This window comes from Pyrus communis, chromosome 17 (genome assembly GCF_041283825.1).
Source record: "Pyrus communis isolate YQ-2024b chromosome 17, ASM4128382v1, whole genome shotgun sequence".
Taxonomy (NCBI): domain Eukaryota; kingdom Viridiplantae; phylum Streptophyta; class Magnoliopsida; order Rosales; family Rosaceae; genus Pyrus; species Pyrus communis.
In genome coordinates, this window is record NC_142581.1 from 27,853,084 (window position 1) to 27,923,889 (window position 70,806).

The 70,806-nt window shown below is 37.8% G+C and overlaps 6 protein-coding genes, 2 long non-coding RNA genes and 3 pseudogenes across 10 annotated transcripts; 7 read left to right on the plus strand and 4 right to left on the minus strand.

Annotated features, from left to right (window-relative positions):
• The first annotated feature begins 1,365 nt into the window (after positions 1-1,365).
• On the plus strand, positions 1,366-8,073 carry LOC137707757 (notchless protein homolog). Its single transcript, XM_068446673.2, has 13 exons — positions 1,366-1,721; positions 1,988-2,069; positions 2,208-2,297; positions 2,419-2,544; positions 2,828-2,955; positions 3,559-3,758; positions 4,013-4,076; positions 4,667-4,777; positions 5,277-5,414; positions 6,495-6,637; positions 6,714-6,768; positions 7,425-7,481; positions 7,782-8,073. Exons 1-13 carry the CDS (start codon positions 1,572-1,574, stop codon positions 7,863-7,865), a joined length of 1,428 nt encoding a protein of 475 aa, XP_068302774.2. The 5' UTR covers positions 1,366-1,571; the 3' UTR covers positions 7,866-8,073.
• A 9,978-nt stretch (positions 8,074-18,051) lies between these two features.
• Positions 18,052-19,976, plus strand: GSTF12 (glutathione S-transferase phi 12). The gene is made up of 3 exons (XM_068448594.2): positions 18,052-18,310; positions 18,512-18,560; positions 19,066-19,976. The coding sequence occupies exons 1-3, from the start codon at positions 18,164-18,166 to the stop codon at positions 19,515-19,517; spliced, it is 648 nt and encodes a 215-aa protein (XP_068304695.2). The 5' UTR covers positions 18,052-18,163; the 3' UTR covers positions 19,518-19,976.
• A 4,318-nt stretch (positions 19,977-24,294) lies between these two features.
• On the minus strand, positions 24,295-28,699 carry LOC148689758 (uncharacterized). Its single transcript, XR_015958636.1, has 3 exons — positions 28,041-28,699; positions 25,553-25,620; positions 24,295-24,538 (listed from the first exon to the last, which is right to left on the minus strand). It is a non-coding gene; the product is annotated as an uncharacterized LOC148689758 (long non-coding RNA).
• A 1,824-nt stretch (positions 28,700-30,523) lies between these two features.
• LOC137749437 (auxin response factor 8) lies at positions 30,524-40,782 on the plus strand. Its single transcript, XM_068489531.2, has 13 exons — positions 30,524-31,117; positions 31,290-31,516; positions 31,647-31,703; positions 31,811-31,966; positions 32,074-32,158; positions 35,204-35,294; positions 35,379-35,543; positions 35,621-35,743; positions 36,210-36,285; positions 37,565-37,712; positions 38,586-39,586; positions 39,683-39,873; positions 40,347-40,782. Exons 1-13 carry the CDS (start codon positions 31,075-31,077, stop codon positions 40,522-40,524), a joined length of 2,541 nt encoding a protein of 846 aa, XP_068345632.2. The 5' UTR covers positions 30,524-31,074; the 3' UTR covers positions 40,525-40,782.
• Positions 40,783-42,174: 1,392 nt separating this feature from the next.
• Positions 42,175-42,776, plus strand: LOC137707682 (flavonoid 3'-monooxygenase CYP75B137-like; annotated as a pseudogene).
• Positions 42,777-43,570: 794 nt separating this feature from the next.
• On the plus strand, positions 43,571-44,444 carry LOC148689759 (iridoid oxidase-like; annotated as a pseudogene).
• A 551-nt stretch (positions 44,445-44,995) lies between these two features.
• On the plus strand, positions 44,996-48,281 carry LOC137708005 (pentatricopeptide repeat-containing protein At5g66520 pseudogene; annotated as a pseudogene). Its single transcript, XR_015958637.1, has one exon. The product of XR_015958637.1 is annotated as a pentatricopeptide repeat-containing protein At5g66520 pseudogene (transcript).
• On the minus strand, positions 47,355-48,212 carry LOC137707681 (uncharacterized). The gene has a single exon (XM_068446587.2). It carries the CDS (start codon positions 48,210-48,212, stop codon positions 47,616-47,618), a length of 597 nt encoding a protein of 198 aa, XP_068302688.2. The 3' UTR covers positions 47,355-47,615.
• A 1,162-nt stretch (positions 48,282-49,443) lies between the features above and the next one.
• Positions 49,444-51,856, plus strand: LOC137707590 (uncharacterized). Its single transcript, XM_088689694.1, has 2 exons — positions 49,444-49,680; positions 51,639-51,856. The coding sequence occupies exons 1-2, from the start codon at positions 49,444-49,446 to the stop codon at positions 51,705-51,707; spliced, it is 306 nt and encodes a 101-aa protein (XP_088545820.1). The 3' UTR covers positions 51,708-51,856.
• A 112-nt stretch (positions 51,857-51,968) lies between these two features.
• On the minus strand, positions 51,969-54,345 carry LOC137707589 (protein LEAD-SENSITIVE 1). Its single transcript, XM_068446492.2, has 2 exons — positions 54,049-54,345; positions 51,969-52,814 (listed from the first exon to the last, which is right to left on the minus strand). Exons 1-2 carry the CDS (start codon positions 54,140-54,142, stop codon positions 52,144-52,146), a joined length of 765 nt encoding a protein of 254 aa, XP_068302593.2. The 5' UTR covers positions 54,143-54,345; the 3' UTR covers positions 51,969-52,143.
• Positions 54,346-64,233: 9,888 nt separating this feature from the next.
• On the minus strand, positions 64,234-66,054 carry LOC148689760 (uncharacterized). Of its 2 annotated transcripts, XR_015958723.1 has the most exons (5): positions 65,926-66,054; positions 65,670-65,805; positions 65,371-65,469; positions 64,834-64,955; positions 64,234-64,663 (listed from the first exon to the last, which is right to left on the minus strand). It is a non-coding gene; the product is annotated as an uncharacterized LOC148689760 (long non-coding RNA). The 2 variants fall into 2 exon arrangements; XR_015958724.1 differs by lacking the exon at positions 65,371-65,469.
• Positions 66,055-70,806: the final 4,752 nt, after the last annotated feature.

Genomic DNA, 70,806 nt, shown 5'->3' on the forward strand with positions numbered 1-70,806 from the left:
TCAACTTAAGCACAAATGGAGAAAATAAACTATAAGAAACCCCCAATTCTAACATAACTTATCGCTTTACCCCCCCAAATTTTTATCCCTTTTTTTTTGCCACCCCGTAATTTAACATTTTCAACTACTTTACTTCTACCATCTAAATACATATTGGTGTAAGAGATTCAACTTTACAAATATAGGGCCTCATGGAAAAATGCTTCTAAAAATGACTTGAAGCTTAGTTGATGAAAAAAATTCAACTTTACATTTGAAAACTCGAGTTCAAATTCTCTGTCCACAATATCACGTTTATAGAATAGCAAAGTTCATTATTTGAGTCTCTAATTTTTATATAAAAGCAATGAATGAACAGCCCAACTATTTTTTTTTTTTTTTTTTTTTTGAAAAAACAAACAGTATATACACTAAAGGGGTGGAGAGTTGCCTAAACTTCACAATGAGTATCTTTTTATGATTTAATCCCTAGTTTACTAACTACAGTAACTTTATTGAAGGGTGATTTGACGTTTCACTTAGTATTACGACAAAGTTTTATTCATATTTACTTGTAAGTAAAATAATTTAGGTTCTATTTTCGTGAATAAACACCTGACATGTGTTTCTCTAATGACTCTAAAACAAATTTTTATTCCAAATATAACCAACTTTAATTGTCAAAAAGCTAATTTTTAATTGTCCAAAAATACTTTTAGTTGATCCGCTCATGTTATAATCGGAGTATTTATTTATCAGACTATAATGACATATCAACTTAAGCACAAATGGAGAAAATAAACTATAAGAAACCCCCAATTCTAACATAACTTATCGCTTTAGCCCCAAAATTTTTATCCCTTTTTTTTGCCACCCCGTAATTTAACATTTTCAACTACTTTACTTCTACCATCTAAATACATATTGGTGTAAGAGATTCAGCTTTACAAATATAGGGCCTCATGGAAAATGCTTCTAAAAATGACTTGAAGCTCAGTTGATTAAAAAAATTCAACTTTACATTTGAAAACTCGAGTTCAAATTCTCTGTCCACAAATATCACGTTTATAGAATAGCAAAGTTCATTATTCGAGTCTCTAATTTTTATATAAAAGCAATGAATGAACAACCCAATTAATTTTCTTTTTTTTTTTTTTTTTAACAAACAATAGTATGTACATTAAAGGAGTGGATAGGTGCTTAAACTTCACAATGGGTTAACAAGAATGTAATTCAAATTCATTTTTGACGAGAATCAAAACTAAGACCTTTTATTTATAAGTGAAAACGAATAATACTAGCCTGACCAATCTTCTTAACCATGGAATGAAATAGATTCATCAAAAATGGCAAATAAAGAATACTAATTTGTTGGTTGCGGAATTCGAACCCATGACACAATCGTGAAACCAATAAACCGCGACCACTGCTGCATCTGACGAACCCTAATCTCTAAACCCTAATTCCTAAACCCTGATTCCTAAACCCCTCGCCCCCAATTTTTGAACTCCCTGAACCCATAGTTATATATAGTCCCCAAAATCTCAACTTTTACAGAAGAAGGATTCTCCAACTTGGACATTGCATCAACAATGGCTATGGAGGTGGAAGAAACAGAGGGGAAGACTGTGTTGTGCCTGCTGACGGACCCAGATGGGACTCCATTAGGAAGCTCCGTCTACCTTCCTCAGAACACTGAGCCGCAACACCTTCAGCAAATTGTCAACCAGCTTCTCAAAAATGTATAATCATTTTTACTTCTTTACAAATTTTGCATCTTGCTGTTGAATTTTGTAATTCCCCTGGTTAAAGCTGTTGAATTGCAATGACTAATTTCAATTTTGTAAGAAAATTTGAATTGCGATGATTAAGTCTATGTTTTTCCAACTTTCTTATGTATGAGCAAGAAGTGATTTGTGACATTGACATTTGTTGTGGATCCTGCTTCATGTGTTGTGGCTTTCCATGCTCATATAAGTAACGAAGTCTGCGTTTCGGTTTTGTTCAGGAGGAGAGGCTACCTTATGCTTTCTATATACAAGATCAGGAACTTATTGAGTCACTTGGAAAATATGCAGACAAGAAGAAAAGTGAGTAAGATAATGGCAAAAATTTTAGTCAGTATTTCAGCTGCCATGATTGTTGTGCATATATTAAACAACAGCAACTGTGAGAACTTAGGGCCGCTTTTTCATTTGATACTCTTTTCTGGTGAAAAACATTGGCAGTTTCCGTGGAGAAGGTACTCAACATAGTTTATCAACCACAAGCTGTTTTCCGAATTCGTCCTGTTCATCGTTGCTCAGCAACAATTGCCGGTACTTTGTGTGATCAACCTTCTCTGGATTGGTTTACTGGATACCAATTTCGGTTACTTGTATGCTGTTGAGAATATAATTTAGTTTATTATTAAATCAAAGCTATGTTTTGTCACTGCAGGTCACACAGAAGCTGTACTTTCAGTTGCTTTTAGTCCTGATGGTCAACAGTTGGCTAGTGGTTCTGGTGATACAACTGTCCGACTATGGGACCTTAATACTCAGACGCCGTTGCACACATGTACAGGTTTGGAGTCTGAGTTTTATATCACATTCCTAATTTTTATACTTTTGAACATTACACTATGTTTGTACACTACGAAAAGTATTTTGAAATAGTAGATAAGCTTGCATATAAAAAAAGAGAAGGAATTACAGATGATTTGGATATCTGAGAACATACCATTTCTTTTCTTGATTACTGTAGGATTAGAGATGATAATGCAATTACTTCTAAGTTAAGAGGGTAGTCATTCCTCATCACTTGTCGTAATATTATTTGCACTAACAGTGGACCTTGTTTTATTCAGGACATAAGAATTGGGTCCTTTCCATTGCATGGTCACCTGATGGTAAGCATCTTGTTAGTGGCAGCAAGTCTGGAGAACTTCAATGTTGGGATCCACAGACAGGGAATCCATCAGGCAATCCACTTATTGTAAGAATCTATACTTCAATTACTGATCTTTATAAACTTCTCTGTTGTTTGTGGCATATTGCACTTAGTTGCTTGTGATGCATGTGGAGAGAAACCTCTTCTACATTGAGGAACTTGCTATACTATAATGTTCAACAGCTGAATTAACAGGAACATGTGCCTTTCCTCTTTCTCTGTGCATGTTATTAAGTAATGAGTTCCCATTCCAATAAAGAGTAAAACAATGAGTGCCTGTATGCTTTTTAAATACATAATAAGTACCCCATAACATATTGTTATTAATGATTTATGTGTCATGAATTTTGAAACCTTTGTAAATTGAAAGTTGATATCTTCTCCCTTGGATTTGGATGTTGAAATTTACAATTTGAAATTTTGATTACATCCACATATAAGGTTGTCTGTATTTATGTAACCTTTTTGTCCAAGTGTGATGCCCCTTTTAGACTCCATCAAGATGATGCCATGATGGCTGCTCTGTGAGAACAACTAAATAAAGAAGAGGGTTCCTGAAAATTGCCTTTTCCTTGACAATCCCTTACTGGGAAGCAAGTGTTTCTTTGATATATGTTTGCTGACAATAGTATTTTATTCTTTCGTTAGGGCCACAAGAAATGGATTACTGGAATCTCTTGGGAACCAGTCCACCTTAGCTCTCCATGTCGACGCTTTGTAAGTGCTAGCAAAGATGGTGATGCACGCATATGGGATGTTACGTTGAGGAAATCTGTTATATGTCTTAGTGGCCACACACTTGCTGTAACTTGTGTAAAATGGGGTGGAGATGGTGTCATATATACAGGGTATATATATATTTTTTTTTCCTATTTCTTTCAATAATAATAACATTTACTTCTGATAAGAATGTGAAATATGTGTTAGTATGATCAACATGTTTATGTAAACTATAATTAGAGACTTTGCGGATGATAATTATGGTCATCAATTTGAATGCTCCACCTGACATCCATTTACATGTGGCTCTTATATTTTCGATATTATTGAGGTGAAGTTGACTACAGATTTATAACAAATATCTCTATCTTAACTGTCACAGCTCCCAGGATTGTACTATCAAAGTATGGGAGACCACTCAAGGAAAACTAATTCGTGAACTGAAGGTAAGTAATGTCTATAGGGTTGTGGCTAGTTCGGAACCTCTGATTTTTGCATCATTGCTTGATTTGTAATATATAATTATGTTATTGACATTGAGATTACCTCATTTAAATTGTCGGTTATTTGTACCCTATAACTTATTTCTATATGCTTTATTTTCTGTTGTGGATGTGTTAATTTCGTTGTTGTATTAGACATTGATAAGTGTTTTTTGACTAAATATAATTGGTTTTGTTTTATGGATCTCAATGATAATCTGCTTCCATCTCTTCTCTTAGACCTTGTTTTGTTTAATGGTATATAGACTATTCATATTCCCGATTTTTCCATCAATGGTTTTCTAGATTTCTTGTATATGGAACTTTCACCAGACTCTGTATTAGCTAGTTCAAATTTCTAATTCAACCTTATAATTTTGTAATTCAATTGTTCTGTTGTTTGTTGTTCCTTTTAAGTCATTTATGGTTAGTAATATGCTTATTTGTCTAAATTAATATGCCTTGTCCATGGAATGGCACTTGTTGACGCTCATGCATCTTAATATCTGTAATTTACATTTCATGACTTTTGATATCTTACATGGTATGTTTAGGGTCATGGTCATTGGGTTAACTCTCTTACATTGAGTACTGAATATGTTCTTCGTACTGGAGCCTTTGATCACACCTGCAAGCAGTATTCGTCTCCAGAGGAAATGAAGAAGGTAATTGTTTTGTCTGCTTTGGTAGTTGCATTAGTCTTGTCTGCTTTGACAGTGTTTATTTTATTCAGGTCTCATATGTTTCATTTCAGACGAGTATTGTTTTTTCATAGCGATACTTTAGTATCAAAAGAGAAACAAATTTGGTACCCTTTTACTAGTTTTAAGGATTCAGGCCTGCCACTCAGGCATTTGTTATTTTTTTTCTTTGAGTTTAATGTTGGGGAGGACAAGATCTATTTTCTTTTGTTTCCTTTGAATCTCTGTTATTGCATTCTATTTCAATTGGGAACTGCAAAGTCTTGACCTTTGATTGAACAATTCTTACGCTGGAATACCAGTGTTGAAGAAGTGTATATCATGAATTTTACAATGCTGATTCTTTCATAACAATTCTTACATATGCGCCCTCTCTCTCTCTCTCTCTCTCTCTCTCTCTCTCTCCCCCCACCTCTTTTTCCCATCCATGAAACTAATTATATTTTCAATGTCGGACATGTAGGCAGCTTTGGAAAGATATAACAAAATGAAAGGCAATGCCCCTGAAAGATTGGTTTCTGGATCCGATGATTTTACAATGTTTCTATGGGAGCCTTTTGTCAGCAAACAACCTAAAACTCGCATGACAGGTCATCAACAGGTAAAATATTTTCTTGAACGCTACGTTCGGTTGCTAACTGTAATCCAAGTTCCTGATTATTTTTAATTGGAGTGAATGCTACCTTAATTTTTCAATTTGTATTTCTGTATCAGTGTGCTTATGAGTTATGACTTAAAATGACAAGATCTTATTTGTCAGCTTACCTGAGTTTTTTTCGTTAATAAGGGCTTACTTAAGTTCCGCTCCTCTATTTGGGGTGTCAAATTTTAGCTTTAGGCATGGTCTGGTAGTGACACCTTCCTTGTTTGTAAATCATAATGGTTCATCCTCCCAACCCTCCTGTGGTGAGTTACTATACAGTCATTGAGAGTTAGCTACTCGGGCTGTGAATTTAGGCTTCCATCCTTTGAAAAGATTTAAAATGATGAACCGTCAGCTTTTAACCTCCTGAAGAAGACCATTATCCTTGATGTTCAGTGCTCCATCCCACACATGTGAAGTCGAGTCTTTGTAAGCTGCATTCTACGTGAATTTCGTAGGTTAAATGAATGGCTAATCTTAATTTGCTTGAGAGACTTTCCTGCATTACCTTGGTCTGCAGCTGTCTTACATCATTATGTTTTTAGAATTTCAAGACAGTTGTGAGAACTTTTTTTTGGGTCAAATTGTGAGAGCTTGTTTGGTAACGTATTTCTGTTTTTCTTTTTTGGGCGAACAAGTTTTTCATGATTATGGAACACAAAGCTGTTTTCTGATGAACCAAACATGCCATTTTTTTTAATTCCTCACCGCCTCTGGCTACAACTAAAAAAAATGTCATGCCAATCAACAGACTCTTGTTTTCATCTTTAGTTCTGCAAGGTAATTCGGATTCAATTTTCAGTAAGATGTTTTATTTCATAGTAGATGAAATGAGGCAGTTTTGAGTTCCCAAAATATGCACGATGAATCTTCATTGCGGCACAGGCCTTAAACTTAGAGCTCTGATTACTGCCTGTTTTAGGGGTGCTCATGTTCATGTTTCTGATAAGATGAATTGTCAAAACCAATATATGTAGTTGGAAGTTTTTATCATTTAAGCTTTATAATGGATTGGTGAAAATGTTTTCCTGGTAACAGCTTGTAAACCACGTCTGCTTTTCACCTGATGGGCAATGGATAGCAAGTGCCTCATTTGATAGGTCTGTCAAGTTATGGAACGGTACTACTGGAAAATTTGTTGCAGCTTTCCGGGGCCATGTTGGCCCTGTCTACCAGATCAGGTCTGAATTGAATTCAATTATCTATGTTATTCAAATTCTTATATTGTATGGCTAATTATTACGTATTGCCTCACAGCTGGTCAGCAGACAGTAGGCTGCTTGTAAGTGGCAGCAAAGATTCCACTCTCAAGGTAAACCATTAACTGGTTATGAACTTTTTATTGTTTGGTGGTGATAAGGATTCCTGTCAAAGGGAGTGAGATTGTAAGATTTTGCATTGCATTAGAAACACATCACGAAACATAATGTGGTGTACGTGGAGAAAATAATTGACATTGCGACTTCTTCACATTTTGATAATTCTACATGTCACAAAACGAATCATCTCATCTCAAATTTGCTAGTGGTTTAAATCTCGGTTCATGTAAACTAGACATTAGTTTGATTGTTTCCATATGACGTACTAATAATTTGAGTTTGTTTATCCTGATCTTGTGTTTTCATACATCCGAGAAATAAAGTGTTGTCTTTTAATTTCCGTTAATCATTTCACTACTATAAGGCGTATTTCTTATCCTTGACCTGGTGTTTTGTGGTTCTGTACTTGGGTGTGCCCGTGGCATTAGCAACCATGGAAACCTTGATCTCTATTTTTAGATCCCAGATTATTGAATATTTTCATCATGTATGAACTCCAATGTTTGACCAACTAAATTCAGATTCCTTACACTTGTTTTGTTATTGAGTTCCTTGGTTTGGGTGCTATGCCCTTTTTGCTAATGGTGGAATTTCTCGGGGTTATATCCATGACCTATGGCTGGATTTTTTATTTATTTCAATCATATAGGTTTGGGATATCAGAACACGGGCGCTAAAACAAGACCTTCCAGGCCATGCTGATGAGGTATGTTTTCGCTTCACCTCAAAGTCACTGATATACTGTTGCGTTTATTGAAGCATGCTTGGAGGAGGATGGAAACATAGACATATAGGAAGATTCCCAAAAACAGATACTAAATCAGCAGACCATTGCAGGCAACGCTAGCAATTTTTCAATTCTCCATTTTACTAAATGTTTTTGGATATTACTTAGAATGAAGTATCGCGTGCACCCGTGACAAGCTTTACACACGTAGAATACATGCCCTCTTTATATTGACGTATGGTGAGGCCCATTTTTTTATTTTTAATTTGTTTTTGAAAGGTTTTTGCTGTCGATTGGAGTCCAGATGGTGGGAAGGTTGCTTCGGGTGGCAAGGATAGAGTTCTGAAGCTATGGATGGGCTAGACTAATGGTAGGCCGAAGTCCAGGCAACTAGATAACTGAAATACATGATGATGGTAATTGAGCATTGAAGTATTTGGTACGATATGATGTATACTGTACAAATTACGGATGGCAATTCTAACCGTTAAATCCGATAACCGTGGATAATCGTCCGAATGGATTGGATTTGGATATGAAAATTCGGGTATGGTTTGGACATGGGGAAAAACCGTTAACTTTATTCGGTTATGGTTTTGGATATGGTTATAGGGGTACCTAATCCATATCCGTACCCGAATCCGATCCGAATATTATTTATATTTATATATATATATATATATTTGATATATATTATATTTTATTCAATTAAGCCTTTCGAATTCTTGGAATTATGCCCACAACGTATTCAATTATTCCTATCCTTATAGTACTAACTCATTATACATGCATTAAACCCTATATTATCTTTATTATGCACCAAACATCATACATGGGGCATACCGACAACCTCATCAATTCAATACTTTTATTGTTATACTCAATCCAATTAATTCATTGAATCATTTTATATATCAATTATCAAATGTTTCAAGGTTATTAGATTCATCTCTCTTCAAAAATCTCACTGTCAAGAAATTGGTGCATGTTGTAAGCTCAATAGGTAATCTTTCATTCTTTTTCATGTTATTTGATTCATGCAAATTATCAATTAGCGTCAGTTTTTCATTTTATTACATATGTTATGAGCCCATAGAATTATGCAAAATTAAATCAATAATTGTCTTCTTGTTTGTTGTCATATATTTAGTTTACGTGTTTTATCTTCCCTCTGTATTTGTTTTTGTCCTCTTTTTCTTTTTCTGTTTTTGTCCTCTTTTTCTTTTTTATTGGACCAATTTATCATATTGGCTTATCATGAACAACTTCAAATATACATTGTTATGTTTTTGGTAATTGGATGTGGCTATTTAATGGCGGTGAATATGGTGAATATGGTTATGGATAATCCCCGATGGTTATTTTGCGGTTATAGGTATGGTTAATTTTCATGGTTATGGGGATGAATATAACATTTCCGTCCCCAAATCGAACCGTTGCCATCCCTAGTACAAATACTGGGATATGAACAAGGATTGGGAGTCTAAGAATCAGTCACAAGAAAGGTTGCCATGAAAAGCTCCTAAATCAGCATTAAAATTTCGATCCATTGGGGGCGAACATTCTGCGAGCTGTCTGATGTGGAATAGCAAGGCAGCCAAGTTTTCTTATTTAGAGTTGTGCCATAAGGTAGTTTATATAATTATTTCCTGCATTACTATTTGTTTTTGGTTACATTGGAGGAAAATGAACCCTGAACTAGTCCGGAAATGTATTCCTGCAGCTGATTCCTGTCATCTGCTATCATGCCAAATTGCCAATATATGCTTATTATCTTGTTTTGTAGCTCTGAACAATACGATTCACTATTATCATACTGGATCCGATGCTCATATTTGTTGAAATATTTGGGCTTATTTATTAAAATGCCTCTTGGAACTCGATATAAATCTCATTCAGCTCTGCGCAACTGAAATTATAACACTTCTGTCCCCCTCCCGACCAACCCAATTGTCTCACTTTTTCCCTGTAATCAAAAGTCCGGTAACAAATCCGTTAGTTCCGGCGAGACGTTTAGTGGGTTGGTAAGGAGTGCAGTATAACAATTTCATACGTGAAAAGCACAAGAATAGTTTCTAACATAAAGAGATTTTCTTTGACAAGAAAAAACGTAACAGATATTTTTCTTGACAAAAAAAAAAAAAAAAAAAAAAAAAAAACGTAAAGATATTTTAATTTTAAAAATTATACTTTGTTTACGCCTTCTACTATAGTTTGAGTAGTGTGATATACATACAGAAATCAGACAACCTGAGTTTGATACATATAACGTTACACTAGGGCGAGTTTTATAACTGCGGGAGCCATACTTTAGGACATTATTCTATAATTATTACACTCATGAGATATTGGTGTCACAGTCACTTCTTCCGGCCTAAAGCCTCATAAATGCCTATAGTGCCTAAAGCCTTAGAAAAGCTCAGGAAGCCAAAAGAAACCTTTTTTTTTTTAAATTTTTTATCTTGCTCTTTTTTTCTTTTTCTTTTTTTAATTTTTAATTTTTTAATAAACGATATTATCTACACTTAAGGAGTTGGGGAGTGAGTTAAGCCTCATAATAGACCAATAATAATGTGATTCAAATTCGTTTTTGGCCATAATCGAATTAATTTCTTACATACAAGTAAAGAGAAATACCATTAAATCGTAGTACTAAATAGCTTTTTATATTGTCCTTCTAGTACTCAGATGTGTAGCCAAATTTTGCTTGATTGGAAATCGATAAGTCAAACTGATATTTTTGGTTTGGTTCTCAGTGTTCACACTATAACTCCCCATAATCGTAGCCCTGCAAATCCACCAAGGATCGCTTATAAGAGCAAGCCCAGCGTTGGGTTTGGCTCGGGGGACAGGGGAGAAAACAAGGGCCCGAGGGCCAGGGGATCAGCTCCAGCGTGAGCCAGCCCGACCTAAGGTGGAGGCCCGAGCTCCGGGCCCGTGGGGGATTGCTAGCCCGAGAGCTCGAGGTGGACGTGACGTCAGGCTGACGCCAGGCTGACGCCAGGGTGGCGTCAGCGCAATATTTAAATTTTTTTGTGTCAGGCGCGTGGGGGCGCGTTGCCGACACAAAAATCAGAAAAAAAAAAAAAAAAAAAAAAAAAAAAAAAAGGGCTGTCAGTTACCGTTGGGAAGCCACGTGGCTTCCCACGGTGCGTTAGATCTCAACGGTCACTTAATTTGGACCGTTCGATCTCAACGGTAAAAAAAAAAAAAGTCAGATTTAATATCCACCGTTCGATCTGAGATCAACGGTGGATATTAAAATGCTTTATAAATAAAAAAATAGTTTTAAAAATCTGAAAAGTTACCGTTGTGACACGTGGCACAATCTGGAGTGTTGGAATTCAAATTTTTTTATATCCAACGGCAAAGATTAAATAATTGAATAAAAATTTAAAAAAAAATTGTAAAAAATTAAAAAAAATTCAAAAAAAAATCTGAAAAAAATTGTAAAAAAAAAATTCTTTTTACTTTTCTATAAATACCTTCTCATTATCATCTACCTTACACAACAATTTCATATTTTCTCAACTACTTTCAATCACATTCCTTTCTTTGTCTCAAAGTTTGAATCCATTTTTTTTCAACAAAATGACCAATGGTGCAGGTACGAATTGGTTGCTTATTGAAGATGTTGCGTTGTGTACTAGCTGGGTTGAAGTTACTCATAGTTCGCTTACGGGTAATGAGATGCAGTTGCGAGAAATGTGGAGTCTTATTCATACCAATTTTCTTGAGAAAATTGGTGGGAAAAGACCAAAGAATCGATGTCCAGTAGTTGAAAATTACTTAGCCAATCGTTTAGTACGTGGAGAGACGCCTTAGCACAAGCTAGTAGTAATATTCGAAGTGGGGAAAATTACTCAGATCAGGTAACAATATATTATTTATTTGATACCCAAATTTACATTATAATTATTTGTTTGTATTATTTATTTGTTACCTACATAATTTATTATTTATTGTTTGTATTATTTATTTGTTACGTACAAAATTTATTATTTATTGTTTATATTATTTATTTGTTATCGTCATAATTTATTATTTATTGTTTGTATTATTTATTTGTTATTTATTATTTATTATTTGTATTATTTATTTGTTGCCTACATAATTTATTATTTATGGTTTGTATTATTTATTTGTTACCGACTTACATTATAATTATGTTGTTTGTATTATTTATTTGTTACTTATTTTCATTATAATTATTTATTTGTATTATTTATTTGTTACTTATTTTTATTGTGTAGGAACTTCAAGCACAAGCTTGGTACGCTGCCAAAATCAAAAGCAAAAATAAATCATTCAACCGGTGGGAATGTTGGAATATTGTCAAAGATTGTCCTAAATTTAGAGTTGTGTCAGTCGGTCCAGAAGTGCACATGAACAACACCCCTCTACACTCTACACCCGATCATGTTCATGAAGATGATGCAGAAGAAGTGCTCGAAACGCCCCTCCCTGAACAAGCGTCGGGTTCGACCCGTTATCCAATTAGGCCTCAAGGTAACAAGGCTTCAAAGAGAAAAGGGGGTGCTTCCAAGAATGATTATGCAAAGTTCATGGAAGAACTTACTCGCCAAGGTGAATTGACTTTGGCGAGGGAAATGGCGAAAGATGAGGCTGATAAGGCTAGAGAGGCAGCAAAAGCAGCAGCTGTTGAGAGAGAATTTTATGCTAATGAGAGAGAAAGAGAGCTACTTAGGCAAGAAAGGGAACATGTTAGAGAAGAAAGACGGGCTCAACAAGATCGTGAGATTATGAACATGTCTTTAGAAGGGAAGTCTCCAAATTCTAAATTTTTTTGGAAGTCAGAGAAAGCGGACGTGGTGCGAAGGAGGCGTGCAAGAGAAACGATAGCAAGCCAAGGTGGTTCTAGCACCGCAAGAGAACATCATCCTAGCACCACAAATTGGTTAAGTGATGATGAATAGAGTACTTTTTGTAATCGGAGCCCATAATTTTCCAATCACTTTGGGTTGTAATTTATTATTTATTGTTTGTATTATTTATGTTGTTTCCAATTTCTTGAATATTTATTCAAATTAATTTGGTAAGTTATTTATACTAAGAATTACCCTCTGCCTCCTTGCTTTCCTCACGACATGAAAATTATTAACAAACGCTCTGCCTCGTTGGTAAGTTATTAACAAACTATCTGCCTCCTTGCTTTATGCCAATTGTGATTTATTATTGTTTAAGCCCACTCTAATATTTTCTTTTATTGAAAAAAAAAAGTGATTTTCTACTTGTATAAAATAATTAAAAGTCCATGACCATCGTTCTAATTATCTTCTTTTTTACATAGATTAAAACCCACAAGAAATGTGACTCTGTTTTCTTCTTATAATACATAAACTAAGAATTACATAAACATAAACATAAAAAAATTACATATACTAAGAATTACATAAACGTAAACATAAAAAAATTACATAAACATACTAAGAATTACATAAACATAAACATAAAAAAATTACATAAACATACCAAATAATAAAACACACCAAATAAAATAACATAAACATACCAAATTCAAAAAAACACACTAAATGAACTTAATTATCTTCAGCTTGTTTCAATGCCCACTGGTGCTCTATCAAGTCAATTTGTCGGGCATTGTGCATGTCTGGCATTTGAAATGCAGTATATCGTTGAATGAGCCTTTCATTGTAACGTCCATCCCTTTGTAATGGCTCATGTTGCACGAGCTCATCGGTGGCGTCATGAGCACAATATATACGTGTTCTTGAATTGTTCATCGGGTCTGGCTCATATTCATCAACAGCTTCATAATCGTACTCATCTTCCACAATCATGTTGTGAAGAATGATGCACGTCATCATGATGGATCGAAGCGACTCTACATCAAACAATCTGGCAGCACCCCTGACGATCGCCCAGCGAGCTTGGAAGATACCGAAACAACGCTCCACATCCTTCCTGCACCCCTCTTGACAGCTTGCAAAGTGTTTTTCCTTTGCACTCCGCGGACGTGGCACTGTTTTGACAAATGTTGACCATCGCGGGTAAATGCCGTCAGCTAGGTAGTATGGCCCGTCGTACATACGTCCGTTGACCTCATACGTAACTTTTGGTGTCTTTCCTTGCAGGACATCGTTGAACACTGGGGATTGGACAAGGACGTTGATGTCATTTTGAGCTCCCGAGACCCCGAAAAAGGCGTGCCAAATCCATGTATCAAAAGATGCCACCGCCTCCAGAATGATACTTTTTGCTCTTTTTCTATCCCCGTAAGCGCCTTGCCATGCACTTGGACAATTTTTCCACGTCCAATGCATACAATCAATGCTTCCAATCATCCCAGGAAAGCCACGTATCTCCGCCTTCTTCAACAGCCGCTCCAAGTCCATGTGTGTAGGTTTGCGGAGGTACTCAGCGGTGTAGATAGATTCGATTGCTCCGCAAAACCTCATCAGGGACTCAAGAATGGTTGATTTCCCCATCCTCGTTATCTCATCCACTTGGTCTGCAGATGCTCCATATGCAAGCATCCGCAAGGCAACATTAATTTTTTGCTCAGACAGTAGACCCAAAGCACCAAAAGCATCTTTTTTTTTTTGCACAAAATAAGAATCATGGTTGCAAACAGCAATCATGATTTTGTTGAACAAATGTCGTTCCATTCTAAAACGACGTCTAAAGTACGTATCAGGGAATGCACTATTAGGAACAAAATAATCATCCAAGAGTTCCATACCTCGTCGTTGCCTACTTTTATCAAGGTTTCTGGAACGGCTGGGCCTGCAAATCTGAGCCACAGCTTGGGTGACTCGACGGGAATGTGAGGCTCTGCCCTTTCTTACTTCGTCATCTCTCATTTGACGCTCCTCATCCTCTTCCCTCTCATTTCTTACCCCCTGGTGATTGAACATTGCTTCTGATTCGTTAAACAATTCTTCCTCTTCCTGATTGAATTCCCACATCATCCTTGAGGAAGAAGAAGACATTGTAAGAAAGAAACAGAAACTATGAATAATGATACAGATTTTTAACACATATATCTCACCATTTGTATAGTGATACTTGGTGTACCAACTTGTATACTGGTCACACTGAAAAATCTCTCATGTAATGCGCGTGTGAGCTTTTGTTTTTGTTTTTTTTTATTTTTTTATTATCATGTGAAACTTTTATCATTTTCATTAAAGTTTAAGTCATTTTTATTAAAATTTAAGTTATCTTTATTAAATAAAGTTAGTAGATAATTTTTTGTTAATAAAAGTTTAGAGAAGCTCTTTTGATTAATTTTTTCTTATTTTAATTCAATTTTACATGGTTATCAAATACTTGAATTATCATCTTCAACTCCGTCCTACTCGGTATGGTACTCGCAGAATTTTAACGGTTAAATTGCCATCCGTACATTCTAATCTTCTACAACAAATTGTATTGGAATCAAAATTGAAGTAGTAGAAGTCATAGATGGGATTTGGATCCTCTCTGGATCCCCTCCCTGGGGATCCCGGGGATCAAGAGACAAGGACCGTTCATTAAAGATCATGCGGCCATAATAAATGTTTTTTTACGCAAAACGAGATTACTTTAATTTTAAAAATATAAAAAGCATTTAATTATGGCCGCACAATCTTTGATGAACAGTCCTTGTGCCTTGATCCCCAGGGAGAGGATCCGGAGAGGATCCAAATCCTCATAGATGTACTCATGTAGTTGATACTAGGGATTAGAAATTTGTGTTTTAAAAGGCTTGGCAGCTCAAAACATGAAAAAGATCCAAGTTATTTAAACTTGAAAGTATTTGAAAAATGAGCTAAACCAAAACACATCCTCGTAGATATGTGAGACCGAATTCATTTGAGAGGATACACACACACACACACTCACTCTCTCTCTCTCGGTACAAGATAAATTATCTTGTAATCAAAGACACCATGTGACAACCACCATGTGGTTGCCTAGTAGTTCGAAACGAATTTTAGGCCTATATTTTATGACGCGTTGTGAGTTTGATTCCTACACTCATGAATCACATAAAAGTGGTCAGAGAAAGTTGAAATGCATCCTTAAGTTTTTTCGGCCCCCAAAATAATGAATTGCAGTGAAAAAGTCATCAACTGATCATTTTTTTATGGGATAACTTGATATAGATCCAATTTTGTGAGCCATTAGTAGAATTAGTCCACTTCATTGAAATAGGTCCAATAATTGAGATTCCATGTATGTTTATTTATGATTTGTACCATATTAACCCCTTAGGCTTACGAATTGTAGTAAATACACAAAATTTCTTAATTATGAGATAATTTGTGGTTTAACTAATCCCTTAATTGTAGGATTAGTTATAGCCATATAATCACCTCAACCCCCGGTCAGTTTCATCTCTCCTTTTTTCCTTCTTCCAAACAATTCCCTCTATCAATCCTCCTCTTTTTTGTCTCTTCTTTTCATGGGTGATATTTTTGCGTTCTTCCCTCCAAATTCGTTCCTTTAATGGAGGTATATTATATCATATTTTTATTTTTATGTTCCGCCATGTAGGTTCCCAACATTTTTCTTCCAATACAATAGGTAGTTTATTTTTGTTTTGCGGGTAGATTATATCTGCTTTGTAGGTATAAAACATTTTCTTCCTATACAATAGGTAGGTAGTTACTAGATTATATCGGTCTTGTTTTCTTCATAAATAGTAGGTAGTTACTAGATAATATTTTAGTTTGAGTATTTAAATATTCAAAATTTAAAAACTGAATAAATGATAAAAAATTAAAGAATTTAAATATTTTTATATGAAGGAGCAAAATTGATATCAAAATATGTAATTGGATAACTGGACTTGATCCCAAAAACTATCTAAGTTTTTGGACCTAGATCCAAAAGCTTATTAAATAAAAAAAGATATCATGCGACAAACATTTATTAAATTGATAATGTACATTATAAATACATGACAAACATCCGTTATACGAATGACACCAGTAAAACTATTTCACAGTTGCAGAAAAAGTTTCTATCGTCCTGTTCATACACAATTTGCATTTGTTGATCTTTAGAACGTGGATATAACCAAAACGAAACCCAGTGTATATTCCGTATTGTACACGTCCTTCGAAACTGTCGATCGTTGAAATTTAGCTTGACGTACACTCGCACGTAATCCCCAGAAGAGACGTGTATGCATGGGCGCCAGACACACACTCGCAGAAAGTAAATTTCATCGTGTGGTGGGTGAATAGCCATAACAGGGCTTTGGTTGTGTCCTAATCACGGGCTAAGAGACATGAGCTAACCCCCATTAACCACCAAACACTGATATACCTAATTTTCATCCCAAAGTCTTCCTTTGTTGTCCCCCTTCACCCCCCACCCCCCTCCCACCCGCCGCCCCGGCCCCGGGCCCCCCACCCTCTCTCCCCATAACACAGTTTCTACCTCATTTGTGCCTTTTGATATTTTGTTATGAGATTAATTTCTAGTTGTAGTCAACTGTTACGGCATAAATTGTCGTGCATGTTTTCCTGTTCTAAAAGAATATTTGGTTCGAGCCATGGTTTGAGTCTTTTTAGTTATAAACATCATAATCGGAACCAGTCATTATCTTTGTTATTATCTAAATGCCATCTCTAAAAAAATTCATTTAATTAGGTGATTGCTCAACCATTGTATTTCTAAGAGGGAGCATAATTTATATATATGCAAAATTTGTATAATCATGCAAAAGAATGCATCAATAATCTTCACATATATAGTTTATGCAATTTTTGAAAGGGGATTGCTGGAAGGACAGTGCATGAATTAGCCTTTTTTTACCGCCATTGCATGAAGCATGGAAAGTAAAGAAAAATGCCAACTACGAAGGAACAAAATATACAGAGTGATGGGGGATGGCCTCTACTGCGTCTTGGTAGTGTCCTCCCTAAAGTCTTGGAAACACTGTCATTTGTAGAAACACACACATACATGAAACACTTTAATTTTGATGTATCTCACATATAATAATAAAGTTCACTTCTATTGTAAATTGTATATGCAATATGATCATTTATGTTTAAATAACATTTTAACTAGCAATTTTTCTAATGTTATTTATTCATATCATTTCTATACCCACCACGGGATGGTCTTGTGGTTGGGAACGAATTTCAAGTCTGTATTCCACAAGGCAAGTCTTTGGTTCGATTCCTAGAGCGTGTGAAACACACAATGAAGGCTAGAGGGAGACTGAAATGCATCTGTGAGTCTTCTCCACCCCCAGAAGTGTTGATTGCGGTGGCGAAGCGACAAGTCGGTCCCTTTTAAAAAAAAATTTAAAAAATTCATATCATTGCTATATAGTATAGTGACGAAATGAATTATTAATTGCGTATTTACTCTTGAATTAATCTCTCTTTTACATTTATACTTTCAACCTGGCTAGGTAGCTTATGTATAGCACACATGTTCATGTACAAGCCATTGAAAGTCAAATTCACGTGGCAAGTAGCAACCCCCGCGATGGCGAACCCAAGGGCATCAAGTCATGCTAAATGCATGTATATATATATAGAGCTTGAGTCCTCACTGAAATGCCAAAAACCAAAACATAGATTTGTGCAATTCTCATATATATATACTTATAATTTGCACGTTTTCGAGTGTGTCAATATATATTCTTGTCTAGCTCTTTGTTGTACAAGAAAATGGTTGTCAAAGTATATGGTCCAGTAATGGCAGCCTGCCCCCAGAGGGTGATGGTTTGCCTTTTGGAGAAAGGAGTGAACTTTGAAATTGTAGATGTTGATCTTGAGGCAGGAGAGCACAAGCGACCCGAGTTTCTCACCCGTCAGGTAGTTCTTCGATTCACAATTTGAAAACATAAAGTGCGCATGTAACATACATGATAGTTAAATGTAATTCTAAATCAAGCGTCAACAAAATTCTGTAAACTTATGGGCTAAGACAAAGCCCTTAAAAGGAGGTGGAGATGGAATATGGCTGTTAATATTGAACCTGTAATATATATTGATAGATGTTTAATTGTTTTGCAGCCGTTTGGGCAAGTTCCAGTTGTAGAAGATGGTGACTTAAGGCTCTTTGGTGAGAACCATATATACACATACATATATATACATATATATATACATATATATATATATATATATATATAATGTATTTCATGGTCTATTCACAAAATTTCGTGTTTATAATTGGAACCTTTTATATTATAAATCCCTTTGTAAAAATTATCCCTCCAAAGAAATAAATTAAAAATAAGATTGTTTAGTCAACTAATTGTAGTAAATAGATAAACGGTTCAGAATACTTTTACCGAATCCATCTATCTTTTATACAGTAAATTATCTTTGTTTGAATTGACTTTTTGTATAAATAGATTACATAATTATTTATAATATGAACGATTCTGATCATTATTAGCACAAAATTTTGAAGAAAAAAAAAAACCAACAACGTATTTCAAGGAGAATTTCCTCCTCAATCCCTGAGGAGCCAAGTCTTTGTCATATATAAAATATACACACACGCATGTTCCTACGTACATGTTCTTTTATGGTCTGAGCCTTTGTATCTTTTCTCCTTCCAGAATCTAGGGCCATCATAAGGTACTACGCCGCCAAGTATGCAGGCCGTGGTCCCAACCTATTGGGAACAACTCTGGAGGAGAAGGCAGTTGTCGACCAGTGGCTGGAAGTGGAAGGCCACAACTTCAACGACCTGGTTTACACTCTGGTGCTCCAGCTTCTTGTCCTGCCACGGATGGGTCAACGTGGCGACGTTGCATTAATCAATGCATGTGAGGAGAAGCTGGAAAAGGTGTTTGATGTTTATGAGGAAAGATTGTCAAAAAGCAAATATCTTGCTGGAGAAACTTTCACTCTGGCTGATCTGAGCCATCTTCCTGGGATTAGGTATCTGATTGATGAAGCTAAACTGGGGCATTTGGTGACTGAGAGGAAGAAAGTGAATGCATGGTGGGAGGACATATCCAACAGGCCTTCTTGGAAGAAACTAATGCAGCTTGCTAGTGACTACTAGATAGTCATACCTACTTTGTGCTCCATATAAGATATAGTTCCGCACATCTTTTTTCTCTCATGCATGCACACTTTGGGTTATTTTTAGGCTTAATAAGTCTGATGATGAGAATCAAGGGACAAATATAAACATGGGTGTGGATACATAAAATAAAAAAGAGGTGTGCGGAAAGATTCTCATAATATATATGTGACCTAGAAGAAAGATTTGAGAGGAGAAGAAAAATAATACCTAAGAAATCCTAGGTTGTGTGAGAAAATTGCAAGAAAAAAGACAATAATAATATTATTCGTATCGTATTTATTATAGCGATGACTATTGCTTCTATTTAAAAGAAAGAGAGATCATTTTAAGAAAAAAAGTTGGATTGATTTACATTTCCCCCCTATATATGTAATATGTATGTGTGCTGTGTGACAAATTAGTTGTGTCAATAAAAAGAATAAATGGTTTTCTTCATTTACCCCTAAGGAATGCTTTGCTTTTATCAAAAAGATATATAAACCGCAATTTGGAAACATATACATATAAACTGTAGTTTGGGAATACCATCATTGAAAAAAAACTAGTAAACCATGCATGCAAAAGATGATGCATGGAACGATATCCTAATATCGTAAATTTATCGGCACTTATATTTGCTTCTTTGTAAATATATATGATGAAATGTGATTACGAGAACTTGTCGTGCCAAATGCCAAATGCCTTAAGAAACTAACTAAATACGTCGTGGGACCAAAGCTTTGACAAAAATTATTTTCAATGTATATATTACAATTAGAAAATTAAAATGTCCCAATATATAGAAGTCTTGGAGAGCTGAATAATTCCTCAACTACTGTTAAAAAAAGCAAGCGATATAGGAGAGCCACCTGCACGTTCTCCGTTTGCTTCCACACATTTTAGTGTGTTGAAGAATGGTGGATGGTGGATAGTGGATACAAATCGGAAACTGTATCAAGTACGTATTACCCCCCACACACACACTTCAGCTGACACTCACTTACCCTACATAGCTTAGCTAGCCTGTGCATTGTCTGGACTCTGTAGATGGATCAAAATCTTGAGCAATATTATATGATTAACCTATTTCAGGTAACTAGATAGTGCAATGGTGCTTTTAATCATATATCAGCGAGCAGAGGCGGTTTTGGGGAGCGAAATGTGCAATTGCGTCCCAAATTTGAAGGGGCCTAAAAAAAAGAAATTTTATCAAAAATTTATTTGTGATAATGCTATATATTAAAAAAAAAAATTGTTTTTGCTAGCACTTTTAAATCTCATTGTGCATTTCTTATAAGTGCTGATTTTTTTTCTTTCAAACTATAAATATTTAGAGTGCACAATGAGCTATTTGGAGTACCAATACCAACTTCCTAAAAAACGATTGGTTTTTCAATTTTATTATATAATAATGCTAAATTTTCAAGTAAAACTTCAAGCGTTTTTGAGGTTTTTTTTCTTCTTGTTTGGTTGTTTAAGATTGAACTACTTTTGATTATTTAGTGAAGGTTATATGTTTGTTGCTTTTTTTTACTTATTATTTAATGATATTAGTAAACGTACAATCAGTGAGTCTTAAAGTTTGTTTTGATTAAGTTATTATTTTCTAACATTAATGCATTGTCCTACGTTTTTTTCAGAAAACATCTTAAGACGGGTCCTTTTATAAATTTTGCACAAGACTCTTGAAATGACAGCCGTGCCAGTTAGGGATGTATTAAATTGAAGGCCCTTTCGCTTATAAGATTAAACACGACAATTCCAAACACCATTACCAGAAACCCAAATCAACAAAAGCACATGAACACGCGCAGCAATTCTTGGATAGTCCAGTTATTTAAACAAACGTAATCCAATAAATGGCCGAGAAGTACATCCACCTCATTTATGCCAATGGGGTTTCAATTCGAAACCCTAACTGTTACTTGTTACTCAATCAAGCGAATGCGGGCATCCAAGATACACTTAAGGATCGAATCCACGTTCAGACACAACGAACCACGAACCCCATTTCTTGGTTTTCAGGAGCTGATGGGCTTCACCGTCTTTCCCATGGTGTCGTGGCGTCGTACACACTCAACCTTTGTTTTGTTTGCCTTTTCGTTCTCGCAGGGTCTCTTTTTCCTTCGAATTTTGTTATCAGTTGTCCGCTTGCATTGGACCTGGGTTGCTGAATCGGACTGGTTCGAACTGGTTCAGTCCGCGGTTTCTACTTTTAAATGCCTTTTTTGAGGACAAAGATTATGTTAATGGAAAATTTATTCGAATATGAGACGGTTATGGGGGAGTGTAAACGGATATGAGGCGGGTGGGTTTTTTTTTTTTTTTTTTTTTTTTTTTTAAATCCGAGTCAGGTGTGGAGTAGTGATGGTACTACCATACCTCAATCCGAACCCGATCCGATTTAAGGTCCTACGCTATAATATGGAATAATAAACATTCAACGGATTTGAAGTTTTTTATTTTTTATTTTTATTTTTTTTTATCTTTATTTTTTAACAAACAATATTATCTATACTAAAAAATGGAAGAATAGACTAATTAAGTCTTGCAACGGATTAATTAATAATATTGTTCATATTCGCTACGAGAATCAAATATAAGAACTCATATGTTTGGAATTTTGGCAGGGAAGAAAAGAAGAAAAATATCAAAACTAAGAGGTCAAAATTTTTTCTCACCTCTGACTTCCGAATTTTTTTCTTCTTCTTTTGGTTCATAAGACGTTAAAGAAAATCTGAAGGGGAAAATAATGAAACATCCACAACTAGTTATGTGCACAGTTCAACCGTATAGTACTTATTGCTTGAGTGTTGGGAGAATCACTTTCTTTGTTCCATGTAAGCGGAAGCGAGAATAGTCTGTAATGTGACATATGGGTTGCATAAGCAGATACTTGGACAATGGAGCGCACTATTGGTCTTCCACAACAAGTATCTGTATCATGGCTGTTGGGGTTGACAACAAATGACATAGTTCATATACTTGGGAGCACTGTAAATTTCGAGCTGCCAACTTTTCTTTTTATGATCCTTCATCAAAGGAAGCTTTGAATACTGAAATCCATATGTGGTAAAGTAATCACTATATCGATGCTCATATTGAGAACCTAATTTCACTCGACTGAATTTCTACTTCTGAGTTCTGTGTTATACAAGTTTTTTGGAAGAATGTCTTCAACACGTATCTAGTAGAATCTGTTTTTAGTGTTACAGAATCAACCACGACAGTTACAAGTTTGATCGAATTGGATATACATTGGTGGATGATTAAGAGTTTGATTTGAGGACTGAGATATCTCTTGTATTTGATACCTTTGACAATTTGCTCCATTCTTTAATTAAGATTTCTAAGTAGAAAGTTTCTAGTGTTGTTAGCAATGTAAACCAATGGTAAGTTACATGTGCGTGCTTATTCTTTTCAATTTTTACAAATATTTGTTTGGTTGTTAATTTATTTTTAGTTACTAGCTAGTCGCTATGTAGGTTGCTATTTTTAAATATTCATTTGAATTCAAGTCTAATCTTCTACAAAGAGTAATACATAGACCAAGTTTTTAGAGCAAATTTACAAATCATATGACGTGTCATCAAAATATTTAATTTAGTGCCCATTCATTACTTATACATATTAATTAAAGACTTGAAAAAACATCATTATTTTTTTAGTCTCATATTGACAAGGTTAGTAAATAAGAAAAAACACCTCACGATTTATACAAAAACACTTTAAAAATTCAGATGAAAAACAAAACTCATCGTCTCTCTACATGTAAGCCCAGAGTTTTTTAGTTTCCTTCTCTGGATACAAAATAAATTAGTCTTTCTGTGTTTCTAAATTATTGAGTTTGAACTGTTTTTCTAATAATTTTATCAATGTCTTATGTGTAAAAATAAATAATTTTCTTATATGAAGTTAAGGCACATTTTTTGGCGTCACTTGGGCCTCAAAATTCTATGGACCAGCCCTGCTGAGTGTAACACAAGGTACAACTGCAAGACAAACGATGACCACCACGGTATTGTCTATCTACTTGTAAGCCCGGAGTTTTTTGGCTTCCTTCTCTCAATACAAAATAAATTATTCTTTCTGTATTTCTAAATTATTGAGTTTGAATTGCTTTTCTAAGCATAATGTTATCGATGTCTTACGTGTGAAAATAAATAATTTTCTTATATGAAATTAAGGCACATTTTTTAGCAGCGCCCCAAACCTCAAAAATCTATGGACCGACCCTACACTTGATGTATTGGGACACATTAATTTTTTTTTTCTAATAAAATACCAACAATAAAAGGGTCAATAATGTGTGCATGGGTAAATGGGAAACTTGCTTAGCAATTTAAATTAGGGCCGGGCCCGGGCCGGGCCGGGCCCAATTTTGAAGGGACCGGACCTAGGTTCAAAAGGAACGGGACGGGCCGGGCCGGGCCGGGGATTACATTTTCTAATATAAGAACCGGACATTACCCGGCCCGGTTGAAACGGGCCGGTTCGAGCCGGGTCCACGGGTCCTTTTTTTTTTGGTTGTTTGAAAAAAAAAAAAAAAAAGTTTGTACGGATTGCAGATTGCAATCTGCACAAAACTACACAGAAAACTGCATAGTTTGCAATCTGCACAAAACTGCACAGTTTGCAATCTGCACAAAACTGCACAGATTGCAAACTGCCCAAAATTGCACAGATTGCAAAACTGCACAGATTGCAATTGCAGAAAGTCACATACTGCATTTATGCAGATTTTGCACAAATTCACCATTATTCACATCCAATCTAAATACAAAGTCCAACATCCAAGTTCATAGATTAACAATACATCCAAAATAATAATATTACATATTCCAACATCTAAAAATCAAATCAACATACAAAATATCCGAAAATCCAAGACATCCAAATTCCAAGAATCAAATAATCCAAAACAACATAAACATGACATCCGCAATAAATTTCAAATTAACATCTAAAACCACATCCAAGTTCCAACGCCCAAGTTCCAACAACAATCTTCATTGAATCTGTAAGCAAAAATAGAATATAAACATGACATTTTTAACGTCCAACATAATGAAGCGTCAGGCTTCAGTTTTTCAGCTGGTCAAAAGAACCTTGAAAAGAAATTTGAGTTTGAGTTTCTTTTTTGACTACTACTACTACCACGGTACCACTACCACCACCCTAAAATCTAAGGAATATAATGAAGAAAAGGCCTACAAATTAAAGGCAGGAAGCTTTAAAGCATTTTTAAAGTGTTTAAGTTTGGAAATATCTCAATAATTCATTGTCAACTATTTCATGTTACATTCATGTACCCATAAAAGTGTTTAGGCTTCTTTCGTGAAGGTTCATTATTGGGCGATGTGCTGCTCTATTAGCACTGTAATGCAATTATTAGAAATAGCTACTACCTAGTGGGTTTTGAAATACAGTATAAGAGACGGAAGTAAAAAAAAGGATGTGTACTTGGAAGTAAAACAAAATACCCTAATCAGAGGTTGCAAGAATAAATGAACATCTGTAAGAGATGGAAGTTCATGAATTAAATTATCAATGAGATTTATATAAAGATAAGTTGCTTCCCAGGAATTAGAAATAATCCACATATATGGTGAGAGCAAAGTTGCGCTTTTATGTAACACCAAAATGCACAGAGGGTAGGGAAAAGGGCACCAACCGTAAGGGTAGATTAAGTAAAGTAAATCAACTTTCATGAAAGATAAACTGATACTCAGCCAAATTTTTCAAAGTGGTGATCATTGGCAAGGTTCTATTGCAACTAGTATGCTACTGAAAACCCATTCAATGAGAAAACCTAGAACAATAGGTACAAAATTGGCTTACGGATAAATTTGTTTTTCATTTGAAGAGATAATATACACACAAGTGTGTGGAAGTCACTACTATTGGATTTGATTTTTCTATTATGGTCACACTATACATGGTTCTAAAGTAGACCCAAATGATTAACTCATTAAAGGGTTATTGGTCATAGAAATTGACATGTGAGAGTGAGAGTCAGATGGAGATGATACCTGACAGTCAGATCAGTGTGTATTCCAACAAGAAGAAAATCCCCAAGCTCTCGTGCTTTCCTTAAGATCTATATGAAAAAGATGGCCATGTAACCAAAAGGTAAGTTTTTTTTATCCCTTAATAGCTTATCAAATCTACAGAAAAATTTGGAAAACAAAGGAAAAACAGACAAGAAGACCGTAATAGCATGAATATAATCAATCAAAAAGCTTATGCAATCATATCGCAGCAGTCCATAATCATATAATCAATCAAAAAGCTTATGCAATCATAGCCCCAAAAACCCTAAATTCCCAAATAAAAAACCCACGTAATTCCTAAATCAATTGAAAAGCTTATGCAAAAATCCTAAATTCCTAAATCAGAAACCCTAATTCATAAATTACCTAGGAATTTGCAGGATGATGGTAGTGTTCTCGACGGCGAGGTTGGTGTGGACCGTGTCGTGGTGGTCGGAACTCGCGATTGGGAGGATTGAAGGAGAGTCAGGACTCAAGAAACGATCCTGCGATGGTGATGGTGGCTACCCGATGTAATGTCGACAGTCACTGACTCACTATGAGTCTCAGGGAGTCGAGACGAGAGAGGAGAGGAGATTTGGGGAGTGGGGTGTCAAGTCGACTGTGGGAGTCTGGCAGGCAGAGACAGAGTGAGTCTGAGAAACGAATAAGGGGAAAGGTGGAAACGGATCAGATTAAATCAAAATCAACCGATTTTTGGAAGGTGGAAACGGTTCGGGTCGGGGACCCATTTCCTCAGCAATTAGGACCCGTCCCGCCCCGCAAATGATATGGACCCGACCCGCCCCGCCCCGTTTCAGAATTTTAAAAACAGGACCCGCCCCGTACCCGCCCCGAATCGCTTGGACCCGCCCCTAAACGCGGGTCCAGGCCCCGTTTGCCCAGCCCTAATTTAAATCTTACAAGGAACGCTGCGACACCATTTTAAAGCTTGGAAGGGAATACATGAAACACAGACCTAAAAAGTAAAGAAGGATTTGGATCCCATCCATATCTAAATTATGGAGATCATAAGAATCCTTACATTTTAACCATTTATCGTGCATTATGCGATCATAAATCTTTTGACTTTTTTTTATGTAAAATTAAACACAAATAGTATCTGACGAAAGCTGATCGTACAATGTATGATGAACGGTTAGGATGTGGGAATCCCTATGATTCCCACAAAGTGAATCCGAAGATAATCCTCTTCCAAGAAAGAAAAGCAATTACGAGTGGAATTACTTCCCATGCAATTCATGCGATTCGAGTTTGAAATTCTTATGATTTTAAAAAATGTTAAATTTTAAAATTTTCACATGCTGGGAATTTCTTCATAGCATGAAATGAATATTTGAATAATAGATTCATGGGAATTTCTCTTGAAAAATAATACGTGAACACTTTAAAACAAAAATAAAACATAGTCCGTACTCTGACAAGAACCACTGATGTATGGTGGTACATGATGCTGTCACATCAGTCCCATACTCAACGGTCAAGATTAAAAGGTACGAATCCCTGGACGGCCCAGATCGGGGGTTTCCCATAACACTCCTTCCCTTTCCCCTCTCTCCTCAGTTCGGCACTGTGAGTTTCCACTTTCAAAGCAAAATCTTCTTCTCTCCTTCTCTCTCTACTTTTCTCTCTCTTTGGCTTTTGGGGTTTCAATCGAATGGACAGTGATAGACCAAAAAAGCAGAAAAATGCTTTGAGTGGCAACAATCAGCTTTGAGCTTCTGCTTCTTCTGCTACCATGGCGATCTTTTAGAGGAGAGCGTGATGCTTCCATGGATGGAGGGGAGGGGTTTCCAGTTTCCTCCATTTGTGGCTTCAAATTGTACAAAAGGATGGTAATTTTGTGGAGAATGATGGACAATTTGGATAACTTGACCAAGGGTACATGCCATAGACGATGCACAATGAGCATACATATAACAATGCAAGACATAAAACATATTCATTGTATAAAAAATAAAAATCAGAAAAAAAGGCAGAGAGACCGGAAAATTTGGTAATTTCAAGCATGATGTCTTGGGGTAAGTCGTCCATGACCAGTGCCCGGTCTTGGTGGCCTCCGTGTGAAAAGTGCCATTGGTGGCCTCAATGCGAAATTGTAAAATTTGTCATCGGTGCCTTATTGGGTTTCTTTGTTTTCTTTCGTGTTTTTGATAAAATATGTTGATTTGAACAAACTCATAACAACTCAACCAGGTTCAACAAACAAATATAAGAGAGCATACGTAATATGAAATCTCAGAAAACTACCTCAAGAAGTCTAATTTATACAATTCTTTCACACTTAAGCAGAGAAATATGATTAGATATCCATTAACAAGTAGATGTCAGGCAATTCCAATTGCCAGAATTAACCAGAAAGCCACCCCAACTAAAGTTCATGAAATGAAATACAATTCTTGTAGAATGATAAGCAGTATAGTTAATCATGTATCCAACAACAACAAGAAGTAAAAGTAAAGCATACCTCATTTGTGCAAGTACGTCAACCCGAAAATCATTAACAAATGCAGGAAATTCAAGATCATCAAATTCATGGCTGTATAGAAAGACCCAAGAATATACTTCTTAGCTTGGTGAACTGATGAGCTTCCCTCTGCGATCCCATGGTGGCTTCCTACACATTCGACCTTGGTTCGGCTATGGAGTTTTAGGGTCTCGTCTCCCCTTGATTTATGGTGTAAAAATCTCTTCAACGACGACGAGCTCTTCCTTAGAGCTGTCTGTAATTCTCTCCATGACTCCAACTCCATCAGATCCTTCACTTCCAACAAAGGTGCGCGCCCTCTGATTTCTTCCTCCGCTTCTGCAACCGTCTGATCAGGCGCTATCAGTTGCAACTCAAACCTAGAAGTAGCTTCTGTGAAAAGTGCTCAGCAGTGCCACCCAACTTATTGCTCCTATTCTTCTTTGCTTGATGTGGAATTCAAAACCCTTCACTGGTTGTGGCTTCTCCCTGAAATTCAAAGGGTGGTTTCGGACAGCAGGAGATTGTAGGATTCAAGTGTTGCTGGTTTAAATGCCATTGTTGTTCTTCTGCATAAGAATACAGGGCAAACAAACAGTGGATATGGTGAGAGAGAAATGCCTGATTGGGATAATGTGGACTGGGTTGGGGTGGGTGGAGGGTTGGGCTCGTGCTGAGATTAGGCCTGGGCTAAAAATTTAACATTTATAGAATGGTCCATTTCATCAATTTTATTTTTTATTTTTTATTTTTTTGGATGCACCATTTCATTAATTTTCAATTCAAGAGGTTATTGGCAAAAATAAACAAATACATAAATAAATTTAAAGAGGTTAGTGTTATGATTATATTTTACTAGCATATGGGCACACACAAAGTGTGAGAAAATTTTTTATTTTTGTTTTTGAAATAGGAGAGAGGAAGAGAGTGATAGAGAATGTGGGAGTGAGAAGTTTTTTTTTAATTTTTTTTATAAATTAGAGATATTTTAGGATTACATGTAGGTAAGGTTTTGAAAAAAAAAAAAAAAAGCAAAATTTGGTTATGTGAAATTACAATTCTACCACATATTTCTTATTTATGTTCTGTTTTAATTAGAGAGTTAAACTGGTAATTTCATAAGGTTTTGGTTGACAATAAGTGTTTTATTAATTATTAGAGATAAGATACGGTTTTGTGCAAGCCTAAGTAGAGTTAAGTTAAGAATCTTACACTAAGTTTGGATGAAGAAATTTAAGATTACTAAGGAGTTTTAAAATGATGGAAATTGAAATGATAGGATTTTATTTTCTACATTTTGTAAATTTTATTATTTGGTTAACTTAAAAGAACAATGAAACTGAATACATAATTTGTTATTTTTAAATTCTCAATCATAGTAATCGAGAAATGACACCTATTTACAAGGAATTTAAACTTGGGAATTGGAGGTCCCAAATTCTAAGTTTTTTTTTTTTTCACGCGGAAATTCTAAATTCCTATGTTTATGAATCCAAACAAGTGAATTTGTGCATATCAATTTATAAATTTTGATTTTTATCCAAATAAGTTTATTTCCTTCATCCATCCATAATGTTCACAATATTTTTTTATTAGACTTTGTATTTAAGGTTATTAGACATGGTCTTGTCCGGATAGGGTCTGGTCATCATGTGATAACCTTGGTACCCTTTATCTTGATTCTAATCTTGTTCATTATGCTCGCAGTTCCATTATTGAACTTGATTATCATTTTGTTCGTGTGAAAGTAGCACTTAGTCAGTCAACGGATTTATTATATTTCTTATGCTGACTTGATTACCAAAGCTCTCCATCAATCTCGTCATGGTGTTCTTTGCTTCAAACTCATCGAATTAGGCTCGTTCAATTTCCAAGGTGGGTGGTTATTATAATAGATTTAGTTAATATCTTCTCCATGATAATACAAATGTAATTTCTTATTATAGTATTTTAGGATTCCTTTCACATATAAATTTTGTCAAACCCTGTATATATTGTAAGTTATATCATATTAATCCAAGGACCCATATTTTACAATAAGTTTTCTTCTTAATAATAGGTTCTATTGTACGGTAGGTTTGAAAGTGCTAGTAAAAGCGTTTAGACCTCTAAAAGCACTTCTAACAATAGACAATAGTTAAAAACGCTTCTGCGTTTATACAATTACTTAACATTTTTATTAAAATTTTCAACGTACTTGTAATAAAAGCGCTTATGAAAGGAATTAGTTCACATGCAAATTGCATATGACGCCATTGCTACTGAATTATAAGTTCATGGGAATTCCTCTTGAAAAATATTACGTAAAACACTTTAAATAAAATAAAACATAGTACGTACTCTGACAAGGACCACTAAGGTATGGTGGCACATGGATGCTGTCACATCAGTCCCATACTCAACGGTCAAGATTAACAGGTACGGATCCCTGGACGGCCCAGATCGGAGGTTTCCCATAGCGCGCCTAGACTCTCTCTCCTTGTATGAGGTCCAGCTCGGTCGGGACCTTATAAGAAGGGAAAGAGTAAAGACCCCCACTCTTTCCCTTTCTCCTCTCTCTCCTCTCTCTCTCTCTCTCTCTGTTCGGCACTGTGAGTTTCAACTTTCAAAGCAAAATCTTCCTCTTTCTTTCTCTCTCTACTTTTCTCTCTCCCTTTGGCTTTGGGGGTTTGAATCGAATGGACAGTGATAGACCGGAAAAGGAGGAGGAAAAAGCTTTTTGAGTAGCAACAATCAGCTTTGAGCTTCTGCTTCTGCTTCCATGGGGATCTCTAGAGGAGAGCGTGATGCTTCCATGGAGGGAGGGGAGGGGCTTCCAGCTTCCTCCATTTGGGGCTTCAAATTGTAGGAAAGGATGGTAATTTTGTGGAGAATGATGGAAAAATTGGATAACTTGAAGTAGTAGTATTCAGTAGAGTTCATCTTCTTTCTTGGGTTGTTGAGGGTGGTTCTGCAAATTAGGGGTTTTCTATGTGTGAATTTTTAAATATAATTAGGGAAAGGTTTAGGTTAATATTTATATATCTTTAGTGATATGAAGCTTTCAGCATCAGGGCTGGGTCAGCAGGATCATGAAGGTAAAAACCCTATTTTTATATATATATATTTTGGTTTTGTTTATTATATTTCTGGATTTTAGGTGTAGTTTTCTTAAATTTCTGCTATTAATTATTATTACTGTTGCTGTCGTTGTTAGTGATCTTTGAAAACATATAAAAAAAAAATTGAAATTGAACTGAAAAATGATAGGAGGGGGAGGAGGAGTGGAAAAGAAGTGCTTGAATTCGGAGCTGTGGCATGCGTGCGCTGGGCCTCTGGTATCCCTGCCGACACGTGGGACTCGTGTGGTCTACTTTCCGCAGGGCCACAGCGACCAGGTTGCCGCCACTACCAACAAGCAAGTTGATGCCCACCTACCAAACTACCCGAGCTTGCCGCCCCAGTTGATCTGTCAGCTCCACAATGTCACCATGCATGTGGGTTCCCTTTGCCGTTTGTGAATTTTGATTCAGCTGCATTGCTTTCACTTGTTTATGACTTATAGAATAAAGAACACAAGTTAAAAATTGAAACCCGAACTGGAATTGATTAACCATTGAACTTCAGGCAGATGTGGAGACAGATGAAGTATATGCCCAAATGACATTGCAGCCTTTGACGCCGGTAAATGCTTATGTTTTTTTTTTTTTTCCTGTTTAATTTGTTGGAGTTTTTCTATCTTACTGGAATAATTTGCAATGTTGTTTGAAACTGCACAAATTCTCACACAGCAAGAACAAAAAGAAACATTTCTTCCAATGGAGTTGGGGCTTCCAAGCAAGCAACCCACAAACTACTTCTGCAAGACATTGACCGCGAGTGATACCAGTACACATGGTGGCTTCTCTGTTCCTCGTCGTGCTGCCGAGAAAGTTTTTCCTCCACTTGTACTTCCCTCATCAAACTGCTATTTTCTGTTCTGTTCTTTTATTTGACTCTAGTTGGGTAGTGTTGCTTTTTATTTAAACCCTTTTATTTTTATAATGTCCTACAGGATTTTACGCTACAACCACCAGCTCAGGAACTTATTGCTAGGGACCTCCATGATGTTGAGTGGAAGTTTAGGCATATTTTTCGAGGTACGATTTAGACTTGGCGCATTTCTTTCTTGCGTTGCATTGTAGGGGATTTTATATCACACTTTGCCATCTATTTTGCAAAATAAATAATTTCTTCCGTAACTGGAAAATAATAATTTCTTCATTAATATAATATGTTGCCAGTTAGAATTATACTTGAAAAGTTTGGAAGTTTTTGACTGCTTGTATTCCTGTAATGATTTGCAACATCAAACTATTGTTATCAGACATAATTCGTGCAAGGAAGGCACAGATTTGTAGTCTCTTCTTCTTCTGTTCATGCAATGGAAGAAAATTTTAGGTTAGAATCATTCATGCAGCTACAGGATTGATTAGGTTGTCCGGTTCTTGTGTTTTGGGGGATTTGATCTGCTTTACAAATTAACATCTATATGGCAAGCTAAATATACTCACATCAATGATTGTTTACTTAAACTCTGGTTCAGCTGATGCCCAAGTAACTTCTTGATGGTGCTGTAATTTTAAAATTATGCTCAGGCTGCCTTAATGATTGTAATTCCAGTATTCTGCACGAACCAGAGAAAATTCCATGGTACATACTGATTTAGTGGGCTAATCTACACTTTTAGGTTATGACTTTTGTCTGTTCAAATCATTAATGTATAACGCCTGCAGGTGTTATACATATCTGATCACTCAGTGGACTAGTCCACTTTTTTGTCATGTATCCTTTATGTTGACGGCATCATTAAAGGATTCTGATAGATGTTGTTTACCACAAAAATGTATAACCCTGGCATGGTATATAATCATTTCTATAACCCTTCCACTGACCCCACTGAATATTGAAGTCCCAAGTCCCTAATGTGAACAACAGATTTTGATGAAACGCTCTGATTAATGCATGCATGGAAAACTGCTTCAGAGGGACGCAATATCTCAAACATGGAGACTTTGATGTAATCAACCCTCAGTCTCATATGGTTATGTTGAGGATCACTAGACTCGCCAGTCACCACTATGATGAAAAGTTGATCCGAATCATCTTGGCACAATATTTTTGTCAATGGGATGTTGTTTGATCAGATTTAGTCTACCCTGGTGTGGTCATTCACAGAGTTTAGTCAACTGAAGTAATGAAGAGACGGCCATTGCATTATTTTAAAGTGTGTAGCAATATCATGGTATTACTAATTGGTAACGAACATTATTGTTGATAAGAGAACATGTAGTCCATGCCGAAGCTCATTTAGGGAAGGGTTGCTAATGTTGGCTGTATGATGTGGATGAAGCTGAATTATATGGATGATTGATAAAAAAGAAGGATTGTATTCGAATATGTTTGACCTGCTGTTCCTGGTGTTAGCTTGATACACAATGCTGGTCCATTTGTTAACGGCTTAAGCATTTAAGCTCTACTGGTTGCCGACTCCAAGTGCTTTAAGTTTGTTTTCTTTTCTTTCTATAGTTTTCATATTTCCACACGGCCAGGTTCCCTGTTAGATTTGCAGCACTGAGACAACACAAATCTCTTCTTCTTTTGTTTCATCTTGGATGAGCTGTTGGTCAAGCACTACTGTGTTACTAGTGCTCGATTAGATTAGCTCTTTCTGAGACCTGTGGTGCCCTTGCTTGTTGTAGCAGTTCCGTGATGGACTCAGTGCATGAGGCCAAACAACAGACTTCTACTGGTCTGTGGGGGAGTGTGCTGCAATATCTCCAGATGGCATATCCAGGAAACAGAGGATATACATGCTCTGATTCTTATGCTGTCTCCTATTCTTTGGGAACGAAACTACACTTATGATTAGATTGTGGCATGTACAATCTACACAGTTTCTACAGTGGTATGTGCGTTCATGGTGGATCCGAATGGCTAATGGCTACGTTTCATTGAATAGGTGATGCCTGGAATGGTTGCAAAAAAGAATGATTTGAATTTGGGATTTGATAGATGCTTTGGCGCCAAATTAATGCGTAACAGGAAGTGGAGAGAGAATAGAAGAACCTGGAGAGTAAGAGAGAAAAATGGAGTAGAGGTTTAGGGAAAGAAAGGGATTAAGGAGAAAGAGAGGCAAAGTAGGATGAACTCACATTTTTTATTGTCAAATCAAAGAATGTGATCCATTGAGGAATCAATGGACTTCTAACCATCTTGTTAACCTAGAATGAAAATACTAGTCTATCAGAAACTTTTTTGGTGATTTACACACACTTCATTTTAGCTTATATAGTTGTTCATTTACTTTTCTTAACCCACAGTTAGATCTCATTATATGGAAATCTCATGCAATAAAATATCCCAGGTTATTGTAAACAATGACAAATGACTAATTAAGTATTAATTATAGTAAATAAAATATAATGAAAATGACCGTACTTTATAAATTTGTGTGCCTAAGATCAGGATAACTTTTCTTTTTTGCTTCCATTGTCAATTGTCAAAAAGTAAACTTTTTAAAGATTTTTGAAGATTTATGCTTTATAGTTTATAAATCAGGTTACTCTTTTTTTCTCAAAACTTGCCTCTTAAGTGAGTGCTGAGATGGTGGTGTTGGTACGGGTTAGTGGAATATGATCAAAAGATCAAATCAAATAAAATCTTTTTAAAGTTAGGGAGGGCAAAGGAGGATGACATACATGAGCGGAATATATTGCATATATGATCAAGGGATATAGTTTTATTTTCCTGTTCTGTTATTTGACTTATTTCTAAGTGGAACAGTTTTTAATGTAATATATTTCAATGGTGTCACTTGTTCCTTTAGTTTCAGCAATGCAGATATGATCAAGAGATATAGTTCTATAGTTTTATTAGTTTTTTTGTTGTTATTTTTAAGTGGGATAGTTTTAAATGTAATATCTTCAAGTTATTCCTTTATGGATAAACTATGCTTTAGTTTTCCGCATCCTCTCTTTCTTCTAATCATTAAACAAGCTGGAATCTTTATTGCTGAAACTACTTTATAAAAATGCTCTGCACTGCTGACTGGATAATGCTGTTTTGTGTGCAAGGCAGTCACCTAGTACTTATTAAGGAAATTCTTGAAAACTGACCTGTTCCATTCCTTGCTCGTCTTGCAGGACAGCCGAAACGACATCTTCTTACTACAGGCTGGAGTGTGTTTGTTAGTGCCAAAAGACTTGTTGCTGGAGATTCTGTTCTTTTTATTTGGTATATTTTTCGTCTCTCTTTTCCCATGATTTCTCTATATGCATATAAATCATGCGTTGATATCCTGGGTACATCCGATAATAGGAATGAAAAGAATCAGCTTTTTTTGGGGATTCGTCGTGCCACTCGACCACAAACTGTGATGCCATCTTCTGTTTTGTCAAGTGATAGCATGCATATTGGACTTCTTGCTGCTGCAGCTCATGCGGCTTCAACTAACAGCTGTTTTACAGTTTTTTATAATCCAAGGTGGCAAATCTTCTCCAGATATTTGTTTCCTTGCAATTCTTTTATTACCCATCTGCTTATATGTTTATGATGTCCAGGGCTAGTCCATCTGAGTTTGTCATACCCCTATCAAAATACATTAAAGCAGTATTTCACACACGTGTTTCAGTTGGGATGCGATTCCGGATGCTATTTGAGACTGAAGAGTCTAGTGTCAGAAGGTATTGTAGCTATTCATGGTCAAACTACAATGTTCATATTGTTAACCTAATGATCACTTATGTCATTTATACAGTTTTTCTTGCAACCATAGAATAATTTATTGCTTGGTAATAACTTAGAGCATGAACAACCTATATGGATTTTGGCACTAAGTTCTCTAGAAGTGAAACACCAACAAGATTAGTGCTTTATGTTGTGCCAACATCCATAAAAAAATTTCAGATGTGTTTAAACGAGGCTAGTAAAATTAATCATGATGCATAGGTATTATTTAGAGACTGCAGTGTATGGAGGGTTAGTTGGCATATGTGTATATTCCACGGATACTGAATAAACTAGTTTAGAGCAGAAAATATAGACGTTTGTTCCTTAATAGTGTTCACCCAACTGATTTTTTCTCGATGTGTGTTGCTTTGATATACTTAATTGTACACTATTAACATGATCAATGTTGGGCTTATCAAGGTACATGGGTACGATAACTGGCATAAGTGATCTGGATCCTGTTCGGTGGCCAAATTCTCATTGGCGATCTGTCAAGGTAATGATGCATAATTATACAATTGCATTTCCTTGTGATTATACGCCCTAGACTCCATTTATATTTTTGTATAGTGTGGTAGGTAAGACATCAGACGTTATATATCTAATGCTGTTTAATGAAAGATTAAGACCTCTGATAGGAAGAACAAATCTCCATCTACTTTCCTTTATGTGTGCCTGTAATACGATGACACCAACCTGACTATGGGACCAATTTTTTTTTTTTTCTTGGTTTCTTGTATTTACTCTATTAAACGCCCCATCCCCCAACACACACACACACACACACACACACACACACACACAAGGATGTACTTAAAACAAATTCAGTTTATTGAAATTTGGTCCAAACACAAGTGAGCACATCAAAACCGAGTTTCTATCAGAAGACGGTATTTTTCATGGTTTCTTTTGCAAGTGTAAGTTGTGCTAACCTCATCTCAGCTTGAAAGTACAAGGACCTCCCTCATGCATTTGAGACGTATCAAAATCTCCCAATATTTATCTGTGGCAGTCCACTCTGATTGTAATTATGGTATTTAAAACCCATTATGATTAGAGTTTTCACTTTTTTCTTTCTTTCTTAAAAGCTCAAAATAGGCCCTTAAGCAGTCTCCATCTCATTCACCACTAAATGGTCAATGTGGTAAATAGTAGACTAAATATTTGATGTGGAAAATGAAATATGAAAGAAGCAATGAAAAGGTAGACAAATAAGAAATTCAGATTTTCACACCTTGAAAACCACCTATATCCTTCTTCTTATTCTTTTTCCACATACCCTCCTCATCCCATTGGTTGTGTCCTACCTTGGCTTCCATTGCTATTGGTGCCTCTCTGACTTGTGTTCTCTTGTCTTTGCATGGCTTGGGCACTATGAATGCAAGTGCTAATACATTAATACCTAATGAAAAATGTGGCTGACTTAACGAAAACTTAATGGAGAAAAATTACCAATGCTAAAGAAAATAGACTCCCAGGTGCTAATACAGTAATACCTAGTGAAAGGACTCTTAACTATAATAAGGGGCAAATATTTATACTACACATATAAATTTGTTCTTTGAATAATAATATTTTTAGACCAATTGGTACCTGAAAGGAAACACCTTGTCCTAAAAAAACTCGCAAACCATTGGGCAGAATACACATGGTATTCTTTATGGTATGTTGTTACCATGTTCCGTTATTTTTACCAGGCTTTACGAGTTTGGGCCATTTTGTTTCTGCCTTATATAAAGTTTTATTCTTACCATTTTGTTCTTTTCTTTCTTTAGGTTGGTTGGGATGAGTCTACTGCAGGTGAGAGGCAGCCAAGGGTATCATTATGGGAGATTGAGCCTTTGACAACTTTCCCCATGTACCCATCACTGTTTCCCCTTCGACTGAAACGTCCTTGGTATCCTGGGGCCTCATCTATGCATGGTAAAGCCTATGTTCAAATGTGGTTTTATTATTTGGTGTCTTTATCCTCAGAAAAATTCAATGCTATTTTCAGACATTTTTTTTTGCTTTTGGCATTGAATGGATTAAATTTGATACACACATGTTTGATAGGCTAATTCTAAGTGATATAGATGAGGTCAAGTAAATTTCTTTATGAAGTGTAGGTTTGAAATTTTAAAATGGTCCAGTAAAATACTTTTCTTTATGCATGAAATAAGCTGTTTAATGTTTGTAATATTATGGTGCTTTCTCCTCGGATCTACTTCATGCCATTCTAGTGTCTATCTGAGGCCAAAGTGATTCAGGAGAGGCTGCGTACGATAGACGTTCCTCCCCTGACCCTCGCAAAGTGGGAGCCTTGTTGGCTTGGGATCGCCCTTTGGACCCTATAAAATTCACCAGAGTTCCTAAGTTGCTCTTGCCTTATAAATTGTAATAAGACTATTTTTTGTTTGTCATTGATTTCTCACCTTTAGTTATGCTCTGAAGTATCTCATGTTAAGATATGAATCGTTGAGTTTTTATGCATCATCATCATCTCACAGTTTCATATTAAATGTGTTGAGTGAGAAGGCAATGGCACATATTGCTTTTATTTATTTCAACTTAACATGCAAAAGGTTTTGCTTTCCAATGAGATAGCATGAGCCATTTAAAATTCCACTTACCATGCTTTAAGTCAAGAGAGTGGCATTTGTATTGTTTTGGTAAAACCTGTGGTAATTTCATTTCGTACTGTATAATTCACTATAAAGGCAGATGTATTGTTTCCTTTACTGAAAAAAACTTGCTTCATAGGGGCGTTAGAAAGTCCAAATAGCTTAATTGTTCTTTGCTTCATTGTTACTGCAGATAATAGAGATGAATCTAATAGCTTAATGTGGCTAAGGGGGGGAGCTGTAGAGCAAGGTCTTCAGTCCATGAACTTTCAAAATGTTGGTATGTTTCCATGGATGCAACAGAGATTGGATTCGACAGTGATTGGAAATGATCACAATCAGCAGTACCAGGCCATGTTGGCTGCTGGTTCGCAGAATCTAGGAAGTGGAGATCAGCTAAGACAACAGATGATGCACTTTCAGCAGCCTTTTCAGTATGTTCAGCAGTCGGGTAGCCACAATCCGGTGCTGCAGTTACAACAGCAAGCAATTCAGCAGTCAATCCCTCATAATATCCTGCAGGGACAGCCACAAGTTTCAATGGAGAATATGCCTCAGCACCTTCTCGAGCAACAATTTAACAATCAAACAGATGAGCAGGCTCAGCAACAGCAAAACGCCTATCAGGATGCACTCAAGGTTCAAAATGAACAACTCCATCAGAGTCAGCAAATGATTGTGTCATCTCCGTCATTCCCAAAAACGGACTTAAGTGATTCAAGCACAAAGTTCTCAGCATCTACTACTCCCAGACAGAACATGCTTGGTACACTCTGTCCTGATGGGAGTGGAAATCTTTTGAGCATGTCCAGAGCTGGTCATTCAATGCCAACTGAGCAGTCACCTCAGCAATCCTGGGCTCCGAAGTATGCACATGGACAGGCCAATGCTTTTGCCCACTCAATGTCATTTCCACCATTTAATGAGAAAGACAATGCAGTTGAGCAAGAGAATTTAAATTCAGATACCCATAATCCTACTCTGTTTGGTGTTAATATTGAATCTTCTGGACTTCTATTCCCAACCAGTGCGCCCAGTTTTGCGACTTCGTCAAATGATGCTGACATTTCAATGCCTTTAGGGGACTCGGGACTTCAGAGCTCTCTGTATGGTTGCATGCAAGACTCTTCTGAGTTGTTGCACAGTGCAGGGCAAGTGGATCCACCGACCCCCAACAATTGTACATTTGTCAAGGTGTGAGCTGAAAGTAATTAGGTGTTTTGCTTTTTCAATGTTATTGCTTTCATTTTTTAAAATTGCTGGACGGATGATACTCTGTTGCTAGTGCAGGTTTATAAGTCAGGGTCAGTTGGCCGCTCACTGGACATATCCCGGTTCAGCAGCTATCATGAGCTGCGAGAAGAGCTGGGACAGATGTTTGGGATTGAGGGGAAGTTGGAGGATCGTCTTAGATCAGGCTGGCAGCTTGTATTCGTTGACAGGGAGGATGATGTGCTTCTCCTTGGAGACGACCCATGGGAGTAAGTTCTCAGATCAGTTGCATATCATTCTGCTTACCATTAGATTACCTGTATTCTAATTTAATCCTTTGACTAGTTATACTACTGGATATCATATAGAAAAAAATGGAATGTGGTTTACATCTTTGGGAGCAAGCAAATGTTATCATGGTATCAGAGTGAGGTTTTAAGTTGAATTCTCTCAACTGCAACCTCCTAGTCCTAATTTATATTGAACGCCACGTGTTCAGCTCCAGTGGCGGGAGGCCATGTGTGGGGAAGTTTTTAGGATATAAAACAATTTTTGCCAGAACATTCTAATCGAAATATATAGAAATGGTGGTTTAACACCTAAGGAATAATTTCTTTAGTCTTCTCTTGAACGTTTCCTTTTGGTCAGTTACTTAAGTATATTTAACTTTTACATTATATGAAGGAGCAACAAGTAATACGACATTTTTGCGGGTCTCACTAGTATATGAAATCATATGCAGGTCCTTTGTGAACAATGTTTGGTATATCAAGATACTTTCTCCTGAGGATGTGCACAAAATGGGGCACCAAGCAGTTGAATCCTTTAGCCCAAATACAGGTCAAAGGTTGAACAGCAGTGGCGGTGAAGGGCAAGACATTGTTTCAGGGCTACCATCTCTCGGCTCGCTTGAATATTGAAATTTGTTGATTGTATGAAACCGTTCCACGTTCTGCTTCTAGTCCGCTCACTATGGGAGAAACTTCCGGTTGAATGCATTAGCATGTGACATGATGCTCAATCTATTTCTCTCTGCATTTCCCCTCCCCTCTTCCCCCTCTTTCGGCGTGCATTTCCTCGGTATTGTATGACTTATCTTTCAGGGACTATTAAGCTCTGATGAAAAAGATCTTTATGGTGAAATATATTTGAACTTTGGAAAATAGTTAAACATTAAAGATTTGTAGCATCGTATCCTTTTATTTTTCCTGTGTCTAGCAGCCAATTTATGTCGTTTGGAGTTCCTAAGATGCTAAAGAAAGATAGACTCGTGGTGCATGTTGGCTTTTTGAACCTCTCTTGCCATCCCATTGGACAATTCTTCAAGATCCAGTGCCAAAGGATGCAGTTCTGCGATCCTTATCATCCCAGGGAAGCCTCGCCTCTTGGCTACATGTATGTTAATGCTCAGAGGCACTGAGCCTTGTAAATTGTACCAAAAAATTCACCAGGTCCGTAGTCGAATGCAGACTCGAATATCCTCAAGGATTCATCAATTTGATCCATTGAGTTTGCGTAGGCGTTTGTAAGTTTTTGATGGGGCGAGAAACTGTGACGACCTTACGAATTGAAGGTTTATCTCAGGAGTATGCCTCATTCGATGTCAATGTGTGAGGTCTTCATCCGAGTATAGAGGATTCGGGACAAAGTAGTCATTGACCAATTGATTATGTATCTTGTGTTGTCGACTTCGCAAGAAACAACACTAAATCGTGGTGCTAAATGGCAAATTGTCTTTACAAGGATGAATGCTTTTGACATACATCTTCAAAAACATGAAGTCAAAAACTTGTATTTAAATATGACAATGGACGAGGAGCTACCTTCTACATTGTTTCTACCACGTCTTCTAAACCTCGAATATGTTTGTCAATCCTTCAAAAACAACCACGAATAGAAAAATAGACAGAGGTATCACAACACTCGAGAAGTGTTTAGTGGTTTCTCAAACTTGAGTGTGTGTTGTGAGAACACGATAAACCTCATGGGAAATGAAGGAGTATGTTCGTCAATTCGTCCATTATTTGTTTTGGTTACCTATAAGTTGCTGTCGAATGAATAATTCTGTAGCAAATATTGAGATTAGATTGAGGCGACACCTTTTATGTTGCTTTTATCTAGGATGGTGAAGCAGTATGTGGCCAAGTTCTTCTTAACAACGGTCATTTCCCCGTGTAGGGTAGAGGGTTGGTGCCTCGCATACGACTGTTGACTCATCACTAATCTTGCCTAATCCTTGTTTATTTTCATTGAAAAAAAAAAAAAAAAAAAAGCTTCTTTCTTAACAAAATTCACGTACATCTTTGCTATCAGAAGATATAAATCACTTCCCTCCATTTCTTCTAGCTTGCGACACCGTTTCTGTCTCGGTTTATCCAGAAGCACTTTATTGCATGCATTGTAAACTAGTCATCACCACCTCAATTTCAACCAGAAAGCGTTACATGCATCAGTGAAAGAGAGCATGCATCGGACAACTGTTCAAAGAAAGATGCTCAGTTTGTTTGTTTGTAAGCACATACGTAATTATATACTCAGAGAGAAGAACCAAAAGATATAGAAATAACACCATGGATTACCTGTATTTTACTTCAATTTCAGCAGCAGCAGCTTCAACCTTCCCTCTCTGCATTACCAACGTTGCAGTACTACTTCTTGCAGCTATATCGTCGTTGATTTTTGCATATTTTTTCATCACTTATGCAGTCCATGGTTACAGAAACAAGAACTGGAAAAACTCGCTGCTGGGACCTGTTGGATGGCCGATACTTGGGAGCCTTCCTCACCTCAGCATTCGCCTGCATGAAGATTTATTTAAGCTATAAAAAATTAATGGTCCACTCTTCAGCCTAAAATTGGGTTCACAGCCCGTCATTGTGGCATCTTCACCGGAAATGACATGCCAGACCTTTCGGCAACACGATGATGTTTTCTGCAACCATATCGTCACTGAGGCCTTCGGGATCATGTCATACGAAGGGCTGTCCGTTATTTTTTCGGTGGGTACGCTGTTTAGAGTGCTAAGAAGAATATTGGCGGAAAAGGTGTGCTCTCTTAAGGCCCTGAAGACTTTTGAACCAAATCGCAAGCAATAGGTTTGTCCGTTGCATCTAAAATTTTACCTGCTCGATGATGTATACTGCTCGGATAAACTGGTAACTGCAAAGATTGATCTTCAATTCCTTCCTAGTCCTAAATATTGAAATGGATTTTCACATGTGACTATGTAAGCCCTCCATAAATTACACTTTAAGAGAGTTATCGATTTCCTATCTAAGTGAGAGTCAGGATCTAGACGGATTTAGGTGGGTTAGGTGGGCGCCTAAGCAAGTCTAGGCGTATTTTTTTAATTTTCAAACGCCTAGTGGCCATCCGCCTAGCACCTAGGCGGCGATAAGTAAGGATTTTTAGAACAGTGCTTACAAGTGAAAGAGAAATACCACAAGATCGTAGTACTAGTGGCATGATCCAATTTCATTCGAAGAACAAAAAATTTTCAGTGATTTGTATCAAGATTTAGTTTTTAATATTTAGCTTTGGTCTGTTGGAGGGAGGGAAAGTTTTTCTATATATCTAGGGTTTCTTCTCTTTCATTGCTCTAAACGAGGGAAGAGTATGCAGCTTGAAAGAATAACAGTTGACGACGGAGTGTAGTCTTGCTTGTCTAATCCTCAATACTTATGCCAATTCCAGTTCTGGATGTACACTTTCCATTTCTTCAATAATCTTGAATCTTTTGTTTAATCGTAGGTTCATGGGGGTACTGAAGCAACTCTATTAAACTTCAATGTCAAAGAATCATGTGGCCATTAGGGAGTGGGCTTTCTTCTCCTTAGCCAACCTTATGAGTAACCTTGTATGTAGTAAGAGCCTTTTCGATTGCACAAAAAAGGAAGGGAGAGAACTAAAAGAGACAATGAGGGAACTGGTGAAAATTCTCGGCATATCCAATGTTGTTGTTGATTTCATCCCGTTATTCAAGATCCTCGAGAATTGAAACGGAGAACAATAAAGAGTTTCCCGAGATATGATGCTTTCTACGAGAAACTTATCAACGAGAAGTTGGAAGAGAGGAAAATCAGAATCCAAAAGAGTATTAAAAAGGACAAGCCGGACTTGTTTGGTGTGTTACTGGAATGGAGAAATGATAGAGATGACGAATTGAAAAGCCTTCCTAGAAATATCATCAAAGGGATACTTTTTGTGAGTCGATCATCCAAGTGGTAGGAAATTACAGGTTTGTTGTAGAGACCGACATTGTGAATCTACCTTACCTTCAAGCGGCAGTGAAAGAAGTTTTCCGGCTCCACCCTGCAGCCCCAGTCATACAGCGTTGCACAAACGCGGCATGTGAGTTTTCCGAGTATCATATTCCTAAGCTTTGCTTTGCTCTGGTATATGTTTGGGCGATTGTGAGGGACCCGAGTATTTGGGAAGAACCTTTCAAATTCAAACCAGAAAGGTTCATTGGTTCGAGCATCGATGTCAAAGGCCAAGACTTCGCTCTGCTGCCTTTTGGGAGGGAGAGAAGGGTATGCGCGGGATGGCCCCTTGCTCATCGCACGGTGCACTTTTACTTGGCAGCAATGCTCCATGCTTTTGAATGGGAATGTGCTCCTGATATCTTGGACAATATGGAAGAAAAAGTGGGACGTACAATTCAAAAGGACAAGAGAGTTCGGCTGTCGACTTCTGTTTGCATGTAATGTTCTGTGGTAGACTCTTGCACCATTAGCCTGTCAAATAAAAGAGCCATGGATGTGGTTAGAGTTTACAAACTGAGGCATAACGTTCTGGTGGATAACACTATTTGTAAAGCATGAGGTTTGGGGTTCGGAACCCGTCACCGTAATTTGGACAATATGTTTTGTCCTTTGACAATGGAGGGATGACGAGTTTCGAACTTAGGGCATTTTTTAGCATTGAAAAGAGAAATGATACTAGACCAAAATAGCTGGTTATGTTTTTAATGAATCGTATAATACATATTGACTAGTTATTCATGTCCCTAAGAGCCAATTCGAGAAAACATGAACATTACTGATTAAAAGGGGAAAAGAAACAATTAACATTGAAGGTAATTGGACTAGTGGTCACTGAATTTTATCTCAATTAAAGTTTTGTTCATTGAACTAAAAATCCATAAGCATTAGTTCTTGAACTTGTTTTAATATAGAGAGATGATAATTTTCTCTAACTCCATTAGGAAATCAATCCAAAATAAAGGATTTAAAGAGAGAAAAAAAAGATAGATAAAAGTTCTAACAGAATTAACAAAAAAGATGATTGCTCTATATCATAACAAGTTCAGTGACCAATACTCACGAATTTTCAATTCAGAGACCAAAACTCCAATTGAGCCAAAGTTCACAATTGCTCCAATGTTCCCTTTTAACATTAGAAAATCAGATCATAGAACATAATAAATTACATGGTAGAATTTCTTGGTTATTTTTTAAATTTTTATTGTGTCTTTTCTCAATAATTTTTAACGACTTTATGCGAAATCAGATTGCCTCCAAAATCGAAAGTATTACATGAAATCAAGCAGGAGAGCTCTGACAATTTTGGACCAATGCCTCACAATGGCGCATATCAGGCAAACTCAATCCCACCTCACAGTTTCCGGCACCCTTTTCGATCCTTACGCAGCTGCCAAGATCATCGCCTTCTGTTCCGAATCGAACTCCGGCGATTTACGCCATGCATTTCGACTCTTCCGCCACATGCCACACCGGACCACCTACATTTGGAACGTCATGATCAGAGCTTTCGCCGAGAGAAATGAGTCTATGAGAGCTCTGTCTCTCTACAACGACATGATTCAGAGCGGCCTCCTGCCCAACAACTACACTTTCTCCTTTCTTCTTCGAGCTTGCACCGACCTCTCATATCTGTTAATGGGTTTGGTGCTCCATTGCCATGCAATCCGGTTGGGGTGGGAGTCGTACGATTTTGTGCAGAACGGGTTGATCCATTTGTATGTGACTTGTGATTCCATAAACCCAGCTCGGAAACTGTTCGATATGAGCGTTTTTACAGATGTTGTTACCTGGACTGCGTTGATTAATGGGTACGTGAAGTCTGGCCAAGTTGAGGTTGCACGGGAGCTGTTCGATGAAATGCCTGAGAAGAATGCGGTTTCGTGGAGCGCTTTGATTAATGGGTATGTGCAAGTTGGGTTGTTCAGTGAGGCTTTGGAGCTTTTCGTTGATATGCAGGTTTCCGGGGTTTTGCCTAACCATGCCGGGATTGTTGGTGCACTCACTGCTTGTGCTTTCCTTGGTGCACTGGATCAAGGAAGGTGGATACATGTGTATGTGAGCCGGAAGGGGATGAAATTAGATAGAGTGTTGGGCACTGCTCTTGTCGACATGTACACAAAGTGCGGTTGTGTTGAAACTGCTCATGCTGTGTTTAATGAGATGCCGAGTAGGGATGTCTTTGCTTTCACTTCTTTGATTTCGGGGCTTGCAAATTGCGGTGAAAGTGAGAGCGCCATTTCGTTGTTCGTGAGAATGCAGGATGAAGGAATTGCGCCCAATGAAGTTACATTCATATGCGTGTTGAGTGCCTGCAGTCGGATGGGTTTGGTGGACGAGGGACTGCGAATCTTTGAAAGTATGAGCAACACTTTTGGGATACAGCCAGGGGTCCAGCACTATGGTTGTTTGGTGGATTTACTGGGAAGAGCTGGTATGCTAGAAGAGGCAAAGAAAGTTGTGAGAGAGATACCCATGGAACCAGACTCGTACGTCTTGGGTGCATTACTCAATGCTTGTAGGGTTCATGGAGATGTTGAGTTAGGTAGAGAAATGGTCGAGCGCTTGTCTGGGAAAAGCTTAGACCACAGTGGCGTGTGTGTTCTTCTTTCAAACATCTACGCCTCTGCCAACCAGTGGGACGATGTCACAACGCTGAGGAAGGGAATGGAGGAGAAAAAGGTGAGAAAGGTGCCGGGATGTAGCTCAGTCGAAGTCAACGGCGAGGTTTTTGAGTTTGTTGCCGGAGAAAGGTCGCATGTGCTCATGGACGAAATCACGTTGGTGTCGCTTGCGATTGACAAGCATTTGAAGTCTTTTTGGATTGATAGGGATGATGACAAACTAACTGAATAACTCAAGTTTTAGCAGAGTTGGTTTCCTCTTTTACAAACTAATTTATCATGGAGGATGCCTCCTTAGTGTTGTCGTCGGCTGCAATTTCAAAAATCAGAGAAATCAAAATTTGTCAACTGCTCCGATGAAGATCTGCGAAAGAACTATACCAATTACACCAGTCTAGCTAACAGGTACCTAACACGATTGTCGATTATTAGAGCTACGTCTACATGTTTCAAAACTTTCAGTTTACAATTACCTGAAAGTAAGGTACCAATTAAAACGACGAGACATTAACCCAACAACTAAAACTGATCTCAAAAGAAACACTGTTTAGAAGTTAGAACTATCATCCACAACGATCAAAACTCGACCTCTCCATTTATAGCTCACCCGTAACTCATAACCCATAACCCATCTCCTTATAACTTAACAATCTGTTGATCATGGTTCCCATTATTTAACTGCCCTCGTATCACTAACAGAAGGCTCACTGCAAACACATTAAGATGGTCATCTATCACCTACGAATTGATAAATCAAACAATTTCAAGCTATTGCAGTAACATATCCTTTGGAAGAGACTTTAAGAAAAGTCTTAGAGTACTTGGATCTAACCGAAGTCGTGGCACAGAACGAAGCTGAAGGAAGACAATAAAACAGGAATACATTCTTTTCACCTTTGCCAACAATACATGGGTTTGAAATGGAAACTTAAACATAGATAAAGAGTGAGATGACAATAATTAAGTCGTAAATCGATAAATACAGACCACAGCGTACGAATTAAGCTTATTTGATCGCCAACCCACAACACAGTCACAAAGTTCTCATCGTCCAGAGGCAACATTTTTCTTTAATTATAAGATATTTATAGAATTACCAATTTGCCGTCATCGTCATCACTATACTCACACAGCGGTGGCTTCCTTGACTGTCGACGGTGGTGGGGAAACGGAGTCAGCGGTCACCTCCGGAATCTTGACATACCCCATCTTCTTCGGGCTGAAGTCTTCGAAATCGTCATCGGAAGAGCTGGAGCCGCTGTCGTGGCGACTGATGAAGACGGACCAAGCCAGGAACATGATGGCGGCGGTGAGAGCGCCGCAGCCGACGCCAAAGAGTAGCGAAACGACGACGCTCAGGATGTCCTTGGTGCGATCGCGGAGGGAGCTGAGGTCGTAGGAGGAAGACCCCGAGTCCGTTCCTATAACGGGAAAGAGCGGCGCCGTCTGAGTTCGCTTCTCGCTGGCGGCGTCGTGGTGAGGGTGTGAGACGAAGCCGTCGTCGAATCGGGCGGGGTGGAGGTGGACGGGGCGGATCTGGCTGATCTCGGTGACGATGGTGACGAAGCCGGAGGAGGAAGAGGAGGAGGGGAGGCGGCGGAGGGAGAAGGAGTAGGAGGAAACGAAGAGGGTTTTACAGGGCCTTGATGCGGTGGCGGAGATTGCGAAGAGGGAGAGGAGCGCGATGAAGAGGAGGAGAGATCGTTGACTCGTTGACGTCATGGCTACTAGCACAAAGGAAGACGGGGAGCCTCTCGTTCTCTCTGTCTTCTCTTCTTTCTCGTTTCAATTGGCAAGTTGCAGGCCCCAAATCATCTACTTATATTACCCTAAACAACTTCAAATAATTACAACATTGTATTAGAATTCTAATTGATCCTTGTTAGATTTGGTTTAGAGTTTCTATGTAATTTAGTGATTGTTTCATATTAGGTTTAGATTTGAATATTTTTTTTTCAATTAGAGGTGTACTCAATTCAGATTTCAAGGGATTATAATAGTTTTATAAATTTATGAATTTTGATGAAGTTTAATAATTTTTAAAGCTTTTATGTAAAGTTATGACTGAATTCCTTCAAATTTTCAGAGAGCGATTTGAGAATGTTCAATGTCACATCTCGGCCCAGACGAGATCACTTCTCGGGCCCGACTCCACCATAGCACGATATTGTCCACTTTGGGCCCCCAGCACACCCTCACGGTTTTGTTTTTGGGAACTCACACAAGAACTTCCCGATGGGTCACCCATCCTGGGAATGCTCTCGCGCGTTACTCGCTTAACTTCGAAGTTCCAATGGAACCCGAAGCCAGTGAGCTCCCAAAAGGCCTCGTGCTAGATAGAGATGAGAATATACATATAAGGATCACTCCATTGGGCGATGTGGGATGTCACATTCAAAATATACTGTGAAATATTTCTAATTTTTTCTAGTTTCCCAACTTTTTAAAAAAAATTTCAAATCAATTTCTAAATGAATACATTTGGAATCTATGAATTTCTTAAAAATTCTGATTGAATACCCCCTTGGAGACTTTAAAGAATCACTTAAAATCATGATTGAATGCCATTAAATTTTTAAAGAGAATTAAAATGTTTATAAACCCCAATTGGATGTACCGCTTAATTTAACTAATTGCCGCAATAATATTAGAAATCAAACTTAAAATTTAATTTAGTATAATTTAGTGTGAAATAAAAATAATCAAGTCTTATTCTACTAAATAAAGTCGTTTGTATAAATTTTAGAATGTCAATACACTTGATTTTGCATCAAATTTTCTATTAGCACCAAATACTTTATACGTTTAAAAGAATATAATTAAGTGTGGAATACCTTTAGGATAAATTTACATTGTGTTAATTAGCTAAATTTACAAATTGACTATTCATTTTTACTTTTTATCTGAATGTTTTTTTATTTTTTTATTCTATAAATTAAAAGGAACTCGTGAAATGCCATCCTCGACCTGCCACGCGCGAACCCCTTTACTACCAACTACCAAACGAAACGAAGGCACAGGAAACAGAGCCACCATCGCAGCCATGGCGAAGCGAGTCGGCAGCCGGAACTCGAACGAGTCCGCATTGACTCGGGGCGTCAAGTCGGTCTTTCGCTTCGTTCGATTCGCCGAGTTCGAAATCCTCTTTGTTCTTTTCTTCGTAATCGCTTTCATCATTTTCAAAGATCTCGTAAGTTCCCAGTTCCTTTTTTCTCAAATTTCTTCTGATTCTTTGCTTGGATTCTTGATTTTTGCATTTTGGTTTCCTAATTATCATTATATTATGTTAGTTTGGTTAATTATGTAACTTAATTTTCTAGAAATTGATTCTTTTCATATAATTAATCAGCTCATGTGATATGTTAATTTTAGGGACTAACAAATTGTACAGATTCTTTAAATTATTGACCAAAGGTTTGCTAGTGGTTAGTTTTAATCAATAGGGATAGGGGTATTCGAACTTGGGACCTCTTGGGGTAGAGAAGTACCATTAAAGGTTCAATTTTTCTTGCAAGTGGATTGTAGCTTGAAGTGGTTAAGAGCGTTTATCCTTGCACCTGAGGTCCTATGTTCGAATCTCCCTCCCCCAAGATCGATGGTATAACAAATTAAGTAACTTTATAAAAGAAGTGTTTAGTTTCTGGTTACTTCCGCAGGCCTTACCCTCGAAATGATTTTTTGATCCCAACACTCTTGTATAAAGGGATTGCAATCTTAGTCTACTATATGCGGGTTGCTTAGGTAGGAAATGGCGTGGCTCTCGTGAATGTAGACAAAATGAAGGTTTTGACATAACTAAGAAATTGACGTCTGTCCTACATCAGAAAGTAAACTAAAGGCTTATGCATTTCTAGGAAGCTAAGTTAATAAGAAAGTACTACAAAATGGTTTTGGTTTAGTGTCAAAATTTAAATGTAAGTTCATAGGAAGAGAAAAATTTAAATGTAAGTTCATAGGAAGAGCAAAACAATCCCAATCATCCCAATTCAATAAGCCGAAATTTGATTTGATCACAGAATGCATTGTGGTTAAATAAGAATAAACGAAACCCGGCAAAGAATTTACCATTCCTAAGTTAACAAGTAGAGGAGAAACCCTCCAAAGATAGAGCTAAATATCAGAATATGCCAATTACACTGCATTAATTTGAAACAGAGGATTCATTTCAGTCCTAAACCTCCCAAAGAAACTATTGCATAGAAATTTATAAGAAAAATGAAAGGATAACTAAAAATGATGGAAAGAAACCTCCAATAGTCCTACCACTAGTTGGTCAACCGTTTTGAAGCCCTTTTCGTCATCATCTTCTGCGTTTTTACAACAAAACCCATAGGTTACATTTGACATCATCAATGCTAGAAATGCACCAAGTTAACCTTTCCACACTTTCATTTATTTCAATATACGGAGAGAGACCTAGATAGTCATCCATGTTTTATCCTGTATTCTTCAGAATATATTGTATTGTTTTGTTTCAAAGCTGTTTCGTGTTAGTCAACCCTATCCTTGAGGTTTAAATGAATTTGAAAAGTTGGAATCCTGGTAGTCGTTGAAGAGAAATAAAAGAAGAAAATTACGTCCAGATGAAAAATGTGTAGCAATGAAGTAGATAGGCCTATATATTTGGTCACCGATATGAGTGTGGCAGATTGATCCATACCTAATAGAAAAATAAAATTAGGTCGGAGGGAAATTTAGGCTGGTATATACCTATGTTAGGCTATGTTTGGGCAAGGGATTTCCATGTCCTGAGGGGGTGATGCCAAGTTATTAAGGAATTGATCAAAAATGTTAAATAGGAGGGATTACAAAAGCCGTCCATGACCATTACAAAGGCATGTGAGAAGGATTTGCAAATCCCTACTTAGAAGGCGTCATTTGCAAATCCTTCCTAATACCTTTGTGATGATCATGGAGTGCATTTCTTAATCCCTCCTATCAACTTTTTGTGATCCATTCCTTGCTAACTCGGTCTCAATCCTTTGGAACTTGGCAATTCCTCACCCAAAAATAGCAAGGATTTTTTTTTCAGTTTCAATGTGCTTTTCGTATCCTTTTCTTTTTGTCTAATAACCTGCATTAAGTATCTTCAATTGGTTAAGTGTTTTGGTGGATCAGCATCTTAACAATTGAACTTGTAAACTGCAGACATCAAAGCCGGAATACAGTCAGATTCTCGTAAAAAAGCCCGGTGGCGTTAGTATTTGGCCTTACTAGCGGAATATCTCATCGTTGGATAAACATTTGGTATATCATTCGGATTTTCTTGAACTTTTTTGTAACACAACAGATTCTCTTGCCATCCGTGCATTTGTATTTGTATCTGTACATGTAATTATATGACGATTAAACAACAGCTTTCAATATTTGTCTACGGGTTATTCGACACCAAAATTTATTGGGCATTACGCAGGCATAACATAAACGTAGTGAAAAACAGAGGGGGAATATCGCAATGAAGTAGATGAACGAAGTACATCAAGTGAACAAATCGAAGTAAAATAAATAAACCAACGAATGAAACGAACAAATCATTCACCGTTGTCATAACAACCAGGGAAAATACAAGCAATTACAAACTACGAATATAATGTATAATAAAACCGAAAGAGTCGGCTGTTGAGGCCATACGAATTCGGTTTATGCACGCAAATTATTCTTTCTTGAGCACTTCAGTTGCAACCACTGACTCGTCAAGGGCACAGGGGGTAATCAGTCTCTCCACCGATACTTTCCTAACATCTCGGCGTATTCCAATGTCAGAAACCAATCTACTAACACAATACATGCCACAACCTACAGCACCCAGACCAGTAAAACTGGTAGTCAAAAATCGAAGCGGTGAAGAAACAGCAGCAGTTGCGGCAGCTACGAAGGAGGCAGCCTGTCCACTCCTTCCCACGCTAATGCTGGTGAACACGAGCAAGCCTGTTTTGCAATATATGGCGAAATCTTCACAGTTGTTTTTGAAAATGTCATAACTACCAAAGCCATTCTGCAGAAGGAAAGAAGCACGGTGAAGGACATCTTCGGGAGGGTCAGACCGCGCAAGGGTACAGGTACCCCCTCTAGCTTTGGCAACAAAGAAAGCTGGAGTGACACCATATTCAAAGAGGTAAAGATAACCGCCAGATAGAAAACAATCGATGCAAGAAGACATGACACCATCAACTGTTGATAGATTGCCGCAGTTTGGGCAGGGATTGTCCAGAGAATGGGATGGAGAGCTGCTTATGAGGAAGCGGTCTAACACAGTTCCTGTGCCAATTTCCTGGCCCGCTCCTCGAGTGAAGTGAATAACCTTTCCTTCACCAACATATATCCCTGAGATCACATAGCAGATAAACGATCAGCAATGCCATGTTTTCCATGGTGATTTAAATGCAGGATTTAAAAGTAAAAAAAACACAAAAGTTCTCCTCATACAATAACAAAAACTGATGGAAAGTAGAAGGACAAAAAACTATGCATGAAAAGGAAACTGAACTGCACAAGTTTGCAACCATCAAAACTACAGAAACACAGGTATAGAACTAAAAGTCTAAAATGCGACGACTCCTTGGTTACCTGCTCCAAATGGAATTTATAACTTAAACAAACCACTCAATTCTCCTACCTCATCCTATCAATCAAATATTGGGTTCGTATTCTAACAGTTCAGTCTCATAGTATTCGCGGGCGCGTGTCTGTGTCTGTGTGTGTTTGCCGGGGGGAAGACTGACCCAAAAAAATAGTTGGTTAACATTCTTCTAATCAAAATTCCTAACTAGTGCTGAATATGCTGATCCATTAACTAACCATGCAAGTTGCTTGACCGTAAACTCAATGTTGTCTCTCAAACCATTTTCGTCAGATAAATAAAAATGAACTTCTTCACTGTTAAAGCATCATTGTTTTTAAATCTTTTATTTTCTTCCGACTGTTGCTATTCGAATTTTCCTCCCCCACTTGAGCTGAATTTAAGCCATGCCATTCCCCTGCTTCAACAATACTTACTTTACTAGCAACATTCACTTAAACAAAATATAAACAGCAACCCATTGTCACCTTCGAGAAATATACGAGGTGGATCCAATGCTATACAAATAACGCATTCCGCAAATTATACGATCCCAGTGATTAACAACAACAAAAAGTAGTAGAAATGAATGACATTTTCAGATAAAACTAATGGGATATTGTACTGTGTAATCAGAATCTAATCGTATTGTGATCACTAATGAGAGAACAAAATCTAGTACGAACTAACCCATATCACTACCAATTGAAAATAGCCTCAGATTTCACCAATCATAAAACTGCACCGGAAATTCCAAACCCAAATGACCCAAATCCAAAAGCAGTAAAAACTGGAATTGGGCTTTTTGGGTGTCCAAAAATGCCACAAATACCAATTTGCACCAAAAACAAAGAATAAAAATCCAATCTTTTGATGTTTCAGCGCAGGAATAACAGACCCAAAAACTAAAAGCAGAAAATCATCACCAAAATATGCAAATAAACAAATAAATACATATCAAAAATAAAAATAAAAGGAGGGAAAGGAGAAGAGGAGGACCGTGGTGGGCATAAAGGTAGGCGTGGCGCCAGGAATAGATGTGATCTCCAGGCTTCAGAAGATCCCTCTGGATCTTGTTCGACAGCACTCCCATTCCTTCTCTCTCGATCGAAACTGTAAAGTTGTGGAATTGGAAATGGAATGGCGAAAACTCAGTTCATCCCCAAATCAGAAAAGAAGAAAACTGAAATGGGGGAGTTTTCAAGCAATCGCCTTTCCTTCGCCTGCAAGTCTCTTTCTTTTGCCCGCCTGCTTTTTCCCCTTGATTTATTTCTCCCGACGTAATATGGCTTTCACAACTGAGGGGATCATAAACGTAGCGTTTTTTTTTTTTTTTTTTTTTTTTTTTTTTTCTGGATTTCGAATATTCCATATTCTTTCGTACGTGCGAGTCATGAATAAAACAATATCTCGTTATTCCAAAAAATAAATAATTAGCACTAAACAATACAAAAATGAAAACTTAATGAATGAAAATTGAAAAAAATACGGTTGTGGATATCAAATTATTCTCTCAAATAATAATTTAGGTGAGTTTTTTTTAGTACATTGATATATATTTACATTAAGAGAAGGGAGAGTTCGACAAAACCACATAATGGGCAGCCTAATTTGGTATCAAATTCGCTATCCATGAGATTCATACCTAAAATCTCTTACTTTCAAGTGAAAAGGAATTCCACCAAACCGTAGTACTGAATGACAATAATTTAGGCAAGTTGAGCTTGAAACTTATTGTTTGTAAGTGAATTAGAATATTACTAGATTGTGATATTAATGATAAAATAATATCATTAATTAGAAACACATTTCTAAGACGGGTTGAGATTACTTAATATTAACTTTCATTATTAATTAAAACAAAGTGAAAATAAACAAGGATGTTTAATAACTACTAGAATATAGGCATATGCGAGAAAAATTTTTATTTTTGTTTTTTAAATAGAAGGAGAGAATGAGAGAGGAAGAGAGTGATAGAGAATGTGGGAGTGGAAATTGACACACCCCGACCGAGATCAGGGCGTGCTGACCATCACACGGAGGTGACGTAACCATGTGCACGTGCGGAAGCTAATAAAATAGTAATAAAAGTACGAATAAATTAAAAACTAGCATACAAGTGATGACAACCAGTGCTAGCGTAAGTGAGACGCTAAGTTCAGAGCAATAAGTCTACAGCAATCCAAAAGAAAAAGATACGACAACAGTACACCCGAAGGTGACCCTAAAATGGTGAGTGTCTGTCAGAAATGCCGGAAAAGCCCTCTGGGAAACCACCGAACCTGCTAGACCACTAGAACCTGGAGGGGCGCAAAACAAAAGCGTGAGTGGGCAAAAACAAAGCTTTTAGAAAACCATTTAATCAAATACATTCTAACCCCTCGCCGTAAAACCTGTATACTTCCCAGAAAATAAATATACGTAGTATATATGCCAATTATGCTCAAGAATATGCCAAACGTGCTCAATAATATGCCATGCCGAAATCTCATAATGATATGCAAGTGCCCAGGTATAATCATATCAATAACATGTAATCTGGCAGTCGGAGTCACCTAACGTGACCTGTACGGTTGCATCTAGAGCTCAAATCTCAAACTCAAATACTGAACCTGCCCACGAGTCGGAACCACCTAAAGTGGTCTGTACAACAGGCCTGGGTGTAATACATATATACGCTCTAGTGCTACGATCACGTGAAGGATGTGCGAATAATCGCGGGTCACCTACGAGTTGGAACCACCTAAAGTGGTCTGTACGACAGGACTGTGCACCTAACTTGGATCCAAGCTGAGCGTGTGGTGCGGGAGGTGAACATCACGTGAATGACTGTGCCCTACTCTGGGCGGGAACACTAACACCGGGGGTGCAGGTTGTGAGCTCTCTAAATATCTCGAATCGCTACTGAATTTAAACATGAATAACACTTACCTGGCACTTACCTGTGCGTCCACAGCACCCAATATGCATATGTATATATATATGCAACTACTAACGTAACCAACGATGCATGAATAACGATAATGTAATGCATGACATAACTAATAAACATTTAAATCAATTTCTGGGAAAAATATAGTATATAGGTATATACGGAAAACCAAAAGCCCACTCACTGGTATGTGGAAGGGTCGTAGCCCCCCTGCCTCGAGTGACCACGCTCGTCCTCGGGATACGTATCACCTATATGCGAAATAACTATAGAAACGTTAATTTTAAAGCACAAAACCAACTTCTCGTAATAACTTCTCATACATTGCTCAAATTGGACAAATGAATATACCAACGTGCTCTACACAACCTCAGGATCACACCCAAATTTTTAGAAAAAATTTTCACCGCCGCACGTGCCTGGCACGCTGATGGCGTCAACTGACGCTGTTAGGAATATTCCGTCAGTCTTGACAGATTCCGTTAACGGCGTCAGGAATATTCAGTCAGACTTGACGGAATATTCCGTCTCCTTCTCCGGCGAGATTCCGGTGCCGTCGCCGGCGCCGGAAAACTGGAAAAACTTCTAACTTCGTTTTCTCTCTCGTTTTTCAACCATTTTTCACGATTTTTGTACCAAAATGACGCCTAGGACTAGGAGAACATAAATATACAACTTTTAAGTGCTAAAAAGTACCAAATCTCACCTGTCCAAACAAACCAAATTCCGGCCAACTCCAAACACAGTGATCCCGACGTCAAAATTCTTCAAACGAAGTACTCCGAGACTCCTTGGAACCTCACTAAGTCACCTACGAGCTTCAAAATCCCAAAAAACTTGCTAAATTATTTTTGCATGAATAGTACTCAAAACGGACATCGTCGAATCGACGTGAAAACGACGGAGTTCTCACCTGAAAATGGTACGACTGGACTCCCACGAGCCTCACGAGCTTAAAGGTGTACTTGGTTCCCTCGATCTGCAAAGGTTTGAGGGGTTTTGGGTTTGTGTCCGTACGTTTGAAGGAAGAGGAAAGAATGGGAGCTCGGGGAGAGAGACAAGGGAAAGAGACAGAGAAACAGTGAGAGTGAGAGTGTGTGTGTGTGTGGCCCAACACATGCTAACACCACACAAAACACCAATAACGTGAAAGAAACGAACTAGGGGTAAAAATGTCTTTTCACACGTGCGTTTTCAATATTTTCGGGACGGGATGTCACAACCTACCCACCTTAATAGAATTTCGTCCCGAAATTCAAAACAACCAAATTACAACCCCTAGTGATCAAAGAACAACCGAGGGTACAAATCCCTCATCCGATCTTCTGTTTCCCACGTAGCTTCCTCGACTGAATGATTCCTCCACAAAACTTTCACTAAGTTCACCGTCTTGTTCCTCAGAACCTTTTCCTTCCAATCAAGTATCGTCACTGGTTCCTCGTCATAAGTCAAATCTGGGTTAATATCTAACGGTTGATGAGGTATCACATGAGACGGATCAGCAACATAATGTCGGAGCATAGACACGTGAAAAACGTTATGCACTCTAGCCAACTCCGGAAGCAACTCCAACCTGTAAGCTACCTCACCAACTCGCTCCGTGACCACATATGGTCCGATGTACCTGGGACTCAACTTCCCCTTCTTTCCAAACCGCACGACACCTCTCCACGGTGAAAGTTTCAGAAATACCCAATCGCCAACCTCGTACACTCTGTCCGTAACATGCCGATCTGCTAAACTCTTCTGCCTGTCCTGGGCTGCTTTCAGGTTAGACTTAATTACCTGAACATTCTGAGTAGTCTCCTCAACAATCTCTGGACCCACTAAAACTCTTTCTCCAACCTCTGACCAACACAACGGAGTGCGACAAGATCTACCATACAATGCCTCAAATAGCGCCATGCCGATACTCGAATGAAAGCTGTTGTTGTAAGCAAATTCCATCAAATCCAACTGCTGGTGCCAAACATCACTAAACTGTAGCACCGAAGCTCGCAACATATCCTCCAAAGTCTGAATAGTTCTCTCTGACTGTCCGTCCGTCTGTGGATGATACGCTGTACTGTAAAGTAATCTTGTGCCCAACGCTTCCTGAAAAGCCACCCAAAACTTGGATTTAAATCGTGGATCACGATCTGAGACAATACTCACAAGGACACCATGATACTTCACAATCTTCGAGATAAACTACTCCGCTAAGCGGCTCAAAGAATACTTCTCCCTCACAGGAATAAAATGTGCCGATTTAGTGAGCCGATCTACGATCACCCAAATGCCATCAAATTCATTATGTGTACGCGGTAGCTTGTACACAAAATCCATAGTGATATTTTCCCATTTCCACTCTGGAACGGGAAGCGGTTGCAACAACCCAAATGGCTTCTTTCTTTCTGCTTTAACCTGCTGACAAACAGCACACCTGCTCACATACTCAGCTATCTCCCTCTTCATACCCGGCCAATAATAAAATGGTCGAATGGTATGATACATTTTAGTAGCTCCTGGATGCATGGCATAAGCCGAAATATGCGATTCATCGAGAATTTCTTTCTTCAACTCCAAATTATTAGGCACGAACATTCTACCTTCTTGCATCAACATGCCATCCGAATCACGAACTCTGAGGTCTCTCCTCCTTCCTTGCTCTCAAGCTTGAATTAGTTCTTGAGTCTCCCGATCAGCTACTTGAGCTTCAAGCACCCGATCAACTAAAATTGGTCTAACTTGGAAATTAGCAAGTAAAGCCACATCTCGGTCTTCTGCTTCTAACCTCACTCCTGTAGCACGCAAGTCCGCCAAAAGAGGAATACGACTAGCGTACAACGCATTGATACGACCTTGAGACTTTCTGCTAAGTGCATCAGCCACTACGTTTGCACGACCAGGGTGATAATTAATCGTGCAATCGTAATCGCTGAGCAACTCCATCCATCTCCGTTGATGAAGATTAAGTTCCTTCTGAGTAAACAGATACTGAAGACTCTTGTGATCAGTAAAGATCCTACATTTCTCCCTATAAAGGTAGTGTCTCCACAACTTCAACGCAAAGATGATGGCAGCCAACTCCAAATCATGTGTAGGGTAATTCAACTCATGGGGTTTCAACTGCCGTGAAGCATAAGCAATCACCCTACCATGCTGCATCAACACACATCCCAGACCATTCAAGGAAGCATCGCTGTAAACCTCGAAATCACCACTATCGTCCGAGAGTGTCAAAACAGGGGCATGAGTGAGACAATGCTTCAACTGCTGGAAACTCTGTTCACACTTATCATCCCACTCAAATTTAACGTCTTTCCTCGTTAATATCGTCAGTGGTAAAGCAATCACAGAGAAATCCTTAACAAATCTCTGATAATACCCCGCCAAACCAAGGAAACTTCTCACCTCAGTGATGGTTCGCGGTTGCTCCCAACTCTCTACAGCTGCAACCTTCTGAGGGTCCACCAAAATACCCTGAGCAGAAATGATGTGCCCCAAAAACGCAACTTGGTCTAACCAAAACTGGCACTTGCTAAACTTAGCATACAATTGGTGTTCCCTCAACATCTTCAACACCAAAGTAAGATGTCGAACATTCTCCACTTTCGACTTAGAATACACCAGAATATCGTCGATGAAGACAATAACAAATCTATCCAAGTATGGCTGGAACACCCGGTTCATTAAATCCATAAAAGCAGCTGGTGCATTCGTCAACCCAAATGGCATCACCAGAAACTCGTAATGACCGTAACGAGTCATGAACGCCGTCTTAGGAATGTCATCCCTACTAATCTTCAGCTGATAATACCCAGACCTCATGTCAATCTTAGACAATACACAAGCACCTCGAAGTTGATCAAACAAATCGTCGATACGAGGCAATGGGTAACGGTTTTTAATCGTCACCCGATTCAATTGTCTGTAGTCAATACACAACCTCAAAGTTCCGTCTTTCTTCCTCACAAATAATACTGGAGCGCCCCAAGGCGAAGTACTAGGCTGAATGAACCCCTTATCCACCAATTCTTGTAACTGAACTTTCAATTCTCGTAACTCAGCGGGAGCCATACGATAAGGAGTCAAAGAAATAGGATTAGTACCTGGAAGCAATTCAATAGTAAACTCCATGTCTCGATCTGGTGGTAAACCAGGTAAATCCTCGGGGAAAACATCGGGAAAGTGTCTGACCACTCTCACATCCTCAACTCTACCAGGAACGGCCTCATCTAGCACCACATGAGCTAGGTACCCCTGGCAACCTTTAGACAACAACCTTTTCGTTCGCAAAGCCGAAATAACGCCATGTCTCACCCCACTCTGCTCACCCACAAAAGTAACCACAGGTAGTCCAGGACGGTGTAACGTAACTACTTTCCCGTAACAATCAATATTGGCACGATAGAAATGTAACCAATCTGTGCCCAGAATCACATCAAAGTCGACAATATCTAACGGGATAAGATCGGCTGACAAAACAACACCCTCAACTATCACTGGACATCCTGGGTACACACGATCTATGATACATCTCTCTCCTCTAGGCATAGCGAACTCTATCAAACCCTAGAGGTGCGGGCGACCCTAGAGGTGCGGGCGAGGTTGTGTCACTTGAGCAAATGTATGAGAAATCACGGAATGTGTAGCTCCACAATCAATTAAGACTCTAGCAAAATAACCAAGAATGTTTAACGTACCCATAATCAAATCCGGATTGTTCTGAGCATCCTGCAGAGAAATATTGTGAAGACGCCCCTGGCCCTGCTGTCGTCCTCCGCGACCTCTGCTCGCCTGAACACCGCGTCCTTGAGTACCACGCCCCTGACTGGGCTGACCCGACTGTCTCGAAGACCCTGCACTACTAGTAGCAATCTCTCCTGGCTGAAACTGTCCTCCCTGAAACCACTGAGAACCACCTGCTGAAGCTGGAGGATACGGCATATAGCCGCCAGGATACGGGGGATAACCACCCTGGGAATACGGGTCCTGGGGATACTGATACTGTCCCGGGGCATAAGGAACAGCATCACCCTGGTAGTGGTAGACACCACATCGACCTGCATGTCCATAACTACTCAGACCCTGAATCTGCTGTATCGGTGCAGGTGGTGGCATGAAAGTCTGCTGCGGCTTCTGCTGCTGACTCTGGGGACAATTCGCAGCCCGATGTCCCATCTGCCCACACGTGAAGCAACCACTGCTGCCACGCCTGCACTCGCCGAAATACCAGTTATTACATCTACGGCAAACTGGAGCTCTGCCTCGACCACCATCACCCTGTCTCTGGCCTCGAGTGCCACCAGAAAATCTACCTTCTCTTCCCTGACCAGTGGCACTGAAACCACCGCTAGAAGAACTCGAACTAGCTCCACCCCTATTGAAGTTCTGAGTCTTACGAGGCCCGAGCGACACTTGACCTTTACCCTTGTCATCCTTCTTCTGATTACCATCTTTTTCTTCTTCCTCACTCTCGCTCGACATGTTCTCAGAATCCTCAATCCTCAACAATATCTCATAGAAATCCTGATAGGTCTCACAGTGGGTAGTGGTCGTCATCGAACGCCACTTCTTCTTAGTACCTAGGCGGAAACGACGAAGCATCTCCGCCGGATTACCAGCAACGTCAGGATGGTAGCAAGACAGATCAGTGAACCTGCCATAGTACTCATTAGCTGTCATCTTCCGCTGTCTCAGTTCGGTGAACTCCTGTTTCTTACGGTCAATGTACTCAGAGGGCACAAATCTCCTCTTGAACAAATCCTTGAAAACGTCCCAATCAGTCATCTCGGCTGGAGTCAAACAACGAAGCTCCTGTTCCCACCAGGCTGCAGACTCCGTACCCAGAAACCATGAGGTCGTCTCGACCCACCTCTCAACAGGAAGGTTCCCCTGATTGTGCAACACATGGAAAGTCTTCTCAATGTGTTCTAACCATCGCTCTGCACCCTCATGACCCTCATTACCTTCGAACTTATCCAATTTTAGATTATACATAGTCTCCAGAGGAGTCCTCTGGGGAGGGCGCAATACTGACTAAAGGGCTGTAGCAAAAAACTTCCCCCAACTGAGCAACATCGGGGAAGCTAGACTCAGAAGAGCGACGTCGTTCCCACGAGGCGGCATAATTCTGACAGAAGACACCAAAACCATTAAAATACTCACAAAAACACAGGACTGCCAAACCTGGCTCTGATACCAAACTGACACACCCCGACCGAGATCAGGGCGTGCTGGCCATCACACGGAGGTGACGTAACCATGTGCACGTGCGGAAGCTAATAAAATAGTAATAAAAGTACGAATAAATTAAAAACTAGCATACAAGTGATGACAACCAGTGCTAACGTAAGTGAGACGCTAAGTTCAGAGCAATAAGTCTACAGCAATCCAAAAGAAAAAGATACGACAACAGTACACCCGAATGTGACCCTACAATGGTGAGTGTCTGTCAGAAATGCCGGAAAAGCCCTCTGGGAAACCACCGAACCTGCTAGACCACTAGAACCTGGAGGGGCGCAAAACAAAAGCGTGAGTGGGCAAAAACAAAGTTTTTAGAAAACCATTTAATCAAATACATTCTAACCCCTCGCCGTAAAACCTGTATACTTCCCAGAAAATAAATATACGTAGTATATATACCAATTATGCTCAAGAATATGCCTAACGTGCTCAATAATATGCCATGCCGAAATCTCATAATGATATGTAAGTGCCCAGGTATAATCATATCAATAACATGTAATCTGGCAGCCGGAGTCACCTAACGTGACCTGTACGGCTGCATCTAGAGCTCAAATCTCAAACTCAAATACTGAACCTGCCCACGAGTCGGAACCACCTAAAGTGGTCTGTACAACAGGCCTGGGTGTAATACATATATACGCTCTAGTGCTACGATCACGTGAAGGCTGTGCGAATAATTGCGGGTCACCTACGAGTCGGAACCACCTAAAGTGGTCTGTACGACAGGACTGTGCACCTAACTTGGATCCAAGCTGAGCGTGTGGTGCGGGAGGTGAACATCACGTGAAGGACTGTGCCCTACTCTGGGCTGGAACACTAACACCGGGGGTGCAGGTTGTGAGCTCTCTAAATATCTCGAATCGCTACTGAATTTAAACATGAATAACACTTACCTGGCACTTACCTGTGCGTCCACAGCACCCAATATGCATATGTATATATATATGCAACTACTAACGTAACCAACGATGCATGAATAACGATAATGTAATGCATGACATAACTAATAAACATTTAAATCAATTTCTGGGAAAAATATAGTATATAGGTATATACGGAAAACCAAAAGCCCACTCACTGGTATGTGGAAGGGTCGTAGCCCCCCTGCCTCGAGTGACCACGCTCGTCCTCGGGATACGTATCACCTATATGCGAAATAACTATAGAAACGTTAATTTTAAAGCACAAAACCAACTTCTCGTAATAACTTCTCATACATTGCTCAAATTGGACAAATGAATATACCAACGTGCTCTACACAACCTCAGGATCAACCCAAATTTTTATTGCAAGTGGTATTTATATCTTTAATGAACAAATATAATTCACAGATCTTCGAAATCATCACAAAGAGAATTCAACGAGGATCCGAATTCTTTTTATTGCAAGTGGTATTTATATCTTTAATCCATCATCATCTTTGCGACAACTCAGCAGAAAGCGATTGAGAGGTCGAGGATATGGATCAAAATATTTATTTAAACGTGGAAAAGACAAGTTGGACCATTGTGAATGTCGCGTGGTATAATATGTTGGAGTTAAGTGAATTAGTAATCTTGGATTAATAAAGACGAATGGATATGGGGACAAGTGTAAAAATAATTAAGTCATGCCTTAAGTCAATTAACATAATTATTTAAAGCAATTGTTGAATTGTCATGTGAGAGTTCGTCACTAAATTTTCTTGAGTTGCACTACAAGGGATTTAAAATTTGCCATGTAGTAAGCTTGAAATAATTTTACACAACCTACTTTTCTTTGAAATCATTGCAACTAGTCTTTCTGCACGCGACTTGCACGTGTAAAAAACCTTTCCTACATCACGGCGCGCTACTTGCGGCATATAGAGTTTTTCCCCTTCCATATTTATGCATGCATAAAGACCTCTTTAGTTAAAAAAAAAAAAAAAGAAAAAAAAAAAACCCTTTCGTACGTGTTATACATACATTGGTTCTATGTCCATAAGTTCCAATATTTAGGGAGTGATAAATTAATTTTCATGTTTTCATGAGATACAAAAATTGTTAAAGAAAATATAACAAATATAAATTATACTGCAAAATGTCTCCACACAATAATTGCACCCTTACATTAGAAGGCACAACCCATGCTAATTCCACCTTTACATTATAAGGCACAACTCTTGCTAATTCCAAAAGATACACAACTGTGGAATTAATTTGGGTTATACTTCTATATTGCTTTGGCAGTTAGCATATTTTTTTGCACCTGTTTTTTTTTTTCAAATGGAGTTGCAAAGAGTCATAGCGCCAAGGATCTAAACAAACTACTACTGGTAAACCTATCACCTAGTCTCACTCCATGAACAAAGCACTAAACATATAAAGCTAATTTTCCTTCCTTCCAAAAGACCATAGATAAAGTTGATAAGAACTTCATCTTCAAATCCAAGAAGCTCCTTTACCCGAAAAGCAATCCAGGGACGCATACCTATAACACATTTTTCATGCACAATTAACCACAACAATTGGTCACACCTAATTTCGTCAACTCTTAAAGCAATACCCAGTTCTCAAAAACATAATAAAATTTGTTTGCGAATTGAAATTTCTCAAAGGTAAGAGATCATGTATTTAAATCAATAACCAAAAAGAACCTACTTGTAATTTTTTGCAATATCCCTCATGTATGTATCCATCTCTAATCTTCTAGTCATTTCAATTTGTCCTTGAGATATTGCAGAACAACTTTGGTTCCTCCATCTAAAACCGTCCTCCACATTCTGTCAAGTAAAAATCCATATAAGCAAGGGATTTAGAACTCCGGTAATCATACAAATGAATTGTATATTCAACAGGTATCATTCTATTATCAAGGGATTGACCCTGCAGTAGAAAGTCTGACTGATTAGCATGCAATTAGACAAAGTGTTATGCCTCACTGACATGTTTTTTTTATTCTATGAATAAAGGAATTGATAGTAAGAGACTATCCAGGGTGCATCACTATAAGAACTCAAAGCAGTCATATTGTGAGCTTGGGATCAGGCCCCAAGTTTTGTAAATCCTAATAGGTGTAATTTTGCCTTGCATTTCCGTCCACTATAATTACCCATGAACGAAAAATGAATATTAGAATAAATGAATTAAAAACAAAATCATGGAGATAAGGAAAAATGAAGAGTGACGAAACTATACCTAAGACAAGAAGAGGATGACTCAACTGTTTCTCTTCCCTCTTCTTACGCTATAGCAGCGCTATTTTCTTACTTTAATGATACTCAAGCAGCAACTCAACTACATAAAATATTAAACTAAATTAGTAGAATATGATAATCCGCATTTAGGCATTTTGCTTTAAGCCATACACTAGAAAAAATTATGCTAAAAATACAAAACAATGAACCACCAAGTAAATCAGAAAGCAAAAAACCCACATCCGAAAGTACCCAGAAGCTAAAATGATAGAAAGAATGAGAAGGGGTATTTATATGTACTTGTCCATGTTGCAATCCATTTTTTGAGTAGCAGCAGCAACTCAATCGTTGCCGTCCAAACGCCAGACCCTCTTTGCCTTCTCTCTTTACACATGGTCTCTCTGTCTTGGGTGGAGAATCAAATTGAAAACCCCATCTGCCAAATTAAAGAAGGAGAGAAGGAATTGACTTTGCATTCGAGAACATATATGTGGAGAAAACTTTGAAAGATAGAGAGATAAACCAAAAAATCCAACATGAGAATCAAATGGCTTACCAACTGGGTAGGTTTTTAATTTCTTATGCAGTTAATGAGTGCGTATGCAATAGTTATATAGGTTGCAACAATCAAGTGAACTGGAACCGCTAGTCTGCAACGTGGGTTCCTTCACATTCGTGTTTCCATTTTTTTTCCTTTTAGTTTATTTTTTATTTCCTGTGTTTTCTGCTTTTGTTTATTTTATTTTTATTTGGACATTTATATCCTTTATCTATATTTTTAACAGTAAATCACGCGAGTTAAATTTCTTTGTTTGAGGGGTTTTATAGTCCAATATTTTTGGTGAAGTCTTGAGATACTAAACTTGACTTATAACTTTCTAATATTAGAATTCCAAAACAATTAACTTAAGTCCTTCAAACACAAAAGAAATGATTAACTTAAAAAGAGAAACAAATGGAATTTGTTAAAAAACAAAGACATTGTTTACCCACAATTCATCCATTCAAGGCCTGGTAACTCTCAAAGGTAGGGTTCTGGCTTTCTGCCTGCGCTTTCCCTCATGTGAGAGGACTTTCTTTTATTATAATGCGCTATGCACGAATTTAAAAACTTTTGTGACTACAAACAACATATATCATTTTATTTATTCTGTGACTTTACATCAGAAGTAATAGTCAGAATTAGTTAGCTTTACTTACCTTTCTGAAAGCTTTGTATGATAAGTAAAACACATCCACCAATTGTAGTAGTTCTTTGAAATCCCAAACTCATTTGCTCCCTCGCATCTATTTTTCAAACACTCTTCGACTACTGTAATTTGCCTCCTCGTACAGTTGTGGAGCCATGAACTATGATGCCCCTACTTCAATCAAAATGTAGATAAATCTGAACATATATTAACTTCTTTAAGTAAACCATCATATTTCTCACAAACTAAACACCAAAATTTGACAGGGAGGTAAAGATTTTAAAGAGAATTCTAATTGTTGAAGCAATGACGTGCTGATAAACAATTAATAATGTCCATAGTGCAAACGGAGAGAATAAAACTATAATTTATATTCTCTCTTGAAGGTATCCATATAATATAGGGAACTTTAATGAAAAGTTTATGGTACTGTTTATTTGAATGAAAAATCACATTTTTACACTAAAAAGTTAATTTTGGTACTATTTACTCTACATTTTATTTTGTCTTTATCGTTAAAACTCAAAGTTTTCAAGCCATTTTCATTAATTTTCCTTAATCTGTAACCAACGAATGGTTTTATCAATAGTTTACACATGCTGATCGAACTTCAGAAGTTGGAAGAAAGAGTATGTCCATAGAAATTACCTGACTACATGCTACATATCTGAATTCAAAGTAACCCATGATCAACTTGCGTTCCCAATTCTATCTCAACCAAAATTCACCTTCCAAACACAAAAGTTCACGTCAATTCAAACTCATCATACTAAAAAAATAGAGGAAAAAAAAATAACCAATTGCACATGAACAAATCAATCTAAGTTCTAACTTAGTTTTCCTGCATTAAAACGACCAAAGTTAATAAAAACCAAAAACATAGAATGAGTGATAAGGGAGAGAAACAAATCCCACTTATAATTTTTAAAATTTACCCAAACCATTTGAAGTAGTAGGGACGAAGCTTCTTCCCTCCTCCTCTGGATTTGTGGAATACTCAATGTACATTTGCGAGTTCTTGGGAGTTATTTTATCTTCTCCATTGCACTAGTTTATTTGGAGTCCTCTACGATCATGTTTCCTTTTTGCATGTTTAATTTCTTTTCTTATTTTCCTTATGTTTAATCTCTTTTAATTATTACTTTTTCTTACAAAACTACCCTTAGTAAAAAATTTCTGTATTTCTTTTCAGCTAATACATTTTTTTGTTTCAAGGACATTGTTGTACAATTATTTTTGGTGAAGCCTTGAGACATCAAAATTGACTTCTGGTTTTCTAATAGTATAAATTAATTTATTTTCTAATTAATATATACAGTTAGATTCATCGAATGGCACATGTTTTTTTTCCTTTTTTCTTCCCCGCTCATTTTCTTCTCCCTTCACCATGTAGCAGTCGTTCTTCCCCAATTAGGTTTTTAGTTTTGGGATGAAGACTATAAAAGGGAGAAGAACGACTGCTACATGGTGAAGGGAATAAGACTATAGAAGGGCAGAGCCGATTTGGGATGAAAAAATAGAGGGAGGAAAAGAGAAAAAAAAAAAAAAAAAAAAAAAAAAAAACCCATTACATCAATCTCATGATGTATATTAATGGGTAGGGAAAATAATTATAAAATTTCTAAATATATATATATATTTTTTTTTTCTTTTATCATTTTTTTAATTTACCAAATAGTAGAATTTTTTTAGAGACGAATTGAAATGCTTACATCATTTGCCAGAGTATTGAATAACCACTCTGGTTCAAAACAATCACACATATGACATCCCCCCACACGTGTAACATAAATTGCCACCAAATATGCAGCACCATTACAAGAGCGAGGGGTTGAATAACACATGTGAGCATGTCCACCAAGACCTTAGAATCGGTTTCAATTTGAACACACCCAGAGCCCCTCTCCACACATACCCCAAAGCTGCTCGCACCGCCTCCGCTTCCGCCATCAGACTCGAGTCACAGCAAACATTCCCCATTCCTCCTGCTCCCTTAAAGATCCCCGCAAAATCTCGAGCCACCCAACCAAATCTACCCCTTCGTGTCTCCTTATGCCAAGCTCCCTCTCAATTGAGTTTAATTGTTCTAAAAGGAGGCTTTACCCACCTCACAGGAACCTTCTCTCCTTCCCCTAGTCGGCTACTGCGAGCAGGCCGCACCTGAGACCGTTCACACCTTTCAATCTCCCCCCATTGTTTCTGCAATAATTCCAAAGCCACAGTAGGCTCGACCAAGGTCTTCTCAAAAACCATACTATTCTGGCATTTCCAAATCCTCCATAAAAACTTACAACACGGACTGTAGTGCCACTCAATCAATGGCGTAGCCACCCACAAGGCTAAGGTGGGTTGTAGCCCAGGGAGGTTTTCTGTAAGGGTAGTGCTATCCATGCATTCATTTTTACTTCTTACACATCTCTCTTAATTGTTGGTTGTTCGGATCGAATAAATTGAAGATCATCACTAACAAAATATTAATAAGGCTGTGTTGGAAGTAAAATGGGTTTGTGAATAGATCTATTCTTTTGTAAACTCATGCTTATAGCCTACTCAATTTCAATATAAATTATTATTTTGACGTATATTTAGTAGATGAGAAGTAGCGAATAATACGTTTTATGCTAAACATTATAAATAATATGTTTTATGCTAAAAATTATAAATTAGTTCTATCTCTAGTCCCCCTTTATTTACTTATTCTTGATTTAATTAGTAGGTTAATTATTTATATGGTCCTTGAATTTATCGGTTAGGATTATGATTTTGAGAATAGTTTATATCATATTGTTGTTCTTTTATATTGATTATTATATAATTTTATATAAGCAAAAAAATAAACATGTAATTTTATGGTACTATTTTCAGCTATCCCACCCAAGAAAAAAATCTTGGCTCCTCCCTTGCACTCAGTAAAGTTCAGTGACAAGCTGAGCCTCACATAAGTTTTTCTTGATGGTTAGGATGTTCAATTTTTTATTCAACCAATGTTCAAACATTTCCCCCTTCTTTCTACTGTAGATGTAACATCCCACATCGCCCAGGGGAGTGATCCTTAAATGTATATTCCCATCTCTACCTAGCACGAGGCCTTTTGGGAGCTCACTGGCTTCGGATTCCGTAGGAACTCCGAAGTTAAGCGAGAAGGAGGCTAGAGCAATCCCATGATGGGTGACCCACTGGGAAGTTGCTCGTGAGTTCCCAAAAACAAAACCGTGAGGGAATGGTAAGCCCAAAGCAGACAATATCGTGCTACAGTGGTGGAGCGGGCCCGGGAAGTGGTCCCGCCCGGGCCGGGGCGGGATGTGACAATTTGGTATCAGAGCCTAACCCTGGTCGTGGTATGCCGACGAGGACGTCGGGCCCCTAAGGGGGGGTGGATTGTAACATCCCACATCGCTCAGGGGAGTGATCCTTAAATGTATATTCCCATCTCTACCTAGCACGAGGCCTTTTGGGAGCTCACTGGCTTCGGGTTCCGTAGGAACTCCGAAGTTAAGCGAGAAGGAGGCTAGAGCAATCCCATGATGGGTGACCCACTGGGAAGTTGCTCGTGAGTTCCCAAAAACAAAACCGTGAGGGAATGGTAAGCCCAAAGCGGACAATATCTCACCACATTTTCATACCATATTTGTACCATATCTCTGATAAAGATGAATCCACATATGTTGATGGGCACTATATTTATTAGAGATGTGATACAAATGTAATAAGTAGAATATAATAAATGTAATATTACTCATCTAAACAGTGTTATAAAAAAATCAAACCTAAATCGTTTAAGAATTAATTATAATAGGGAAGTGTTACTGGCACTCCAAAAATCTTATTTTACACTTCTCATAAGTGTATTTTTCTTTCCAAATATAAAAAGTTTGGACTGTAAAATGAGAATTTTGGAGTGCCAATAATAATTCCCTTATAATATACTCAAATTATGACCTAGAACAAGTCAAAGCCCAATGGTAGAATCTTCCTTGCTTGTCAAGGTTTCTAGTATTTTATCTCTCTTTTGTGCCAATTTGCCAATATTTTTATGGTTTGGTCGAGTGAATAAATGGGTAGAGACCTACTACGGTTCCAATTATAGAGAAACAAAACGTAATGAGCTTTTGTTATCCCTTTTGTTACCATTTTGTGAAAAATCGTCGTTAAGTATGAATATGTTTGATACCTGTAACTCGATTGGTGAAATAATATCATTCTCCAAAAAACTTTTCTTTTTTTTTTTTTTTGTTTTGTTTAACCAT

Bases quoted from the DNA above. Each gene is read 5' to 3' on its own strand.
- LOC137707757 (XM_068446673.2), top strand. From the start codon at position 1,572: ATGGCTATGGAGGTGGAAGAAACAGAGGGGAAGACTGTGTTGTGCCTG. The intron at 2,956-3,558 runs GTAAGAATCTAT...TTCTTTCGTTAG, and splicing joins CATCAGGCAATCCACTTATT to GGCCACAAGAAATGGATTAC. The intron at 7,482-7,781 runs GTATGTTTTCGC...TGTTTTTGAAAG, and splicing joins TTCCAGGCCATGCTGATGAG to GTTTTTGCTGTCGATTGGAG.
- GSTF12 (XM_068448594.2), top strand. From the start codon at position 18,164: ATGGTTGTCAAAGTATATGGTCCAGTAATGGCAGCCTGCCCCCAGAGG. The intron at 18,311-18,511 runs GTAGTTCTTCGA...ATTGTTTTGCAG, and splicing joins CCGAGTTTCTCACCCGTCAG to CCGTTTGGGCAAGTTCCAGT. The intron at 18,561-19,065 runs GTGAGAACCATA...TTCTCCTTCCAG, and splicing joins TGGTGACTTAAGGCTCTTTG to AATCTAGGGCCATCATAAGG.
- LOC137749437 (XM_068489531.2), top strand. From the start codon at position 31,075: ATGAAGCTTTCAGCATCAGGGCTGGGTCAGCAGGATCATGAAG. The intron at 35,295-35,378 runs GTATATTTTTCG...ATCCGATAATAG, and splicing joins GATTCTGTTCTTTTTATTTG to GAATGAAAAGAATCAGCTTT. The intron at 37,713-38,585 runs GTAAAGCCTATG...TTGTTACTGCAG, and splicing joins TGGGGCCTCATCTATGCATG to ATAATAGAGATGAATCTAAT.
- LOC137707681 (XM_068446587.2), bottom strand. From the start codon at position 48,212: ATGACGTCAACGAGTCAACGATCTCTCCTCCTCTTCATCGCGCTCCTC.
- LOC137707590 (XM_088689694.1), top strand. From the start codon at position 49,444: ATGCCATCCTCGACCTGCCACGCGCGAACCCCTTTACTACCAACTACC. The intron at 49,681-51,638 runs GTAAGTTCCCAG...TGTAAACTGCAG, and splicing joins TCATCATTTTCAAAGATCTC to ACATCAAAGCCGGAATACAG.
- LOC137707589 (XM_068446492.2), bottom strand. From the start codon at position 54,142: ATGGGAGTGCTGTCGAACAAGATCCAGAGGGATCTTCTGAAGCCTGGA. The intron at 52,815-54,048 runs GTCCTCCTCTTC...ATGTGATCTCAG, and splicing joins CTACCTTTATGCCCACCACG to GGATATATGTTGGTGAAGGA.